This window comes from Nuphar pumila, chromosome 2 (genome assembly GCF_984573655.1).
Source record: "Nuphar pumila chromosome 2, dmNupPumi1.hap1.1, whole genome shotgun sequence".
NCBI lineage: Eukaryota > Viridiplantae > Streptophyta > Magnoliopsida > Nymphaeales > Nymphaeaceae > Nuphar > Nuphar pumila.
Window position 1 is genome coordinate 91115227 of NC_143250.1, and position 69285 is coordinate 91184511.

Sequence of the window (69285 nt, forward strand, 5' to 3'; positions counted from 1 at the left end):
GGTGTATATTTGACATTTAACAATTTTTGTCAAGTTTGTTTAAACAAAATCTTTTGGATGTGGCATGTCAAATATCAAAAATATTGGTTTTAAAGGAACACCCAGAGATTGAAGCCCACTTCATAAGCCTCGCTATATAAGATTTGCAAAAGTATTAGATATAATATGTATTTTCTGAAGCAGAATTATGTACCAGTTTGAATTAAAAAAACCTCAATTAGATTTATGCACTTAACAATCTCGCAATGTGAATACATATATACACATCTAATTGTGTAAGATTCATTCGTGTGAAGTTTTATTGATTTGTAGATTTTTTTGGAAGCTATTTCAATGACACTATTCAGTACATATATGAACCCAAAAATGAAACAGAACTTCAAAGTGATTCATAAAACATGTATGTCTTGTTAGGTCAGGTATAATTTAGGATCTCCCGGCTTAGGTTTGCACAAATGGAAATTTGATGATACGCCATTTGGACAATCAACGTCCACTTATATGTGATTCATACTATATGAAACCAAGATTGGCTTCTGAACCTAATTCCATATATATGTCGGTAGTGCAAAAAAGACGATATGATTAAACTTAAATTTATTTTAGTGTGGGCTTTATCAATCTGTCCAAGTATATCTAAACACAACTATCACAAATTTACTAATATTCAGGCCAACTGAAAGGTGTGCATTAGATGTAAAGGAGAAGTGGCATTCGGATACCACTCTCTCTCCCATCACACATGCATCCCACAAAACTGATGTGTCCACTGGTACAATGTTGTTTGCGTATGCACGGGCTTTACACATTTTTCATGAACCTGATTGCAGACCAAGATTCAAGCACATTATTACCTGGGCATCAAACTGAGCAATTCCAGCAGTTAGATTAGCAAGTCCATAAGAGGAAAAAGCAGAGGTTTTCAAAAGTGGCTGTTGGCAATAATCTTGAAAGATGTGGGGGATCTAATGAGACAGCTGGATGGTTAGAGGTTTCACTATCATGAGATTCATGACTAGGGGTGACCATCAGGTCGGGTCAGACGGTCCTGATCCAGGGCCTGTTGAGGCCCCGCTTCAAGCCCCAAACAAATCAAGGCCACCGAGAGCCCGACCCGAATCGGGCCAGGTAGAGCTCCCACAATGTTATTCCCTCCGCTTACCTGTCAAATAATAATAATAATAATAATAGTAAATAATAAATAATTTTGAAATATACTTTTCAGTGAAAAGTTGTGAAGCAGGTTATTCGGGGGTCCGAATGAGCGACACGTATGTAAGCACGTGGGGCTTGTATCCCCGTGTGTGTCGGCATCAGTTAGCATCAGAGTCTGATGTTGTTGCAAAGACTTAAGTATCTCTTCTCACCATTCCCGCCATGAAACAATGGTTTTAGAAAAGGATAAAAATATCTTCCATCCAGAAAATGGAGGATAATCTTAACTCTTTAAAGTCCAAACGTTATGTTTTCGTCGTAAGCATTAAACTTTTCTGTTGTAACAGGAGCTCCTCATAATATTTCAGATCACCCTTTGACAATGCACCATCTGCTGTAACAGGAACTCTTTTTGACGATGCAACTTTTGTCGTCGAAGTACCCTTTGTCATCGTCTGTTGCCACCAGAGCACTATTTATCATCGTCTATTGTTGTTGGAGTACCCTTTGTCGTCGTTTGCTCATGAGAAATAGTTAAACTACCAGATGAATCAACATTTTGTCTATTGTTCATCATGATACCAAGGTGCAAGCGTCGAACTGAGTAGACAAAAAATAGTGATTTATAGAAGAGATAATGGTGGCAACGTCGAACTAAGTAGACAGAGAGCAGCGATTTATAAGAGATCAAATTAGAGAGTAGCGATTTACAATAGAAATCAGATTAGAGAGTTGTAATTTACAGTAGAAATCAGATCAGAGAGTAGCGATTTACAGTAAAAATCAGATTAGAAAGTAACGATTTACAGTAGAAATTAGATTAGAGAGTAGCGATTTACAGTAAAAATCATATCAGAGAGTAGCGATTTACAGTGAAAATCAAATCATAGAGTAGCGATTTACAGTAAAAATCACTACTCTCTGATCTGATTTCTACTATAAATCGTTACTCTCTGATCTGATTTTCACTATAAATCGTTACTTTCTGATCTGATTTCTACTGTAAATCGCTACTCTCTTATCTGATTTTCACTGTAAATCGTTATTCTCTGATTTAATTTCTATTGTAAATTGTTACTCTCTAATATGATTTTCACTGTAAATCGATACTTTCTTATCTGATTTCTATTGTAAATCGCTATTCTCTGATCTGATTTTTACTGTAAATCGCTACTCTCTGATCTGATTTTTACTGTAAATCGCTACTCTCTGATCTGATTTTTACTGTAAATCGCTACTCTCTGATCTGATTTTTACTGTAAATCGCTACTCTCTGATCTAATTTTTACTATAAATCGCTACTCTCTAATCTGATTTTTACTGTAAATCGCTACTGTCCAATCTATTCTCTTTTATAAATCGCTGCTCTCTGTCTACTCAGTTCGGTGTTGTCATCATCATCTTTTTTGTAAATCACTATTCTTTGTCTACTCAGTTCGATGCTTGCACCCTAGTATCATGATGAACAATAGACAAAATATCAATTCTTCTAATAGTTTAACTATTTTTCATGAGCAGACGACGACAAAGGGTGCTCTGGCGATAATAGACGATGACAAAGGGTGCTCTGGTGACAACAGACGACGACAAAGAGTACTCCGACGATAGTAGACGATGGTAAAGGGTGCATCGTCAAAAAAAGCTCCTGTTACAGTAGATGGTACATTGTCAAAGAGTGATCCAGAACGTTCATCGTCGAGTTCATTTTCTGCTGCAAAGCGATTCTATGTGCAGTTGAGGATACATCATCTTCAAGCAAACAAACTCATTAGTAATGATAGCCCACTGCATCATTTTCTTCGAACTGAGACTGATTCTTAGAGACTCTAGTAATGGTACAATCTTAAGAATATGCTTCACAAACTTTAGTTCAGGCACTGTCCCTTTGAAGGAGCCGATGAGCACCGACTCAGGCAATGATAAGAGTCACCAAAATATACAAAGCTATTTACAAGAAGATATTTTCGTCAAACCAATATCTATTTCATGAGAAGAGACAAACGCATATCTACCTTTTTTATATATGTTATTTTATTATAAAATAGTTATTAAGACGTGAATTATGACAAGTCCTCCGTACACACCTCAACACCAATTTGTCTTTGGTGGAGAACACAACACCCTCTCAAAAGTTGGGTTAAGGTACTTTTTGAAACAGGGGAAACTTCCTCGTATCGTTTTTTAGTGGTCCAGACAGGGATCTGTATGGACAGGGAGATGGGGCTATTTTGTGTGTGTTGCGATTGGCGACCTCCAAGCGTAGGACGTGGCAAGAAGGGATAAGGGTAAGAGGTAAGTGGCTAAGAAAGAAAGGAAGAAGGCGGGATTTTGAGAAGCAAGACAACCAGCCGGCCAGGCAGTGAGAGATAATGGTGGCGGTGGCGGCGGCGGAGATCTCTCTTTCTTCCCCATGTTTGTACTTGGATTTCTGGTTAACTCAGCATCCCATCATAAGCGGGTTCCGGTGGATCCAGTACCAGACGTGGGGGTCTTCCCCTTCTTTCCTGATGTCGCTCCTTGTGTCCTACGTCTCCACGGTCGGCTGTCTGTGGCTCTTCATGCGCAACAGGCGGCCCGTTGGGAGCCTGCGCCTCTTGACGACCCTCCACAACCTTTTCCTCCTCGTCCTCTCCTGGGCTATGGCCGCCGGCTGCTCCCTCTCCGCCATCCGCCAGATGCCCGACGTCGATTGGCTCTTGTGCTTCCCCTTGGGCACCAAACCAAGTGGCCCTGTCTTCTTCTGGGCTTACGTCTTCTACCTCTCAAAGATCTTCGAGTTCTCGGACACCATCATCATCCTGCTCAAGAAGAAGCAGCTGACGTTCCTCCACGTTTACCACCACGCGGTCGTCGTGGTGATGTGCTACCTGTGGCTGCAGCACTCCCAGTCCCTGCTGGTGGTTGCCCTCGTCACCAACGCCTCCGTCCACACACTCATGTATGCCTACTACCTCTGCTGCAGCCTCGGCCACCCGCCCAAGTGGAAAAGGATGGTCACCGACTGCCAGATCCTTCAGTTTCTCTTCAGTTTTGCCGTCTCCACCCTCCTCTTGTGGAAGCACTTCCGGGCCGGGGGAGGTGGGTGCTGTGGAATGAGGGCCTGGGGATTCAATGCGGCCTTCAATGCCTCTCTCCTCTTCCTCTTCCTCAATTTCCACTCCAAGAACTACGACCCCCGCCGCTCCTCCCGTCACGATGTTACCAAGAGAGAATGACTTCTTTATTTATTTATTCTTTTTCCCTTGCATTTCTCACCTCACGCTGTGTTCTTGGAATTTGAGAAAAATTACCGTCAGAATCAGAATGTTGGTTGGTCTTTTTTTTTTCAAATGTACTTTATCAAATATCGATTATGAACCGATGACCGATGGATTTTTCTTTTTCAAATTTCCACCGAAATTCTTCCTAAAATAAGGTGGATGTTTCCAGCAGAAGAAACGAGGACTCGGTTCCCTCTTTTTCTATTTCCTTTAGCTGCAGCGTAGAACAGAATAGAATGGAACCGCCCTGCAAGAAGAAGATTGAGACTAAGTTGGTTTATTGCTTTGTGGAGAGAGTGAGCATTCAACAGCTTCCCAACCCACCAGTGCATGTGGAGTTAATCCAAAATGCGATAATCATTTTGCATTTTTGGGGGATGAAGTGTGAATTTTCACCACCGGCCGACGACAGTAAAGGAGGAGATGGATGAGCATGTCCTCCACTGGTGGTCATCTTTCCAGGTCTTCCATGTAGCCTAGGCGGCGGTTTCGTTTTGTCAATTTTGCCCCTGCGGTGATTCATAGCTACATCCTTGTGATTATAACTTCGACCGCAACAGGTCAAGAAACCTGGTTCTCTCTCTCTCTCTCTCTCTCTCTCTCTCTCTCTCTCTCTCTCACACACACACACACACACACACACAGAAGCTTGCGGTAATAGGTTGTCTTGTCTTTACCCAGAGTCGGTTCAGGCTCATGGATAGAGAGATATTCCCCTATCCCGAGTGTGGGCACCCCCTTCCATAAAGAGAAGTAGGAGGTTCCTTGGGGGGTCAAAGGGGGCATGATTTGATGCCCTTAGGACAGCGACTGAGGGTACAGTAGACTAAAGATCAGAGCAACCAGGTCTCTCATTCCAGGTGCGGTTTCTCCTTTCCACTTGAAAAAGAAAACCAAACCACACACATAATCACCCAGATTGTCACGGCTTACTCGCATATCGTCATGTTTTACTTTTTGATCAAATCACGATACGGAGGCCATTTTCCTGACCACCACTTGTTGATGCAATCTATCTGGGCCAACTGATTTGGTTTTTCACTGAAACCTGTTTGAACCATTCCAAATTCTTGATCTTAAACATGCTTTATACTAAATAAACCACTACAAACCATCCATATTACGTGATCTGCTTGAGAATATACAAATAGTTAACATTCTACCAGTTCATAGTAGGTTTGTGCTACATATGTATGCACCAAGTATTTTATGACGTTCCAATTCCACTCACCAACCAACTGCAAAACAGAATAGTACGAGATCCAGACATCGTTTTCAGTTTTCAAATGAAAGCCTCCTAGAACTTTCTATCTACCCCCCGACAATTCAATAGCTACTTGGTTGTAAGAAGAATCGTCTGCCCACTCAAACTGTCGAGAAGCTACAGAAAAATCTTGGTTTAGAATGTTTTCAAGCTGCTGCCATTCCTCCCATCGCTCTGCAAGCCCTTCCCCCCGAAGCATCCGCAACACCTCTGTCATTTTTGGTCGATCTTCAGGCGAGCTCTGAGTGCACAATAGTGCCACCTGAACCATAACCTCTACTTCCTTAGGATCATAGTTCTGCTTCAGATTGCTGTCTACAATATCAACAAGCCTCTTCTCTCTCTCTAGCTTTTTAATCTGTTACATGAAATGTGTAAATTCATGTGCACAGAACCACCGTGTGGGTGCAACCACACCCACACAAAATGTGCTAAATCTAATTAATTTGTCCCATGTCAGCGAATAAAGAAATCTTAAGACAAAAATCACTAATCTGCATTCCTTTTACAGAATAAAAAAAAAAGCAATCCTTGCTCCATCCAAATGCATATGCCCAACTCATAACATGCTAGATTTCACATTTCAACACACCTATTTTAGTTCCTTTATCTGTTTGGCTGATGGATTTGAAAGAAAATTTTTCATGGAAGTGAGATTTTACTTTGAATCATTGCATACTCATTTACAAATATATGGAATGACCATTTAAACTAAACATGGCACGTATTTCAGCAAAAGATAACGGATTCATATAAGGATAGATTTGCTCTGCAAATCCTAGAAGCAACAAAGAAATATACTCCTCTCCAAGACCCAAAAGCAAACATTAGACCATGTCATCACTGGGAAACGATTCATATAAGGACAGTTTTTCTCTGCAAATCCTACAAGCAACAAAGAAGTATACTCCTCTCCAAGACCCAAAAGCAAACATCAGACCAAGTCATCAATGGGGAACCTCTCTCCTCAGTTCTGGTAAACTCATCATTTTTTCTTCTTGAATTTATTCAAGTAGTTAGAAACCAGAGCATTGTCTATTAAGCATAACCAACAAGGGTGCATTTATCTAGATTTAAAGCCTTCTCCATGATTCCACAGCATTTTTAAGACCAGTGACCCCCCTCCTAAAGCTTTGAGTAACAAAGCCCTCATTCATCCAACAAGACTTCCCCTGAATCACTGCTGGTACCACAGGACCTAAATTATGAACTAGTTATTTCACCATTGTGAATAATTTCTTGCTCTATTTCTTGAGGGATGCAGATTTGTTTCATCAAGATGGTTCACAACTTGCAATCCCATATTCGACTGCTGTATGGAATGAAATTAGAACAGCAAGCTCAATGTTAACCATGTCAGGCAACATAGAGAGAGAAAGCAAAAATACTGATAGTTTGATCCAATTCCACTACGCAGGTAGGGCTTTATAAGATATAAAAATCGAAGGTCTACAATTTTTATAAATATTCAAGGCTTAAAAATCATGTTTTTTATCGAAAAAACATGATCCAGGTGTCATTTCCTAGCAAATCGATCACGCCGAACACATCTGCAGAGTCATCAGATTTGCGAAAAACAATCCGAAAACACCCATTTGCTCACGGTAGGCAGCTAGGGATGGCAGTGGACTGGGGCGGGGGCGGGAGACAAGGTCTCCACCCCCACCCTATCTCAAAAATTTTCCCTCCATCCCTGCACGGGTTTTGATTTTAACCTCTATCCCTGATCCAAACGGGGCGAGGCGGGCTGGGTCCCATTTCCCCCCGGTCCTTCTCCCGCTGCTGCCTTCCGTCGTTAGAGGAAGGAGAATGAGAGGAGAGAAATGTGAGCTCGCGCGGCTCGTTAGAGGAAGGAGAGAAGAGAGATTCGAGAAAGGGTTTTATGTTAGGGTTAAGAATATATATAAGATTTTATAATAGGTATAAGGGTATAATAGTAAATTTCTTAACGAGGATCGGGGACAGGACAGGACGGGACGGGGCAGGGGCAAGAGTAAGTTCATCCCCACCTCCATCCCTGCACGGGTTTTGACTTTAACCTCCATCCCCGGTCCATTCCCCGTTTCATGTCCTCCATCCTCGGTCCAAACGGGTCGAGGCAGTGCGGGGCCCCGTTTCGCCCCGGTCCACTGCCATCCCTATAGGCAGCTACCACCTACTCTCTCTCTCTCTCTCTCTCTCTCTATATATATATATATATATATATATATATATATATGGATGTCATTTTTTAAAATCTCGTTGTATGTAAGTTTGAAATTTATTTTCTGAAACTTGTTTTAGCATATGCAGATAACGCTTTGCTTTAAACAATGTTTTTAATAATTTCTTTCATGCATATATATGTATATTTATGTATCATCTTCATTATTAGTTGTAGCTACTTATCAGTATCATCCTCATCTTAAATCACCATCATCATGATCATGCATGATTAATGCTTTTACAATAACATCACAGTTAAGACCATTATCATCAACACCATCACCATAGGTGATCATTATCACATTTGTCCTCTGACAGTCACCATGAACATTATTCTACCATCTCCTCATTCTCTTTATCACCACCATCACCTTTGTCATCATCTCCATCAGCGCCGTCCTCACCTTCATTCTTGTCATCATCATGATTATGGTGATGACAATGGCCATTTATTATCATCACCAGAACACATTAACCACCAATAATCATCATCACCACATCAACCACAAGCACACTCATTAATCCTCACTGTAACAGCTATTACCACCATCAATGTCATCAGCATCATGAATCCTCATCTTCATGACCACCAAGTACCACAGCTACTGCCGCCACTTTTCTCCATATTTTTGTCAACCAAAAGACACCTTTCTTTTCCAGTATCCATCCAGTTATATGATGGCCAAAACATAATAAAAATGCTCCTTGAATGTTATCAGCCATCTTTTGATGAGTTCACAACAGTTTTACGGCCGGGAAAGTACTAAAAAGCAGGTTCAAAAGGGGCTCTGACCTGATTTTTCTGTCACTTCCACAATCATCTCAGGGCCAGGAGAACAATGTACCAGGTACTGTACAATCTCTCAGCCAGACGATGGTTGGATGGGGACCTTGAGAAAAGGAAACTAAATGAGAAGTTCAAGGCAAGAAAAGAAGTAAACCAGATAAAATGCCTACACTAGGCAGCTTTGGTACCATCTAGGGATCTTAAGCCACTCTGAGATGCAAGAGATAAAGCAAGAGAACAAGAAGAAAGAAACTGAAGCAACTATTACTGTGATATACACTTGCTAGAATGAAACATGAAATGCCTAGCATCCAAGAGCAATACGAGGAAATACAAACATGTGTAATCAATTAAACCTTCAACATTACAGAAATATGAAACTATAAAGGAGGTGGTGATGTGAAATGCAAAGAAACTAAAAAGTATAGTGGTATGGATACCTATACACATCCAACCATGCACGGTATATAGTTGTAGATAGGGGTGATAAGTTTCCAGCTAAGCATCAAGGAACATATATACACCATTATGCTATGAAGCTTAACAAAGAAAAATGGCATTCTCTGATGCATCTGGAAATGTGAGTGTGCATGTGTGTTAGAGAGAGAGAGAGAGATTACATGGTCAAGAAGGAGCACGTCCTCCTCCTCTTCAAGACGTGAAAAATCAATTGCACGCTGTCCAGTTACAAGTTCCAGAAGTGTAATACCATAACCAAAAACATCTGTCTTTTCTGATGATCTCCCTGTGGTTAAATATTCTGGAGCAATGTGTCCCATTGTTCCACGCACCTGAGTTGTGACATGAGTGAATTTTGCATCAATCAACTTGGCTAGTCCAAAGTCCCCAACCACTGCTTCATAATTTTCATCTAACAAAATATTTGCAGCCTTCAGATCACGGTGTATAATTTTAGGATTGCAGTGCTCATGCAGATATTCCATTCCCCGAGCGGTCCCCAGAGCAATACATTTCCTTGATGGCCAGTCCAGACCTTTTTCCCCAGGTTTCAAATCTTTCTCATAGATCAGAAAGATAAAACACAGTTAATGATGGAAAATATAAATTGCCAATATGTAAGCATAAACCCAAGAATATGCTTTGGCATGTGCTTCGATAAAATGGTCAAGTTCAGACATCTCTTGGGTGGGTGATAATTGGACTGTATCTTCGAGTGTCTGATACTAGGCTTGTAAAGGGGTGACCTCTCGTCACTGCCCTTTCTTTTCTTTATTGAATAAAAAACTTTCACTATGAAAAAAACATGAGAATGCTCCAAAGTAAATTGCACAAATCACATTTCAAAAAATTAATCCTTTTATCTAATTTAGAGCATCAATTTAAGTTGATCTGGCAGGTCATTGCTGACATAGTGGTTCCTACATTGCAAATGGATCCATACTCGAACAATTTCAGGTAATTTTCCATATACGAAAACCTTAGACCTGTCATGGAAAATGACCCTAACAAAATAAACCCAATATATGCACTTCAAATATATTGGTATTGCTGCTACTGCAACAACTATCCCTTGTAAGAATGTCCCATATTCAACAGATGAGTTTCAAAGCATCAATTATTGAGAAACTATGGCCATAAGCATATTACAAAAATCAAATGCAGTTACTTATATACGTTACTGCACAATTATTCAGAAAGAAGTCCTAAAGATGCAAAATCTGTATTTATAACTATGGAAAGATAAAACAACAGGTTTCTTAGAGACAGAAAAAAGAACATGTAGCTATAACCAGTGGTAGTTATCTCGTTACAATAGATAAAAGCCATAATCCTGGGATACAAATTTTGTGGCAACTTTTGCAGCATATAGGTTGAACCAATTACGTAGTAATATCACTTATAAGAGAAAAATATTCTAGATTTTATTGGCAAAATTCTCCAAGAAAACAAATGATCACAGTTGTAATTTTGAGTCATCTTTTATCCTGGTGGACCATATCAATCATTTTCATGAGCCTAAATTGATCTAACTAGATGGAAGATCTCAAATTGGACATCTGTCCACAAACAATTTTGACAATTCAAAGTTTACCAGTATATTTGTCAAGATTTTGCCTAAAAGTTATTCAGAAATATGATGATACTTGTGTGGAATTAAAATTCTCATGATAGTACCATGAACTCCTCATATTAAAAAAAAAGGTTTTCAAAGTCGTTTACATATTCTCTTTTTTGTATTAAGGTGCAGAGATCTTCACAAGGAAAATAAATATTCTAAAAAACTCAGTTAAGAAATTCTTAAGGGCAACATTTATGGCTTTAGGGATGCAAACAGCCAATATATCTCAAGATCTTCCATTAAGAAAAGATCCCCAAGAATGGCATTTATTGCAAGGGAAAAATTCACACCATTCATTCAAACCCTGAACCCCATTACCAATATGGATATTTTTTCCCATGTGATCTAGATAAGAAGTGGAAAGGTATGTAACTTGCCCAAGGTTGGCACTACCTTTCCGCAAGTAATCTACTGAAAAAGAATCAAGCCAACAAGGTTATAAATTGCTCACATGTCATGATCCGCCCCACCTGAATGGTCAAAGGCAGCATTGCACCTCTTCTTTCGTTGGAAAGGAGGTCCTCTCTCAAGTAATGGGTTTGAACATCAATCAATTATTTAGCACCATTTTATTATGAATCTGCACTCCCTCAGATTCTTCATATAGGAATTACTCATCCATAGATGCTAGACATATAGGAACATGTCTCAAGCTAGTTTCAAAATCAAGATCTATGTTCCCAAATGGAATTCCACTCAAGACCTTATTGATAAAAATTTGTGAGGGAAAGATATTTGACTTACCCAAATTATGCAAAATCCTTTTTTAAATGTGGGGATGCCATTTGCAAGCTTTGACCGTCCTTTGCTCCAAGGAAAGGTAAAGTCAAAACAAGTTTTTCGATCTCCTTAGCTCGAATCGCACCACCGCAGATTCAGGTATGCAAAAAAATACAAAACGTGTATAAGCACCCGATCAAAAGATTATATAAAATTTAAATAAACAAATTAGAGATCTAAAAAATATATTTTTCGAACTCGAGGGTCCATTTTATCATTTAAACTTCTTTTTGTCTGTTAGCACCTCTACGTAGGCATGAGTGTTCTTCAATTGTAACACTCACTTTTTCGAAAAAAAAAAATTACTTTGGATCCAGGTTGGATCCGAACCGGACCCAACCCGGATCTGGACCCAAACTCTCAACACCCCCCCCCCCCCCTTATCTTATTTAAAGCCCCCACAAGGGGTTTTCTTTTACAAAAAAAAAAAGAACGCACCCCCGATAGCCCTCAGCTCCTGCTTCTCTCCCACTCTCCCCGACTGTTTCCCCCCTTTACTCTCTCCTATTTCTTTTTCCGGCCACCCGTCGCCGGCAGCCTCCTCCCTCAGGTAAGCTCCCGGCTCCTTGTCTCTCTCTTCTCTCTGTCTCCTCGGTTCGCAGAAGTATATGGGATCGACCACCTAGGATAATTTCTGGTAGTCCCGTCCCCTAACTTCGATGACTAGGGATATCGAGTCATTTGCCCGAGGGGTGATTGTTAACAACCTATCTGTCAGAGTTTTTGTACCATCTTATTCTCTCTCTTGACGAAAAACAAGAGGCGAATTCCACAATGTGCCATTTGCATGCTTCGAGGTTACACGAACCTCTTATCCAATCATCATAGTACAAACATGTTGTGCATGTCTAAAAGTACAACTACGATGAGAGGGGTAACAGTTTCTCAAAAGAAACCCCAACTCAAAGTTTTGTAAAAGAAATGATGCAACTATTTAGTTTAGTTTGACATGAATTGGTCTTTCCAACTATTTTTATAACATTGTGTAATTTGTATGATGCGAGATTGCCACGAATCTCTCATCCAGTTATCGTAGTATCAACGTGCTTCACATGTCTCGCGATACTGCAACGATAAAAGGGGTATGGGTTTCTAAGCAAAAACCCTGCCCAACCACATTCTCATGCCTCAACCGGGGATATCCGGGTCATATCGGATATAAAACCGAGATTGTAAAACATTTCACCGTAATGTGCCGGCTTGGAAAAACTTAGTTGCAATTTGACAACCTTCAAGTGTGCAGAATTTGCTTTGCTAAACTATGCATTTGGAAAGTTGGATTCTCGCAAGGAATCCCATTTCTTAAAAACTCTAGCGCTCATGCGCAAACCCGTGTCTTTTGAAAATGAGCAAGTGGGAAATAGATAGGATAGAATATGCACTTTCATGTCCTACGAGGTTGCATTTATGTAAGGATTATACATATATTACATAATGCAAGCCTGTGCACATCGAGCTAAAAAGTGCATAAGCAGTGCACGAGGTACAAAACCATACCTCGGCTAAATAAATGTGTAAGCAATGCACGAGGTACGAAACTGTACCTTGGCTAAATAAATGCATAAGCAATGCACGAGGTACAAAACTGTACCTTGGCTAAATAAATGTGTAAGCAGATGCCTGTGCACGTGATAGCGCGACAGAAAAGTAAATGACATAAAGGAAAGGACAAGGATCTCAAAACTGCGTCCTTGAATTAAATGTGTAAGCAGTAACCTGTGCACTAAACCGCAACGGAAAAATAAATGACATCAAGGAAAGGAAAAGGATCGCAAAACTGCGTCATTAAGTTAAAAGCATACATGTATATATATATATTAAAATTCAAATGTTTATTCTCAGATTAGTCCTTCCATTGTCCTTTGCGCAACTTTCCCCTACCTTAGAGAATGTCGGCTAAGTTGACATTTCTGGGCGTAGGTGATGAGTGGCTCGTGCCTCGGTGCACGCGTAGAGTCTGTTGCGTCGATGGAATACATGTACTGCATAAAAAGAGTTTCTTTATTAAAGACGAAGTGTCGACCCGCGCGAGGGGCCGAATCTGAAAAGAAGGAAAGGGCAAGGTTGCACCCCTGTCTGACAGACTGACAGAGAGAGGGGAGGGGGTCAAGGACTGTGCTCTGCCTGCCGACCCGACAGAAAGAGGGAGGGGGCAGGGGCCGCGCCCCTGCCTGCCGAACTGACAGAGAAAGAGGAAGGGGCAGGGGGCACGCCCCTGCCCGCCGGCCAGCATGAATAGGGAGGGGTCAGGGGTCGCGCCCCTGCCCGTCAGCCTGTCAGAAGAAAGAGGAAGGGGGCAGGGGGCACGCCCCTGCCCATCGGCCAGCCTGAACAGGGAGGGGGCAGGGGGTGCGCACGTGCCCACTGGCCTGACAGAAGAAAGAGGAACCTGACAGCATGGGGAGTGGGGTGGGCTCGGCTACCTGGCAGAGCCTGGCCCCAACTCAAACCGAGAGAGGGGTGGGGTGGGCTCGGCAGCCAAGCCGAGCTTGGCCCCAACCCTGACAGAGAGAGAGATGGGGTGGGATGGGCTCGGCTGCCAGGCCGAGCCTAGCCCTACCCAAACAGAGAGAGAGCAGGGAGGGAGAACCCCTCCTTGTCAACCGAGAGAGAGAGAGAGCAAGGAGCAGGGAGGGCTGCACCCCTCCCGGGCAAATCGATAAGAGAGAGAGAACAGGGAGGAGGGGGCGCCCCTCCCTGTGAACCGAGGAGACAGAGAAAAGGGGGTGCTCACCTAGGGGGAGGTGGGGGGGGTTGACGGGAGGTTGCCGACGACGGGTGGCTTTTCTGGTGAGTTGAGGTCGAGCGGGGGGAGAGAAGAGAGAGTTGTCGAGAGAGAGGAAGTCGGGGGGGGGGGGGGGCTCCTTTTCGTAAAAGGAGAGCCTCCCCCTCCCCCCGTGCTTTTCTATAAAAGCATGGGAGGCTTTCGGATATGGATCCAGATCCAACCTGGACCCCTTTTTTTTTAGTCGGGTTTTACATCCTACTCTTAAAATAATTTCGTCTGCGAAATTTTATAGAATTCAAAGCTCAAAGTACAAATAAGAGTATTTCTCCCTAATGTCAGTCTCAGGTTCCCAGGTGCATTACTCGATTCCACGATGCTGCCAACGAGCCTTGACGAGGGAGATAGTCTTCGATCTTAGCACTTGGTCCCGTCGATCTACAATCTCCACAGGTCTTTCTTTGAAGGTCAAGTTGTAATGAAGTGCCGGATGAAGTCTCCAAGAGCAAAACAAGAGAGCACGCACATACACAAATAGCCACTAATGGGCAAAAGAACAACACAACCACTTAAAGTGGTAAGGCACCCAAAAGAAGAGGAAAAATATATATTCCACTCAAAAGGCTTCAAAGAAGCATGCTTTACAATGGGGAGAAACCCCTTTATTTATAGACAAAAGAGGAGGCCTTGGAAGGGCTCCTAGAGGGACGTTGGAGCCCTTCCAACGGTCATAAATATGACCGTTGGATGCTCCAACGTCCTCCTAGGTGGGGCCCATTCCAAGGTGGAAAAGGAAAAGAATAAAGAAAAATAAAAAAAAAAGAAAAAAGGAAATAAAAGAAAAGGAGAAAAATTACAATATGCGATAAGAAGTAAAAAGACTGTTTTACCCCTATATGGGTCTATTTACAAAAGATATAAATATATATATATTTATATATGTAGATAGACACATAGACATATATATAATTAATATATATATGTGTATGTGTCGTGATCTATATATATAAATATATATATGTACAACATATTTTAACACCCCCCCTCAAACACACGGTGAGATCACCGAGAGTTTGCTAAGGAGAAAGAAGAAACGAGGCGATGGCAAAGCTTTGGTGAAGAAGTCTGCCAACTGGTACTCGGTTGGAACATAAGGCAATTGAATGGTGCCTCGTAGGAACTCATCACGAACATAATGGCAATCCATCTCAATGTGCTTTGTTCTTTCATGAAAGGTGTGATTGCTGGCAATGTAGATAGAGCTCTTGTTGTCGCAGCACAGCTTTGAGGGAGTTGAGAATGAGACTCCCATATCTTTAAGCAAACTTCTTAACCATACGATCTCCGTGGTGGTAGTGGCCATCGCACGATACTCTGCTTCAGTAGAAGAGAGTGAAACTTTCTGTTGCTTCTTACACCTCCAAGAGATAAGTGACTCTCCAAGAAACACACAATACCCTGTTGTAGAAATACGATCATCGGGGTTACCACCCCAATCAGAGTCAGTATAAGCAAGTAAAGTAAGAGGTGAAGAAGAGGGTAAGAATAATCCTTTTGTTATGGTGCCTTTCAAATATCTGATAATTCTCATGACAACAGCCATGTGAATGGTGGAGGGAGCAGTCTGAAATTGACTTGCACTATGAACTGCATGAGAAATATCGGGCCTAGTGATGGATAAGTATGTGAGCGACCCAATCAATTGACGATAAGGTGTGGGATCAGCTAAAGGAGTGCCATCACTGACTCTCATCTTGGCATTGATTATTTCTGGCGTCTCCACCTTCTTGTCATCAGTCAGTCCAGACCTGTCAATAATGTCGGAGGCAAGCTTCATCTGAGAGAGGACATACCCTTTGGGAGAGTATGCAACTTCAATACCTAAAAAATATCTTAGATAACCAAGATCAGACATATCAAAATTTTCTTTGAGAATATTCTTAATAAGGTTAATACCTCCCTTATCATTACCTGTGATAATCATGTCATCAACATATAATAACAGAATTGTAATGTGATTATTAGAATTTTTAACAAACAAAGCAGTATCAGTATAACATGAGGAGAAACCATTATCAAGAACTACTTTGCTAAAAAGATCATACCAAGCTTTAGGTGCTTGTTTAAGACCATAGAGAGCTTTATTTAACTTTAGAATATTTCCTTTACCAATTTCAAGACCTGGCGGAGGATCCATAAGCACTTCTTCATATAAATTTCCATTTAAAAAAGTGTTTTTAACGTCAAGTTGATATATAGGCCATTGCTTAATGGAGGCTAAGGCAATTAAAGTTCGCACACTAGTCATCCTAGCTACGGGAGCAAAGGTTTCCTCATAATCAATTCCATATTCTTGGGCATAGCCTTTTGCAACCAAACGAGCTTTGTATCTCTCAAGAGATCCATCACACTTGGTTTTAACTTTATATACCCATCTACACCCAATTGCCTTTTTTCCTAATGGTTGGGGAATAATACTCCAAGTTTGAGCTTTGTTAAGAGCCTCTAATTCAACTTTCATTGCTTCAATCCAATGTGGATGATCTTTAGCTTCTTTAAAGGAAGTAGGCTCATGATATGAATGAATTAACATGAGACAAGCCCTATAATTAGGTGAGAAAGATTCATAAGATACAAATTTTTGTGGAGGTCTACTATTACGAGAAGATCTCCTAGGTGCATTAATAGGTTCTTCTAATGAGAGATCTTGAGAATATCTTTCAAGAGCAGGTTGATGTTCAATTCCTGACCGCCGGGTATATACATTCATTTCATTAAGATTCTCAACTTGAGAATCATTACCATGTTGGAGTATATCATTATGATGAGAGATGCCATCACAAGTATTATCGCAAGTACTTGCATCTGGTGTTTCAATTCTAGGAGCAAGATCAAATAGGAAGGAATAGTCAAGGTTTTCTCTAGATGTATGAACATCAAATCCATTTTGTTCTTCAAGAAAGTTTACATTTCTTGATATATAGAGTTTATTATTTCGAGTGTCATAGCATCTATAACCTTTTTTATTTTCACCATATCCAATGAATGCACATTCAATAGCTTTAGGTGATAGTTTATCTTGTCCTTGAACAAGCACAAAACATTTACATCCGAATATCCTTAATCTATTAAAATCTGGAGTAATTTTGAATAATTTTTCAAAAGGTGATACATTTTTTAAAGAAGCAGAGGGCATACGATTGATTAAATATGTTGCGGTAAGAAGAGCTTCGGCCCAAAAGTTTTTAGGAACATTTTTAGAAACAAGAAGTGTTCTTGTAGTTTCAATTAAATGTCTATGTTTTCTTTCCGCAAGACCATTTTGTTGTGGGGTTTTAGGACAAGATCGTTGATGTAAAATTCCATTTGTTTTGAAATAATTTTGAAAATCTTTAGACATGTATTCTCCTCCAGAGTCGGATCTAAATATAGCTATATTGTTTTGAAATTGGTTTTGAATAAGAATATGAAATTCTTTAAAATTATTAAAGACATCGGATTTGTTTTTAATAATGTATACCCATGTATATCTAGTAAAGTCATCAACAAAACTAACATAGTAGGAGTAGCCTCCCTTGGACAGAACGGGTGCCGGTCCCCATACATCGGAATGCACAAGTTCAAAAGGTCTTTTTGACACAAAATTACTATGAGAATACGGAAGCGAATGAATTTTTCCAAGGATACAATCATTGCATGTGAATGTATTTGTATTACAAAATTTTTCCAAAAAAGGAAAGAGATACAATTTAGAAACACTAGGATGTCCAAGTCTTTTATGCCAAGTCTCAATATCTTTGGATTGAACATGATTACAAAATGATTTGGTTGGCAATGACAAAAAATCCATATAATAAAGATCCCCTCTTCTATGGCCTTGCCCAATCCGCTTCCCGGACCGGAGATCCTGCACATAGCAATGGGTAGGTGAAAAAGTGAGATTACATTCAAAATCGGTAATTTGGGAAACGGAAAATAGATTTAAATTAAGTTTTGGAATAATTCGAATTTTGGGAACAAAAAATTCTTTGTTTTCATTATAAGTTTTCTCAAGATTCCCAATGCCTTCAACATCCAAGGACGTTCCATCGGCAGTGGAGACAAAAGATTTAAATTTGTTGAGCCTTGTTTTTTATAAGAGTGATGCATTCGGAGTCATATGAAAGGAGGCACCCGAATCAAGAATCCAAGAGGTCATACCTGGGAAGGAGGAGATAGCGGCGCCGGAAGTGGATGGTGTAGAGGAAAACTGAGAGGAGCTCATCTTCATGAATTGTTGAAGAGTTTCGGTAAGATGAGCAAGAGACTCTTTTATGTCACCATCTTTCTTTGAGTCTTCATTTGGAGGAGCTTCACCAACGGAGGCCACCTTCTTTTTAAATCTTGGGCAATCCGGACGAATATGGCCCGGTTCATTACAATTATGGCAAATGATTTTCCTTCCTCCACCACCATTATTTTTGAAAAAATGAGGTGGTTTGTATGGCCTTACATTGTTGCCGAGTCTAGATACGGCATGAACTTCATCAACATCTCGTTTTAATGCCAAACGAGTCTCTTCTTGACATAAGTTGGCCAAAATATCACTTAGAGGAGTAGAGGCCCTATGGAGAAGGGATCCTCTAAGTTGCTCAAATTCGGGGCGAAGCCCATGAATAAATTGGAAAAATCTTTCTTTTTCCATTTGCTCTTGCCTCATAGCAATAGCACTACCTTCCCATTGGGGTTCGAGAAGGACAAGTTCATCCCATAAAGAAGATAGGGCACTATAGTAGTCCCTAATACTCATATCACCTTGTTTGGTAGCTCTTACCTTTTCTTGTAGGAAGAAATGCCTAGCAAGGTCTCTTTGAGTGTACATGCCTTTCATAAAGAACCAAGCTTCATTAGCCTTCTTGAATTTGGCGAGATTTGCACAAATCTTTAATTCAACATTGTTCATGAACCATGCTAAAATTTTAGCATGCTCACTTTCCCAATCTTCTAATTTAGAAGAGTAATCAAGAATAGCCTTCTCTTTTTCCTCTTCGTTCAAAGCTTTTTCCTCATTACCTTCAAACTTAGTCAACTTCAATTGTGGTTCCGGAATGGTTCCACATACATAACCCCAAAGTTTTTTACCTTTGAGATTGTTTTCCATAGCGGCCGCCCACATGCGATAATTGGTCCCATCCAATTTGAATGAGAGGTCGATTTTTGCATCCTTGTTGGCCATTTGTAGAAGAGGAATATAAATGCACGAAAGAGAAGGATATTACTTGTCAAAAGAAGATCCGATGAAGCTTTATCAACCAAGGCTTTGATACCATGTAATGAAGTGCCGGATGAAGTCTCCAAGAGCAAAACAAGAGAGCACGCACATACACAAATAGCCACTAATGGGCAAAAGAACAACACAACCACTTAAAGTGGTAAGGCACCCAAAAGAAGAGGAAAAATATATATTCCACTCAAAAGGCTTCAAAGAAGCATGCTTTACAATGGGGAGAAACCCCTTTATTTATAGACAAAAGAGGAGGCCTTGGAAGGGCTCCTAGAGGGACGTTGGAGCCCTTCCAACGGTCATAAATATGACCGTTGGATGCTCCAACGTCCTCCTAGGTGGGGCCCATTCCAAGGTGGAAAAGGAAAAGAATAAAGAAAAATAAAAAAGAAAGAAAAAAGGAAATAAAAGAAAAGGAGAAAAATTACAATATGCGATAAGTAAAAAGACTGTTTTACCCCTATATGGGTCTATTCACAAAAGATATAAATATATATATATATATTTATATATGTAGATAGACACATAGACATATATATAATTAATATATATATGTGTATGTGTCGTGATCTATATATATATATATATGTACAACATATTTTAACACAAGTCTCCCTGAATGTCCACATCATCGTAATGGATGATGTGCGATGAGTCATGAACGTATTTCCTCAACATAGATACATAAAAGACATTATGGATTTGAGCATACTTAGGAGGTAGCGCCACGCGGTATGTTGCATCACCAATCCGGTCCAAGATCTCGAAAGGTCAGACAAATCTGGGACTTAGCTTTCCCTTTTTCTCAAAATGAAAAACGCTTTTGGTCGGGGATACTTTGACAAAAACTCTATCCCCTGTCGAAAAAGTGAGTTTTCGACAACGTTGATCAACATAACTCTTCTGCCAACTCTGAGCACTTCAAAGTCGTTCCCGTATCAATTGAACTTGCTGAGTGTAGTGTTGTAGCACTATCGGTGACTCCAACTTTCGCTCGCCAACCTCGTCCCAGTAAACAGGCGATCGACAAGGCCTTCCATACAAAGCCTCATAAGGGGCCATCCCAATGCTAGCGTGGTAGCTGTTATTATACGTGAATTCTGCAAGGTACCAAAATCATACCTTGGCCACTTAGATAGACAAACACATAAGGTCATAAGTAATACATGAGACCTGAAGTCGTACCTCACTTAAAGGAAACGTGCAGGCAAAAATGTATGCAATCAAACAATGGCATAGGTATTGCAAGAAGTATGAAACCACACCTCAAATTCATAAACAACTACACAAAATAATAATCCAAGAATGAAATTGTACCTCGACCCATGAGCATGCAAACAAGAAAATATGAACTGCAGAAGCAATATAACTCTAAGCATGTCTAGCATGGGCGTCTTAATTATTTCAATTTAATTAAGTTCATCTATTACCCTTTGTGCGACTTTACCCTACCTCGGAATGTTGTGCAACTGCGTACGCCTATGCGTGAGGATAATACGAGGGTCCGACTGCGGAGCACGAATGTGACCTATAGCGTAAATCTGCAAGAGTGTGAGAGTTATAATGACGTAGTTGACAAAAAGAACAGAAGGGCAGTGGTAAGACTTGCCCTGTCGGCGGAAAAGAGAGAGGCAGCAGGGGTGTGCCCCTGCTGGCTGAAAACAGACAAGCGACAGGGGACCAGCCCCTGCCAGCCGACAATAGCGGGGCGACAGGGGATGAGCCCCTGTCGAAAACAGCATGGCGGCAGGGGGCCAGCCCCTGCCGACAACAACGAGGCGGCATGGGGGGGGCAGCCCCTGCCGACAGCAACGAAGTGGCAGGGGTTGAGCCCCTGCTGACAGCATCGAAATGGCAGGGGGCCAGCCCTTGCCGAAAGCACAGGACGGCAGGGGGGCCATCCCTTGCCGACGGCCACGAAGTGGCAGGGGTTGAGCCCCTGCCGACAGCACGAAGTGGCAGGGGGGCCAACCCCTGCCGACGGCCACGAAGTGGCAGGGGCTGAGCCCCTGCCGACAACACAGGACGGCTGGGGGGCCAGCCCCTGCCGACGGCCACGAAGTGGCAGGGGCTGAGCCCCTGCCGACAGCACAGGACGGCAGGGAGGCCAGCCCCTGCCGACGGCCACGAAGTAGCAGGGGGGCCAGCCCCTGCCGAAAGCACCAGACGGCAGGGGGGCCAGCCCCTGCCGACGGCCACGAGACGGCAGGGGCGGGGCCCCTGCCGACAGCACGAAGGTGGCAGAGAAAGGGGGGTGTCGCAGGGGCCATAGGTCCCCTGCCGGCACTCCGGCGAATCCTAGAGGGAGAAGGGAACGACAGGGGCCCCGTCCACCTGTCGGGCCCCCGATGGGCACAGAGGGGTGGTGGGAGGCCGCGGCGGGGGCTGTGAGCCGCCTGTCGGCCTCCCGGCGAGGTGACAAAGAGGGGGTGAGGAAGAGAAGAGGGAGGAGAAAAGGGTGGAGATGGCGTACCTGGGAGGCGGTGGCCGGCGTCGGCGGCGTGCGCAGCAAGGGAGGAGACCGGCGCGATGGGGGGGCGAGGGCTGCGAGAGGGAGGCGTGACTCCCCTCGACCTCCTACGCTTCTCTTAAAGGTACCGGGGAGGGCGATGAATGGGGAAACCCTCGATGGGTTTCCCTGATTCGCTCGATATCGCAGGGGGGGGTGTGCGGCGCTCGGGAGTCGGGTTACTTAAAACCCTAGTGAAAAAAGGGGCCCGGGTCGGGTCCGGACCCGACCCGACCCGGCCCGAGGCCAAAACATTTTTTTTTTGAAATGTGGGTTTTACATCCTACCCCCCTTAAAAGAATTTCGTCCGCGAAATATTTATTAAAAGATTATTTGTAACAATTTGGTTCTTAGTTACTCGCTGTTAATAAGGATGTACTATATATGTGAGTGATCCGAAACATGTATGGTATTAAAGTAGTCAGGATAGCACATAATAAAATCCTGAGAAAGATTCGAAGCCAACAATTCAATTAAACAAAATGTGAGTGATTTTGTTAATAATCTATGTCTTCGCAAGAGTTTATTTGGAGCCACATCAAGGGTTTGGCAGAAGATTCTAAGAATGTTTATTCGTCACCTTCTACTAGATTCGATACAAATGAAGAGACACAACGAGACATGCTCTAATTTGTTTACGTTCCTTGAATGGGAGTTTCTGTACTTTATCATAATCAAGTTGTCGTTCGTTACCCTTACTATTTCTAACAGACTCTATGTTCGGAATAGCCTCAACTTATCCCTATAACTCAAGGCCTTACATGGCCAATTGTCCTATCTTCGCTTAAGTTATCATTCGTAGAATGGCCCTAACTTTCATAGAAGACAAAAACATATCCTTGTATCAAGATCTAGATTTAGTAAGGATCTGATTCTACCAGTATATAATCATACTACAACAGAAAGCCAAATTTAAAGATTCATAACTGGCTATATCAAATGCTCTCAGAAGAGCATCAAAACACACCATAATTCTCTATGAAATCAAAATCTACAAGTTCCACGCTGGATCACCTGGTCTGAGAAATGTATGACCTCACAAGGAATTACCGCCCTAGATGGTTTACCTGGTCTTGGACAAATATACTTCCTCACAGGAATTCGCCGTCTTTGCGGCTACCCGATCTTGGACAGTGTACTTCCTCACAGAGATTCACCACTCTAGTCGGATTACCTGATCTTGATCATACATGCCCTCGCAGAGAATCCTTTGCGGGTCCTCAACAGGTACCGAAATCAATGATACATGCATCAAACAAACGACCACTCACAGGGTCGATAGCCACCAATAATGGGCAAAAGTATATATATCATCAATGAGCATCACATCACTTCATATGGTATTCAATTCATAAAATCACCCATTTCATCAATAAGGTTCCATAAATCATAGTTCACTATTGAGCTTAAACATATATCGCATACTTTCAAAATTTGAGGTCACATGCATTTCAATCATATCATACAAAAGCATATTATCCTATGCATTATATCATTGCCACCAGGAGCATTGCATTATCCAAATCTAACCTCAAAGCGTGAGTTCTATACAATGTGATCTGATATATATCAAGAATCAACTAAACCTCAAGATACGTAATTTCTCCGCAGTTCGAGTTATGCACACAGGATTCAAGTCATATATGCATCTAAGACATTCAGATCATTGCATCATCTTCATAAGCATTCACAATTTTTTTTTTTACATCAAATCACATTCGACTATATTCAGCATGAAACACACGCACGAATCTTCAAAACATCTTAGTCCAATGTGATATCCATCAATCATGCTATACAGGTATGATATATTCTCACAAACAATCATAATGCAACCCTCTGCAACACAGCTATGTAGGCGTGATGTATCATAAAAACTAAGTGTTTGTAGTCGTGAGGTGTCATTCCTCTAAATAGTCTAACTAATGATTTGTAGGCGTATAAGTCAACCACCTAAAAGTTAATCATTTGTAGGCGTAACAAGTTAACTACCCAAAAACTAATCAGTTGTAGGCGTAACATGTCATTTACCTGCATAAGCATCATAATCATAAGGGTCTAGGTTGAATAAAATTCGTACGTAATTTCATTAATAAACTTTTATTTGACAAGATCCGTACTGGAAAATAAAAAGTCTTACTCGAACTTATTAAAGTGTCTATTTGCTAATTCTCTACCTAACCCGTCATGATGAAAATAAACACGGTTCACTACTTTTATTGCTACTAGTGAGGCAGTTTGGGTTGTTGTTGCTGACTTTCCTTCGCGGTTCACTTCTTCAGATCTGCTTCTTTCTTGCGACAAACTCTGGCGAAATGCCCCATCTTTCCATAATAGAAACAACCTCCAGTGTCTCGAGGGCATGGTTGTCCAGGATGACCATAATTACACTTCGAGCATTTTCGACTAGACAATCGATGTAGCTTGATTCCTTTGCCTTGCTTTTGTTTCTTAGGTGAGGATCTCTGCATTGTATCATTGGCAAGTCGCCATTTGCTAACTTCTTTACTACCAACTGACTTTTTGTTCTGAATATCTTTAACTTGCTTCCGTTGCTCCAAGCCGTGTGTGGCAAGTTGCCACTTATCGTACTTTCGCTTATGACGGCATTCTTTCACTGAATGGTCCACCTTACCACAGAAAGAACAAACAATAGAATTTCGGGGGTATAATAGATTCGGGGGAACTTGATGGTTATCCATCTGATTATCGCACTGACCCTGGAAGGTGTTCTCGCAAGCCACACTATGACTCAGGTTCTGGACCATAGATTGTAGATGAATAACGGCTTCGGTCAAAACATTTATTGCCTCGCTCATCTCATTATACGACATCTAAATCGAAGCAAAATATTTTAATCAAATTAAGTACAAAACAACAAAATCAATAGTACTTACCGTGCGATGCAGATGTCGGATGGTCAAGAATCACTATTTTCCCTGTCGCTCTGATACCAAGTTGTAACACCCCAAAAATCCAGGACTTGTAACTTTTTGAATAGTTTAGAAAGCTTTGAAAGCATACAATAATCAGAGTTCAAATAGTACTTCAGCGGAAAATGATATTTTTTAAAACCACAAGTCGATGGACCTTGAGCGCATTACAGCGTAAACTTTGCTTTGTCAAATTCCTCACAACTATTGAAAACAAATGGTTTCGAAATGCATTTTCAATAATTGAGAATTTGTTCATGGGATTTTACAACTCATTGTACTTGTTGAAACCAGAAGAAGTTTACTAAAACAGTTTTAGTAACTCAAGGTTTCATAAAAAGAGAAATTTTGAAATACACTTTATACCAAATTTACCAATATGTCCTCAGGAGCGAAACGTCAGGGAAGGAGCTCTATCTTGATCTCATCACGCCATCGTGCCATCGCAGAGTGTATCACCTATACATCACCTGCCCATAAAATGGGTCAGTTTCACTAAAAACTGGTAGGTGCACATACAGGACAATATTGAACATAATTAAGCAAAATAACTTAATATGTCAAGTAGACAGGCAATTATATAGCAATTTAATTCCACCAGATTCACGGAGCAACTATCATGAGCACAATGCTAAAATTAGTACAAGTATTTTACTGGCACAAGTAGGCTAATTGTTACAAGCAAAGAACTGCATAAGAAATTTGACTAGCAAAATACAAGGCTTCATCAACCACACACACACAATTCCATAAGTATTGAACGTGTTGTACACTATAACTTTCATACGCATATAACTCAACAAATTGTGTGATCGGATTGAAATTATGTTTCGATATTAACTGACCAAGTGGGTACGCACAAGGCACGACTCTAGAAACAGCCTAGACTAATCCGAGGGTTTATTATGCTATGTATTTTATGATAACCCGGATAGCTGACTGAGTCCGCACCTAAGGGGACGGTCGATGACCAAGAGAGAAATCCCCAAAGCAGCATAAACAATGGATGCATCCCAAACATGGAGAGCTACCACCTAGGATAATTATGGTAGTCCCATTCCCCTAACTCCGATGACTGGGGAAGCCGAGTCTTTTGCTCGTAACTGCCATTAATGGCTTGTCCATCAAAGTTTTTGTACCTTTCCGTCCTCTCTCCTGACAGGAGTCAGCGGTTCGAATGAGTACATCAGAGGTAGTTAACTGAAGACCCATTCTACATACTCTAGTCTTTCGACCAAACTCGAGTATCTTGCCGGTGAAGGCGGAATCATCACCTATTTAGGTGCTCTTAGCATTTTGTTATTTGCACTCGTAGAGGTTGTCACAACCTACTCATCCAATCATCGCAACGTAAGAAGACGTACTTGTCAAAAAGTACGATCGTACTGGTCAAAAGTACGACTACGATGAAAGGGAAATGGTTCCACAAAAGAAACCCCAATAGATATTATCTGCAAAAGAATTAATACAACACAGCCTGGCAAGATAAGTCTTGAATTCACTTCAACAACATTTTTCATATTTCATGATGCAAGGTCATCTCGGATCTCTCGTCCGATCAACAAAGTACTTAACATGTTGTGCATGTCTAAAAGTACGCTATACTGAACCAGGAAGGTGTGTGGGCTTCTCAAAAGGAACACCCAACACACAACTTCATAACGATCCAAAGAATAAAGGAGTGCTCATTTGACACGATTCATCCTTAAAAGCCATAATGCCACATTAAGTCATTCACGCAAGGCACAACACTATCAATCTTGCATCCAAAATTTATCTTAATATCGACATGATTCGCACGACACGCGACACTAAGTTTAATAAATGAAGAATGGGTCCTTCAACAGAACCTCACTCAATCATAGACTCCTGCCCCCAATCAGGGTTATTCAAATTGAGCCGCAACTTGAATCAAGGTTATAAAACATTTCTCCCAAGTGTGTGGACTTGGGAGGGGCCAAATGCGACTTTGCAAAAGTTGTGCATTTTGAAGAGCACCAAGTTCGCAGAAGGAAACTCGTTTTTAGAGAACTGAAATGCACAAGCACAACTTCTAGTGTTTTGAAAACAAGTGAAATCAGGATGGGCACAAGACTACATTTATGTAGGTACATATTTACCATAAGTGTCAACATATGCAGGTTATAACATGACGACAAACAACTCTCGACTTGCGATGCCGCACCTCGAGCAAAAAGCACATAAGTAACACGCGAGGTACCAAAACCATACCTTGGCCACTTAGATAGACAAACACATAAGGTCATAAGTAATACATGAGACCCGAAGTCGTACCTCACTTAAAGGAAACGTGCAGGCAAAAATGTATGCAATCAAACAATGGCATAGGTATTGCAAGAAGTATGAAACCACACCTCAAATTCATAAACAACTACACAAAATAATAATCCAAGAACGAAATTGTACCTCGACCCATGAGCATGCAAACAAGAAAATATGAACTGCAGAAGCAATATAACTCTAAGCATGTCTAGCATGGGCATCTTAATTATTTCAATTTAATTAAGTTCATCTATTACCCTTTGTGCGACTTTACCCTACCTCGGAATGTTGTGCAACTGCGTACGCCTATGCGTGAGGATAATACGAGGGTCCGGCTGCAGAGCACGAATGGGACCTATAGCGTAAATCTGCAAGAGTGTGAGAGTTATAATGACGTAGTTGACAAAAAGAACAGAAGGGCAGTGGTAAGACCTGCCCTGTCGGCGGAAAAGAGAGAGGCAACAGGGGTGTGCCCCTGCTGGTTGAAAACAGACAAGCGACAGGGGACCAGCCCCTGCCAGCCGACAATAGCGGGGCGACAGGGGATGAGCCCCTGTCGAAAACAGCATGGCGGCAGGGGGCCAGCCCCTACCGATGGCCACGAAGTGGCAGGGGCTGAGCCCCTGCTGACAGCATCGAAATGGCAGGGGGCCAGCCCCTGCCGAAAGCACAGGACGGCAGAGGGGCCAGCCCCTGCCGACGGCCACGAAGTGGCAGGGGCTGAGCCCCTGCCGACAACACGAAGTGGCAGGGGCTGAGCCCCTGCCGACAGCACAAGACGGCAGGGGGGGCCAGCCCCTGCCGACGGCCACGAAGTGGCAGGGGCTGAGCCCCTGCCGACAGCACAGGACGGCAGGGGGGCCAGCCCCTGCGGACGGCCACGAAGTGGCAGGGGCTGATCCCCTGCCGACAGCACAGGACGGCAGGGAGGCCAGCCCCTGCCGAAAGCACCAGACGGCAGGGGGGCCAGCCCCTGCCGACGGCCACGAGATGGCAGGGGCGGGGCCTCTGTCGACAGCACGAAGGTGGCAGAGAAAGGGGGGTGTCGCAGGGGCCATAGGTCCCCTGCCGGCACTCCGGCGAATCCCAGAGGGAGAAGGGAACGACAGGGGCCCCGTAGGCCACCTGTCGGGCCCCCGATGGGCACAGGGGGGTGGTGGGAGGCCGCGGCGGGGGCTGTGAGCCGCCTGTCGGCCTCCCGGCGAGGTGACAGAGAGGGGGTGAGGAAGAGAAGAGGGAGGAGAAAAGGGTGGAGATGGCGTACCTGGGAGGCGGTGGTCGGCGTCGGCGGCGTGCGCAGCAAGGGAGGAGACCGGCGCGATGGGGGGCGAGGGCTGCGAGAGGGAGGCGTGACTCCCCTCGACCTCCTCCGCTTCTCTTAAAGGTACCGGGGAGGGCGATGAATGGGGAAACCCTCGATGGGTTTCCCTGATTCGCCCGATATCGCAGGGGGGGGTGTGCGGCGCTCGGGAGTCGGGTTACTTAAAACCCTAGTGAAAAAGGGGCCCGGGTCGGGTCCGGACCCAACCCGACCCGGCCCGGGTCCGGACACGACCCGACCCGGCCCGGGTCCAAAACATTTTTTTTTGAAATGTGGGTTTTACAGATTCGGCCCAAAATCTTTTTGGAATCTTTTGAGAAATAAGTAGAGTCCTTGTAGTTTCAATAATATGTCTGTGTTTTCGTTCAACTAAGCCATTTTGTTGAGGGGTTTTGGGACAAGACCTTTGATGAATGTTCTCATTACTCTCTATATAACTTTTCAAATCATTTAAGAGAAATTCACCCCTTGAATTTGTTCTAAAGATTTGTAACTTCCTATTGAATTGGGTTTCTATCATTACATGAAAATTCATAAAACTGGAAAAGACTTCATGCTTATGCTTTAGAAAGTATATCCAATTGTATCTCGAATAGTCATCAACATAAATAACATAATATGAAAAACCTTCCTTAGATACTACAGGTGCGGGTCCCCATACATCTGAATGCACAATTTCAAAAGGCTTAGTTGAAAACATAGATCTTGAACCAAAAGGTAAGCTGCTCATTTTTCCCAGAATACAATCATTACAACTGAAATTTTCTTTATATAATGTTTTAGCAAAATGAATATGAGAAAACTTGTCAATATTTGGGAGCCCAAAGCGTTTATGCCAAACATTTATATCTTTATGTTGGGCAATGTTATAAAAGGAGGTTTTTGGAATTTGAAGAAACTCCATGAAATAAAAGTCACCCTTCCTAGAGCCTTCCCCAATCAACTTCCCGGACCGGCGATCATGTATCCAACATTTATGTGATAAGAATTTTATATCACATCCATGATCCGAAAGTTGAGAGACGAAAAGCAAGTTCAAATTTAATTTTGGAATAAATCTAACTTTAGGAACAAAAAAATCTTGTTTTTCAAAGTCTTCAATTCCTTCAATTTCAAGAGAAGCCCCATCCGCAGTAGAAACAAAGGATGGCGAGAGGTTTTTAGAATAATTGGTCAGTGTAAAAGCATTTGGAGTCATATGAAAGGATGCACCCGAGTCTAATACCAAAGAATTTTACCTAGAGAAAAGGAGGACGCAGCGACTCCAGAGATTGATCCCTTGAGGAGTAGTTGAAGAGCTTCAATAATTTGATTTAGAGATAGATTGACATTGTTGGAGGTAGACGGTGTCTCCTCTTGGAAGGTTGTCGACATGGCCATCATCTTTTTTCCATTTGGGACACAGGTTTTATGTGCTCGGGTTCTTTACAAAAATGACACACGATTTTACTGTAGTCTTTTCTTCCATAATGTCCGTTATTTTCTCTTCCTCCTTGATTATTGTTGAAGTGGGGAGGTTTATAAGATTTGACATTGCTCCCCGGTCTAGATACAGCGTAAGCTCCCTAATCCTCATTTTTAGACAGGACGGCCAACACATTTTGATTGGTTTTATTTATTCCCAATCTAGTTTCTTCTCCACTTAATTTGGTAATAACATCTTCTAAAGGTGAAGAAGAAAAAGAAGATAAAAGAGAGGATCTAGACTGTTCAAACTCGGGTCTAAGCCCATTTAAGAAATTAAAAAAGTAATCCTCTTCAAGTTGTTTTTGCCTCAATTAGATTGCCTCTCCACTCCATTTAGGTTCAAGGAGAGCAAGTTCATCCCAAATAGTCGATAATTCGGCAAAATATTCTCTAACTGACATCTCTCCTTGATGAAGAGTCAAAGCCTTCTTTTGAAGGTAATATTTATGGGACAAGTCTCTTGACGTATACATTCGTTCAAGATACTCCCACACTTGATATGCTTTTTTGAATTTCAATATATTAGCATTAATTTTTGTTTCCACCGAAGAGAAAAACCATGAAAGGATTTTGTAGTTTTCCATCTCCCACTCTTCATGCCTTTTATTATATTCCTCAAAAGCTTTTTCTCTTTCTTCTCCGTCAAGAACCTTAATCTCCCTTTTCTCAAAGATAGTGATTTTAGGTTCGGGTTCGGAAATAGTTCCTTGAACATATCCCCAAAGACCCTTACCTTTGATATGGGCCTCCATATTCCCGGCCCATATATGATAATTAGATCTATTTAATTTGAAGCCAAGAGAGAAGTGAGAATCTTTTTCGCCTATTAGAGAGAAGAAGAAAGATAAGATATGCGTACCATAAGGAGATATAAGGTCTTACTCGATGTAGGATGCTTCTAAAATATTGAATGAAGAAACTAGTCTTTACCCCGGTCACCAAAACTTGATGGCACGCTTTTTGAGGCACCCAATAGAGAGAACAAAATACATGATCTTCTTTTCTTCCAACCTTGCTCTGATACCATGTAAAAATATCTTCAAAGATGTGCACTACAAGCACAAGCTCCACAAAGGGATACGTGTACAAAGACACACCAAGAACACTTGAATAAAAGTACACAAAAGTACAAAGAGAACACTTGAAATGCAAAAGATTGAATCTATTGAGCAAAGGTGAGCACAAAGGCTCCCAAAAGAATGAATTACAATAGTGGAGATACACCCCTATTTATAATACAAGAGGAGACCAAAAGGAGGGGCTCCTACTAGACGTTGGAGCCCCTCCAACGGTTAGAGGGTCCAACGTCTCCCCCTCCTTTGACTTTTAGTCAAAAAGGTAAAAAGAAAAAAGAAAAGGAAAAGGGAAAGAAAAGAAAAGAGAAAAGAAGAAAAAGAAAAATGAAGAAAAGTTACATGCACATTCACAAGTGTGAATATGCGTAAAATGGGAAATGACAAAAATGCCCTGGGGCTACATAATATATATATATATATATATATCCCTCTCTATATATATAAATATATGTATACATGATTTGATACAATTTAACAGTTGGGAGCTCCCAACGGCTCTAGTGAGCCTTGTATATAAAGGGGATCTTCCCCTCCTCTAAATGTATGCTTGTCTCAAGCATTTTAATACAATTTAATTTTTATATTTTGTGTTCTCTCTCTCTCTCTCTTACTCTTGTGAGTGGATTGTATTAGCCATTGTGGCTTATTGTATTTAGCCCATTAGAGGCTTTTATGTTCGTGCACTCTTTGTAGCCCTTTAGTGGCATTGTACTTGTGCACATTTGGTTTCATTACAACATGCCACAAAATTTCTAAGCCAGGAAGCAGCCATATACCACCTTGCTATCACTATTTTTCCTTTTTTTTTTGAAGGAAAGTAAAACTTCATTGCTTATTTGCATGGTATGTGAGGATAAGTAATTTTTGTGATAGTGGTGGACACGTAATTTATTTGTAAATCTGTAGCTACTGCTGCTCAGTTGTTATTTTTTGCATTTTATCTTTTCTAACAAGGTATTTCTAAAGTCATTAAAGAGATAATAAAAGGAACAAGCATTTTATTGTGGAGCCCTTTCAATACCCATCCCCTATTCTTTCACCCTTCTCTATTTCCTTTTGGGTGCATTTGTATACTGCGGAAAGAGGCTCCGCACCACAATCCGCATGGGGACTCCTTCCATGGAAACAAAGTTAGACCCCGCCCCCCGGGGAAGTGATTCTTCTGAAAGGGGGGGTGGCCCCATTGATTTTGGGGCTCACTTTCCACAAAAGAGTCTGCTGTTTGCATTGCCATGGTGGGCCCATGGAAATGCTTCATGTTTTGTGCGTTTCTGTGGAAATCCCACTATCTCCATGCACACAAATGCACCCTTTGTTTTTTAATATTCTCACTGGATTTAAAGGTTATTAAGATCAATGTTGACAAGGTCAAGCATCTTTGTGTCAAAGCATGTGATGAGTTTCTTTTTTTATGACGAAGGAACCCTCACCGAGAACCAGGTCACTTAATTTGTCACCAACAGAAACAAAAATCAGAATACAAATTGGGAAGATGATTGACCAAGACTCTTAAAAGACCTGCATTAATAAGGACCTTTTATGCAACAGAGTCGAGACCAATCTTGTGGCAGCACTGGCAGGAAACATTTTAATAATACAAGTTACAAAACATATAGCTTAATGATGTTAAAATATGCAGATAATGATAGTGATACAACAAACCTACAATGGCCAACACATAGAGCATACCTCGTAAACAGTGGGCAACACTCAAGTTTTCCATGAATGGATATACAAGAATCCTCTCTGATGTGGTGATACAGAATCCGATCAATCTCAGAATATTTCTGTGGGCTGCAACACTTATTAACTCAACCTCTCTGAGGAATGCAGCTTCCCCAACAGGACTGTGGTATGCTGACAAACGTTTTACAGCAACTTTCATGTTATCTGGAAGAACACCCTTGTAAACCTTTCCAAATCCCCCCTGGCCAAGAACATTATTTTCACTGAAATTGCCAGTCGCAAGCTGCAGTTCGCGCCAAGAAAACCGCTTTATTTGACCAAAGGCAATTTTGCGTTCATCCTCACCTAAAATGTCACCAAAATATGTTAGGCATAAGAAGGAAAACTGGTAGCACAACCACTGTTAGCATTCCCAACAATGACCTGATGCCACAAGAAATGGATGACAGTAACCTCACCCCTCAACAAAAAGAAGAGAGGAAGAAAACTAGAAATCTTCACTGTATTAATATTAAGTATCAGCAAGACCTGATTTTACACATGGCACGTGATAATGTTTCCCCCTGATCTATAGATTCTATAAGCAGCTACCCTGTCATCACTCTTAAGAAGTGATGTTGATGCTCAAATTCCCCTTGAAGTGTTTGTTCTTTTAGTTGCCATCTAAGTACCGAAGTAACTGAACTATGAAAAATAAGGCCAAAGCAGATCCTCAAACACATTTATGTATAGATGGATGAACAAATCCCACGTGACATACATTAGACAAGAACTAAAAAAGTTGACTGTGAGTTTAATGGAATGAACAAGGCTTTGAAACATCTGTAGTAAAAGATAACCTTAGACATTCATTTCATAAATAATGAGGGATCAAAGTGAAGATGGAGACCTGAGACGTCAAAGTATTCATCATGTTTCAAAGCACGTGCTCTGCATTTCAAATAGATGAAGATGACTCCAATAGAGAAAAAAAGAATGATGCCTCCTCCAGCACCACCAATCACAAAACCCGAATAGCTATTATTCGATGAATCTACCAAAAGATCATTATGATGACCATGCTTCAGGATGTCTTTAAAAAATAACAAGGAATAAGAACAGATAAACTCATATAAAGATGGCATATACATGTTGTGATGGGAGAGCTCAAGAAACATTGTCGTTGTGAGCTAGAGTTGCAATCAAGATTGTTTCCTGTAAAACTGCAAAAGGAAACCTGTGAATGTTATGCAACAGTGGAATTAATATTGGCCTATTTTTTTCATTAAAAAGTTGCTATTACAGTGAGGAAAACTAGTTTCATGCCCATAAAGTATAGAAGATGTCAATCTCACATAAACAGTAGGTGAATCAGAAGTAACTTGAGCTGATTCAAAATCATTGTCTTCACAGATCTCAACAAAGAAAAAAAATGCCAAAAGCTTTATTTATAATATAGAGATAAAGCAAAGCCAAAGTGGTGGATTCATCAAGTTGAGTATGGCTTACTTATATTTACCAACTGCAAAGAACCTCACGGGAATGCTCCCAGTAAAATTGTTGGAAGAAAAATCCCTATCAAACAAATTTTAAATCGTTAATTATGAAGTAATTACATAAAAATGATGCATTTTTCAAGAAAAACTGAAGCATCATAATGAGTAAACAACTTATCCAAAACAATGTCCGTATCAGTAAACAAATTATCCAATGTCCTACACTTCCTTCAGCCTTTGAATTCTTTCAATCGAGTTTGGAATTTCTCCACTTAACTTGTTATTGCTAATCACCCTGCATGCATAAACCCCAAGTTAACTTTTCAAGTGGAAATTAAAAGGTTGAAGGGATATGAGTCAAGTGTTCAACACCAAAAAGGCCTCCTACTTGGCATAGAAGCTCTGAGATTAAAAAAGAGAATCTGCATTTTGCAAAAAGAGTATTCTACAGACCTTCTCAAGAAAATAAATGTGCTAGGTGTCAAGTAGAGTTGGACAGCCCGGCCTTTTGGACGGGCTTGACCAGCCCGTTGACAGGATGGGCCAGGTCAAGCCCGGCCCTCAACTGGCTGGGCCGGGTTTATGCCCAGTTCAGGTCGGACCCAGCCTAAGACTAGGCCCATGCCCAGGGCCTAAGCTGGGAAGGTGTTAAATTATGTATATATAAATATATATACATATACTTATATATATACATTCGTATATATATAAGTATATATATGTATATATGTATATATACATAATATATTTCTGTTTCTTTTTCTGTACAAACCAAAAACCTGATAAGGGTGTTTTGGTAAATCCACATGTACTTTTTCCTTTTTACCTTTTTTCTTTTTTCTTTCTTTTCCCCTTTTTCCTTTTTTCTTTTTACTTTTTTTGTTTTACTTTTGAAGGACCATAAGGGGCCCCACCTATCTAGTCGTTGGGGCCCCAACAGTCATATTTATGACCGTTGGGGCTCCCAACGACTAGAAGGGAGCGCCCCTTTATGGTCCTCCTTTAGTTCTCCTCCTCTATATATAGAGGAGGCTCCCCCGTGTAAATGTATTGGGTTTTCACCCTTCTCTTCCTTTCTTCAATAGTATCCAACTTATGACTTTAAGTCATTTTCTACTTTTGAGAGTTTTGTGTGAGCACTTTTAGTGTTTGTGTTCTTGGTTCTTGTGGTCACTCTTAAAGAGTGCTTTTTGCTCCATTGGTGCTTCCGTCTCTTTTCATTACATGATATCAGAGCTCGGTTGGTGATTGGGCTTCTCTTTATTATCTTGGAACGTGTGCCTCTCAAATTTTTGAAGAAAGGAAGGATATTTGATGCCGATGGAACGTGATTCTAAAGTGGAGCTTTCTTTTAAGCTAAATGGGTCCAACTATCTCATGTGGGCCTCCGCTATGGAAAATCATCTAAGAGGTAAGAAACTTTGGGGTTTTGTTATGGGAACTACTCCCAAACCCTCTCTTATTCTCACTAAAATCGAAAATGAAGTTGAAAAAGCTTTAGATGGTGATGAGCGCATCAAAGCTATCAATGACCATCAATCCAAAGTTGAGGATTGGGAAAGTAACCATGCCAAAATTTTGGCATGGTTTATGAACAATGTAGACCTTAAAAATTGTGCTAATATTGCCAAATTTAGAAGGGCCAATGAGGCATGGTTTTTCCTTAAGGGTATGTATACCCAAAAGGATCTTGCTCGACAATTTTTTTGTCAAGAAAAAATCCGTTCCACCAAACAAATGGATATGAGTGTTCGGGACTATTTTAGCTCTCTAACCCCTCTTTGGGATGAACTTGCTCTTCTTGAGCCTAAATGGGTGGCTCCGGAAGATATTGAGTTAAGAAGGGAGCAAATTGAAAATGAGCACTTTTTTCAATTTCTTCATGGTCTTCGTTCGGAATTTGAACAAGTTAGGGCATCTCTTCTCCATAGAAGCAAAGCCCTACCTATTGAAGACGCCCTTGCCGAAATATGTCAAGAGGAGACTCGACTTGGCTTAAGCGTTAAGAGTGATGAAGTTTTGGCCGTTACTAAGCCCGGATCAAATGTTAAAGCATATAGACCTCCTCACTTTAACAAAAATAGTAATGGGCCTAGAAAGGGAATAATATGCCATTATTGTAATGAACCGGGACACATTAGACCGGTTTGTCCCAAACTTAAGGGTAAAGTAGCTGCGGTTGGAGAAAATTCTCCAAAGAAGGAAGAAGAAAGTACCAAAGAGGGAGATATCAAAGAAACTCTTAATCATATCTCCGAAGTTCTCCAACATCTTCTCAAGACTTCTTCTTCAACATCCGGAGCCGCCATCGCCTATTCTTCACCTCCAGTTATGTGGATACTAGACTCTGGTGCTTCTTTTCATATGACATCTCATAAAACCTCTCTTTCAAATGTTTTTTCCGAACCCATATCCTCTTATGTTTCAACGGCCGATGGAACATCATTAAAAATTGAAAGTATTGGAACACTTGATTTTAAAAATTCTCAAAACTTTTTCGTCCCTAAAGTAAGAATCGTTCCAAAAATTAATTTAAATCTTTTTTCCGTTTCTCAAATCACTGATCATGGATGCCAAGTCTCTTTCTCACCTAAAGATTGCACCGTGAAGGATCTTCAGTCAGGGAAGCTGATTAGGCAAGGCCATAGAAGGGGTGATCTCTATTTCATGGACTTTTTGACTCTTCCATCTAAGTCATCTTGCAATCTTGTAAAAGACAAAAGTATTGGAACTTGGCATGAGAGACTTGGTCATCCAAATTTTGTAAAAATGTCTCTTTTTTCGTTTTTGAACAATACTTGTAAAGACAATCACATTACTTGTAAAGATTGCATTTTTGGGAAATCTAAAGCTACTTTATCACTCGGCCATTTGAACTTTCCGATGTGTGGGGACCTTCCTCTATTTTGTCTAAAGGAGGATTTTCGTATTATGTGGTCTTTATTGATGACTTCACTCGATTTACGTGGATTTACTTCCTAAGTCGCAAATCCGAAGTTTTCTCCTTCTTTAAAGAATTTCATGCAATGGTTAAAAATCAATTTTTGGGAAATCTATCTATTCTTAGGTCCGATTCGGGAGGCGAATATATGTCCAATGATTTTCAAAGCTATTTAAAAGAAAATGGAATTTGTCATCAACGTTCTTGTCCCAACACTCTGCAACAAAATGGTCTTGCGGAAAGAAAGCATAGACACATAATAGAAACTACAAGAACGTTATTAATTTCAAAAAATATCCCAAAATCATTTTGGGCCGAAGCGGTTCTAACCTCCAGATATCTTATCAATAGAACTCCTTCATCCTCTTTGAAAAATCTTTCTCCATTTGAAAAACTTTACAATATGTCTCCCGATTATAAAAGACTAAGAATTTTTGGATGTAAATGCTTTGTTCTAACTCACAAAAATGATAAACTTTCTCCTAGGGATATTGAATGTATTTTCTTGGGATATGGTGAAAAACAAAAAGGTTATCGATGTTTTGACATACTTAAGAACAAACTTTATATCTCAAAAGATGTCACATTCCTAGAAGAAGAAAATGGTTTTTCGCACCAATCAAATGAAAATATTGATTATTCCTTTTTATTTGACTTGTTGCCTCAAGAAAACATTATAGATGATCATATTGATTCTAGTGAACCTCTTAGTGAAGATCATTTTGAACATCCAAATGATGATCAAAACTTAGAAGAAAATGTTTCAAGACAAATACAAGTCTACTCTAGAAGGAATGAAAGAAATCCTCCTTGTGCCCTTGAAAAATTCTCTCAAAGTGAGTCGATCGAAGAGACCTCTCAAAGAAAATCAAATCGTATTTCCAAAATACCAAATAGATTTGTTTCTTATGATTCTTTTTCTCCTAACTTTCGAGCATGTCTACTTGCTCTTCACTCCTTTCATGAACCATCTCATTACAATGATGCTAAACAATATGCTCATTGGAATGAAGCTATAGAACTAGAACTTAATGCTTTTAAAAGGGCACAAACTTGGGAAATAATTGATCCTCCCAATGGCAAGAAACTCATTGGATGTAGATGGGTTTTTAAAGTAAAAAATAAGAGTGATGGTTCATTAGAAAGATATAAGGCTAGGTTGGTAGTCAAAGGATATGCCCAAGAGTATGGGGTAGATTATGTTGAAACTTTTGCCCCAGTTGTTCGAATGACTAGTGTTTGAGCTCTTATTGCTATAGCCTCTGTTAAAAAATGGCTAATCTTTCACCTTGATGTCAAAAATGCCTTTTTGAATGGTAATTTAAATGAAGAAGTTTATATGGAACCGCCTCCAGGTATGAATTTAAATGGAAAGATTTTGAAATTAAAAAAGGCCTTATATGGACTTAAGCAAGCTCCTAAAGCTTGGTATGACAGGTTTAGTAATGTATTAATCAATTTTGGTTTTTCTTCTTGCTATACTGACACTGCTCTTTTTGTTAAAAGGACAAGTGACTCCATTATTATGCTCCTGCTGTATGTTGATGATATGATCATCACTGGGAATGACAAAAAGGGAGTAAATGATGTAAAGTCTATGTTAAAAGAAACTTTTGATATGTTTGATCTTGGATATTTGAGATATTTTTTAGGAATTGAAGTGGCTTATTCCGCGCGAGGATACATCCTATCTCAAATGAAATTAGCTGCAGAAATTTGTACCAAATCAGGAATATCTGATGAAAAGAAAGTTGAGACTCCCGAAGTTATCAATGCAAAACTGAGACTTGAAGATGGTGTCCTTCTTGAGGATCCAACCCCCTACCGTCAATTAATCGGATCCCTCACCTATCTATCCATCACACGTCCAGATATAGCTCATGCGGTTCATGCAGCAAGCCAGTTTCAGCATGCACCTACTTCGGTTCATATGGCGGCCGTAATGAGAATTGTGCGATACATCAAAAATACCATCTCCAAGGGACTCTTCTTATCCTCCTCCTCATCTCTTGAATTAACTGCTTTTACTGATGCTGACTGGGGAGGAAATCCCAATGATCGTATCTCAATTACGGGTCTTTGCATTTTTTTAGGTGAATCTCTCATTTCGTGGAGATGCAAGAAGCAGCAGAAGGTTTCCCTATCATCTACTGAAGCTGAATATCGGGCTATGGCAATGACAACTATGGAAATCGTATGGCTCAGAAGTCTCCTTGGTGACATGGGCGTTCCCATTTCCACTCCCACCAAGCTCTGTTGTGATAACAAAAGTGCGATATACATTACCAGCAATCACACTTTTCATGAGCGCACCAAGCATATCGAAATGGATTGCCATTATGTTTGAGACGAATATCTCAGAGGGACCATCACATTACCATATGTCACTTCAGAATATCAACTGGCTGACTTTTTCACCAAGGCGCTCTCAACTCCACTATTCATGTTTCTTCTTAGAAAACTTTCGGTCTTCTCCCCGTAAAGTTTGAGGGGGCATGTTAAATTATGTATATATAAATATATATATACATATACTTATATACATACATTCGTATATATATAAGTATATATATGTATATATACATAATATATTTCTGTTCCTTTTTCTGTACAAACCAAAAACCCGATAAGGGTGTTTTGGTAAATCCACATGTACTTTTTCCTTTTTACCTTTTTTCTTTTTTCTTTCTTTTCCCCTTTTTCCTTTTTTCTTTTTACTTTTTTTGTTTTACTTTTGAAGGACCATAAGGGGGCCCACCTATCTAGTCGTTGGGGCCCCAACAGTCATATTTATGACCGCTGGGGCTCCCAACGACTAGAAGGGAGCCCCTCTTTATGGTCCTCCTTTAGTTCTCCTCCTCTATATATAGAGGAGGCTCCCCCTTGTAAATGTATTGGGTTTTCACCCTTCTCTTTCTTTCTTCAATAATATCCAACTTATGACTTAAAGTCATTTTCTACTTTTGAGAGTTTTGTGTGAGCACTTTTAGTGTTTGTGTTCTTGGCTCTTGTGGTCACTCTTAAAGAGTGTTTTTTGCTCCATTGGTGCTTCCGTCTCTTTTCATTACAGAAGGGTCGGGTATATATATATATATATATATATATATATATATATATATATATATATATATATATATATATATATATATACTTGAGCAGGTCAGGCTGGGCCTAGGGTTTGCTTGCATCAGGCCCAAGCCCAACCCCTCAACCTGTGGGGTGCCTGGCTCCTTGTCCACCCCTAGTATCAAACAAGCAGGCACTCCTTTACACCAAACAATAGTTGGAAGATAGGGATCACTCATCTATTAAAACATTAGGAGATATGACATGCTTATGGGAAAATTAATATATTTAAGCATGACTAAACTAGACATGACATACATTTTAAGCATTATCAGTTGACTCATTCATGCAACCTTGAAAAAAGCACTTGCATATGGTTTACAAACTTTGAGATATCTTAAAGGCACTCCAGTAGTGAGAACTTTTTATGCAAATCATGATGATTATGACGTGAATGTATATAAAATGGTGCTTTGACTGGTTCAAGAGAAGATAAAAGATCCACAGCTGATTATTATGTGCTATCTGGTGGCAATCTTGTAAGTGGAGTAAGAAACAAAATGTTATTTCAAACCAAGCGTCAAGGCAAAACAAAATTGATGGCCATGGTACATGGTAAATGTAAAGTTTTGTGGATGAAGTACATCTTTGAAGATCTTGGAGTTCATATAAAACTTCATATTATGCTACCAACCCACCATTATAAGCCAGTCAATTTTGTTGGATTGGATCTTCTCTCATGGATCCATGCCTAATTGGAGGAAGATATGGGTTTGGATGCATTATTGACACATTTATTATGTACTTTCATGGGTTGGGCTGGATCATACATGTATTACCTTTGAATTAGGTTGGGTTTTCGTAATCGATTCTTGGATCTTCCTCTCCTCATGGGCTGGTGAATGGGTACTTGTACACAGGGGTATCTTGGTCACATTTGAGTAGATTCATAAGGAACCTAAGGTATTTCTCGGGGTGCAAGGCACTACCATTATAAATATGAGTCCAATGTACACGATTCTTATTCTGTGACAATTTCAAGAGAGTTTCCCTCATTTGCCTTTTCTTAAAGAAGGATTGGTTCTAGTTCTAGGATTGAATTTCTCTTAGCATTAGACAATTGACTCCAGCATTTAGTGGGAACCAGTGTTAGAGATGTCCTAAGATCATAAATCCACCTTACTAATCCATCTATCCTACCTCAGATCCATTCTAGCTGACTCTATCCGTCGGATCCTTCATTTTTCTATCTATTTCCCTCCATTTCTTAGATCAACCCCCCCCCCCCCAAAAAAAAAAAAAATGTATTCATATTAATCTTTTGTTGTTGTGATTAAGCAATCATTCATGTTGCAGCTAACCTAGTATATCCTGAAATAACAAAGTATTCAAAATATTGGTTGCCAGCTTTTTGAGAGAAGGTAGAAGAAAATTATTTTGTGCTCCACATGTGAATACTAAAGGCCAACGGGCCAACATCTTCCTGAAGCGGTTGGAAAATTTTATCTCAAGGAAATTTTTGGAAAGTTGGGGATATGTAGCATATTTTCCCAACTTAAAGGAGAGTGTTGTGAGGACAGGGTTGTTATTAGCATCTTAACAGTTTGTTTTGTTGTTAGTTATTGTTACATTTGCTCACCTCGCCAGAAGCATTCATGAGGAAATAGTTTGTAGCTTGTTTATAAAGGGTACAAATGTTCAAGTGTGTATATGTGTGTGTATTGTGTGTTCTCTCTTCCCAATTATGTTTGGCCTAAGTTGCAGCTGATAAAATCAGAGTACCCAAATATTTATTTTGCTAAGATCTTTCAGTCTTAATTAATTGTTCAGTTTCAAGAATCAGAAGCATACTTACAGATGCTCAAGGTTAGAAAGTTGTCCCCATTTACTAGGTAGAGAACCAGTGAAGTCATTGTTTGCCAGATTTAGGTTTTGGAGATGGATTAGATCACCAAGATAATCGGGTAATGGACCAGATAGATGATTGTTTTGTAATTCCCTGCTCATACCAAATAACCAATTTCAGTGGAAGATATTAGCATTCGCATGAAAATCATGAGAGCTTCAATCATGAAGGAGATGACAGGTATATTATGTTATTCAGGCAAAAGAGAAAAAAGAAACAATTTAGTTAATGGCTAACCATCTGGAGAAAGAGAATACGACACAAACTTTCCACAAACGAGTGTTCCACTGAATCCAGTAATCTTTACATTGCTATGAATTATACATAAAAACAAAAGACTTTGATCCTTGCAGAATCATTCAGAAGCATAAATTCTCAGTTCAGTTTGAAATTTGAGTTAAAAGCACAAGCTGTTGCACCTTTCAGAAGCTGTTTATTTAAACTTATTTTTTCTTTTCATGCAAACACAAAGGCACAAAAGGTATATCATGTGAGGAAATACTAGCCTCCAATTACAAACCAAATGTCCACCAAACCAAATGGACAAGCACAAATGTGTCACTAAGGACACACTCACAAAACTCACAAAGCACAGAATAAAAAAATATATTTATGATTAATCACCAAAATGCAAGAAAATTCATTACAAAGAATGATGGGGTTCACCCCTATTTATACACAAAAGAGAGTCTCAATAGAGATGTTGGAACTAATCCAACGGCTCTATTTGTAGCCGTTGAACGAGTTCCAACAGCTCTATTGACTAGTCAACTTTATGTTGACTAGTTCAAAAAGAACCTAACTAAAGAAAAAAGAAAAATAGTTACAACATATTTATAACTAATATATACATATAGAATATATATGTATACACATGCGTATATATGTATACAAATATGTATACATACTTAAGCATGTATACATATAGATACATGTATATATACATATATATTGTATATATATATATTATCATGTATATACAATTTTAACACTCCCCTCAAACTTACAATAAAATAACCGAAAGTTGGTTAAGGAAGTGAAATCTAGAAGCAACGAAAGGTTTGGTGAAAAGATATGTTAATTGGTACTTTGATGTAACATATGGCAGATCAATGACGCCTTGAAGATATTTCATTTGTATATAATGGCAATCCATTTCAATGTGCTTGGTCCTTTCGTAAAATGTGTGGTTGCTAGCAACGTACATATCACTCTTATTGTCACAACACATCTTTGAAGCTTCTTGAATTTGGATTTCCATATCAGCCAATAATCTTCTTGGCCATACCACCTCCATTGTAGTAGTGGTCATGACCTGATATTTAGCTTTTGTCGAAGAAAGAGAGACCTTCTGCTATTTTTTGCACTGCCATGAGATTAGAGATTCACCTAAGAAACCATAGAAACACGTGGTTGAATGCCAATTGTTGGGATCACCTCTCTAATCCCCAATCTGCATCAGTATATGCAAGTAAGTCTAAAGCAAATGAAGAATACATAAACATGCCTCTAAAAATAGAGTTTTTAAGATATCTAATGATATACAAAACGTCCCCCATGTGAACATATGTGGGAGCATGCTGAAACTAACTAGTTGTGTGTATAGTATGTGCTATATCAAGTCTAGTAATTGACAAATAAGAAAGAGCACCAATAAGTTGCCGATAAGGTGTTGGATCATCAAGAGGCTCCTCATCATCAATTTTCATTTTTACATTTGTCACTTTGGAAGTATCAACCTTCTTGTAATCCGTGATACTAGACCTGAGAACAATATCAAAAGCAAATTTAAACTGAGATAATAGATACCCTCTAGGAGAATAAGCAACCTCCATACCTAAAAGGTATATTAAAAAATCTAAACCAGTCATTTCAAAATTAGTTTTAAGAATTCGTTTAATATTTTGAACTCCTTATTTGTCACCTCCAATGATGATCATATCATCAACATAGAGGAGCAAAATGATAGTACCTACATCAAAATCCTTAACAAACAAAGCAGTGTCAATCAAACAAGATCTAAAACCAATACCAAGCATAACTCTGTTAAATCTATCATACCAAGCTTTGGGAGCTTGTTTTAAACTATACAAAACCTTTTGTAAATGAAGGATCTTCTCTTGAAGAATGCCCATACTTGGGGGTGCCTTCCTGTGCACCTATTTAATAAGATTTTCATTAAGAAATGCATTATTAATATCCATTTGATATATAAATCAGTTCTTAAGTAAAGCAACTGCAATGAGGGTTCTAACAATGGTTATACGGGCAACAAGAGTAAAAGTTTCTTCATGTCATACTCTTGCGAATATCCTTTGGCAACTAGTCTCACTTTGTATCTCTCAAGGATCCCATCGCTCTTGGTTTTTATTTTATATACCCACCTACAACCTATGGGTTTCTTTCCTTGTGAAAGGTTTTGAATAGTCCAAGTTTGAGCATTTTCTAATGTTTCTAATTCTATTCTCAACACTTTAACCCATTCGGAATTTTCTTTGGCCTGAGCATAAGAAGATTCTATGTAAGAATGAATCATGGCTATGCATGCAAGGCTATGCATGCTTGATAATTCGAGGAGAATGAGTCATAGAATACAAATTTCGATGGAGGTTTAGATATTCTAGATGATCTCTTAGTTTGTAGTTCATTTTCACTTTCAAAGTTAGAAAATTTTTCAAGTGCATATTGTAATGAAACACTAGTGCAAAGAACAATGTTACAAAGTGACTACAAAGAATGCACAAGCACTTGAACAAGAAGCCACTAATGGGCAAAATACAATAAGCCACAAATGGCTAAGCACCACACACATACACAATATGAGAGAGAGATAATTTAAAAATATAACAAATAATATATTAAAAATGCTTATGAAAGCATTAGGAATGAAGGGGGCAAAGACCCCTATTTATACACCTCATGGGGACCAAGGGAGGGTTCCCAAAAGAGTTGTTGGGAGCTCCTTAATGGTCATATTTATAACCGTTGGGGAGGGTCCCAACGACTCTTAAGGGAGGAACCTTTTATCCCTTAATGAAATGGAAAAATAAAAATAAAAATAAAGAAAATGCAAAAATGTCCCTAGTGGACATGTCTATTTACATGAAAACAAAAAGACTAAATTGCACCTAGTGGGCATTACAAAAAGACAAAGAAATATATATATATATATATATATATATATATATTACACAAAACATAATATATATGTATAAACACACACACATATATATATGATAATCATATATTTTAACACCCTCTCTCAATGTAACGCCCTAAAATTTTGAACTTGTAAACTTTTAGAATGACTTGAAAAAAGACTAGAAAATCTTTTATTTTTCAAAATTTTTGTTTTAGTGAATTAGCAAAAACGATTTTTTTGAGAAAAGACAAGTTTACAACCTTGGGTGCATTAGCGTAAAACCTCCATTTCACAAAAGATTTGTATCTTCGTAACATCATTTAGAAACCATATGTATTTAGAAGATAAAATCAAGTGTATACAAAATGGCATTTCCCGAGGAAACCCTTATACAAAATTCAAAACACAAAAGACGTATCCAGGATGCAGAATGCCAGTAAAAACAGTGGGATCTTGAAGCCATCTTGCAATCGCGCCATCGCATGTCTCGTAATCCTAATCATCACCTATACCCATAAGATGGGTCAGTTTCGTGAAAAACTAGTAGGTGCACAAGTATGACAATATAGAACAAATCTATTATAAGCATTTAATTCATACATGATACGCAATTCAATAAGTAATGTAAACAATTCTAACATATGCATTTAATTCATACATGATATGCAATTTAATCAAGAAATGTGAGCAAGATAACTTTGTTTCGATATTAGCTGTCCTGCAGGTACGCACAGGAGCGAAACATAGAAACAAATGAGACCTATGTCACGGGGATTCAGCCAACCAGATATCGCACTCATGTTGACGCGATGCGGGTGTGCATGCGGGTGCGACACCGGGTGCGGTCAACCCGACCCTGGGTGTGGTCAATGCACACAGGGTCATAAATGTCTAAATTTTGGACTTTAAAAAAAGCCCTATGAAATGGGCTGAGAGGAGGATTTGGGAAAAAAAAATTTTGCCCTAATCCTCCCAACCTCGACGCTGCAACCCGTCTCCCGACGCCGACCTCGAGCTACCACCGAAGTCCGGTATGCATTCTCTCTCTCTCTCTCTCTCTCTCTCTCTCTCTCTCTCTCTCTCTCTCTCTCTCTCTCTCTCTCTCCGTAATATGCTGGTTCTGCCCACTTTCTTGTTCTCAGCTCAAAATCACAGTTTTTTGGTGTTTTTTCTCATATTCAACACCATAGATGCGATATATAGGTTTTGTTTAGTGGGAACCGGCTTTTGGATCACCGGAATCTAACCTGTATACAGGTTTTTTCGATGATTCAAGAATCAAAATCAATGGCTATGAAGTATGAAGGTATCGGTCTTTTTTTGCTCATAAAAACATATTTTTTCAGCAAAAAATCATGATCCAAGAGTCGATTCTCACTAAATCGAGCACGCTAAACACATCCAAAACTATGGAGAAGAATGGGGCAAAACGAGAAATGAGGCCTAATATGTTCAGTTCTCATATATATATATATATATATATATATATATATATATATATATATATATATATATATATATATATATATTTGGATTCCTTTAAAACTCTTATTTACATGTGTTTAATGCTTAATCCAAACATGTAGATATGTTTATAATTTCTTACTCACTAAGCAACATGCTTTGGATTGAATTAATTTAACAAATAGATAATATTTTAAAAATAATAAATAGTATTTTTTGTTATAATATTGTCATTTGAAAATATCACTAATTTATCGCAATATTTTCAAAATGTGGGTGATATTTGTGACACGCACACACACCAATTTAAAAAGAAAGCATAGTTGTTGGTGTTTTTCCTAAATCCGAACATGCATGTATTATAGATGTGTTTATCATGGCTTGTTACTAGAAAATATGCTTTGCTATCGAATTAATTCAACCAAAACATTTGATTTTTTATCACAAAGTTTTGCTGCAATATAGACTGTTAATTTTAATTGGATCTCTTTAGAAACCCATTTAAACATACAAGATACCTAATTTAATGCATGTTTTCCATTAAATAGACTATGAAGAATATATTTGCAGTTCAAGTTAAGTGAAAAAATATGTTTGCAGACTTTGCACTTATATATATTTTTTATAATCCCATGCTTAGGAGTGTCCACTTTGCATTAATATTATTGTTATATATTTTTCTCGTACCTTTCAGTATTTATTTATACGTACTACTACTATATTTTTTAGAACTTATTGTATATGTTATTGACCTTGCACTCAATATTACCAATCTCGATTGTGTGCATAATTGATTTTAATATAACATTTTTTTTGTTTTCAAGACAAAAAGGACGGATAAAGGGAAAGAACTTGCATCATCCTCATCCCCACATGTGAGTTCTGCTGCTAGTGTTACTAGTAGTTGTAGTGGGAGTGTTGATTCAAGTTCTTTAGCAACATGTGATGATGGGGGGCCACCATGGGCACATGTAGATAAGCTTGCAAAAACAAGAGAAGGTGATGGAAACAAGAGATTTTGATGCAAGCTCTGTGAAAGAGATTTTGTTGGGTCTTACACAAGAGTTAAGGCTTATTTGTTGAAGATACCAGGACATGGCATTTCAGGATGCAGAAGAATTGATGAGGCAATGCGAAGACAATACAAGAAAATATAAGATGAATAAGAAAAGAGGAAGACAATGAGTGATGCTTGTGCAATTAGTGTATCATTTTTAAGTCACCGAAAAGATGCTAAAAAAAAAGTAGATGTAGAAGGTAGAGGAAGAAGAACGATACAAGCATCATTCAATACATATGGAAGGGAAGAGATGGATAGAAAAGTAGGGAGGTATTTTTATTTTAGTTCACTACCATTTAATGCAGTTAGAAATCCTTATTGAAAGGATTTAGTTACTTCTTTGGCAAATTGTAATTTGATTGGTTATATACCTACAAGCTTAGAAAAACTACGAACCACACTTATTGTAGAAAAGAGGGCAAATGTTGAGAGATTGCTAGAGATTAAAAAATATTCATGGGAAATGGAGTTTCTATTGTTTTTGATGGGTGAACAGATATTCAAAAGTGTCCACTAATTAATTTCATTATTTCTTCTCATAGTGGCCCAGTATTCTTTAAAGTAGTTGATGCATCTAAGGAATATAGAATATAAAAATGTTAAGTATTTGAAGGGGTTATTTATAGGAGTAATAAAAGAAGTGGGTGATCAGAAAGTAGTACAAATCATTACATACAACGCTCCAGTTTGTAAAAGTGCAACATTGAGTTTGGAGAGTGAGTATCCTTATATTTTTTTGACTCCCTATGTAGCACACAACTTGAATATGGCCCTAAAGAGCATCTGCAACCCCAAAGAAGAAAAAAATTCACCAGCATATGCTCTATGTTCATGGATTGACGAATTAGAAAAAAATGTCAAAAGCATTAGGAATTTTGTTGTCAACCACCTTCATGCTAATGTTATATTTAGTAGGCATTCTGACCTGAAATTGTTGAATGACGCTAAAACACGTTTTGCGTCCATCATTGTGATGGTAAAGAGGATTAAGGAAGTGAATAATGCTTTGGTTAACATGGTGACAGATGAGAATTGGATATTCTATCGTGCTCATGATATTGTCAAGTCTCAAGAAATTAAGAAATTCATTGTTGATGATGAGTTTTAGGACAGAGTCATATACTTCCTTCAATTTACGCAACTTATTTGAGAAATGTTGAGAGAAGTTGATAAGAATGAGCCCATGCTTCACAAAGTTTATGAAATGTGGGATAATATGATTGAAAAAATACAAGTTGTAGTTTTCAAGCCTCAAGGAAAAAAATCCTGCATTTGATGATTCAGAAATTTTTAACCATATTCGTTCAATTTTAGTGAGAATATGGGATAAAAGCAACACTCATTTGCATTGCATGGCACATTAACTTAATCCAAAATATTATGCAAAAAAATGGCAGAAAGGTGGTATTGGTTGTGTCCCTCCAAATTTAGACTCAGAGCTATCAAGCCATAGAAATATGTGTATGAAAAGACTTTATCCAGAATCACATATTCTAAATCAAGTCACACAAGAGTTTGAAAATTTTGCATCTTCAAGATTATATAGACAGGCATTACTAGCGAGAGAGAAGGAGAATATAGATCCTATCACATGGTGGTCAACATTTGGATTAGAAACACCTCTTTTCCAATGTCTTGCATTGAGATTGTTATCTCAGCTTGCTAGTTCATCCTGTTGTGAAATAAATTGGAGCACATATTCTCAAATCCACGATATGAAGAGAAACAAACTTAGCAGCAAGCGTGTAGAGAATTTAGTATATGTTCATTCTTATCTTCGACTATTTTCGCGAACCAATGATGAATACAAGTACTAATTGCTCTCTTAGTTATTTGACTATTTCTTAGTTTTTTCATTTAAATATACTTGTATTTAACATTTTCAAATTGGGTTTGTAATGCAAAGAAGGATCATCCAAATTTTGGGATGTAAACCCAAAAGAGTGTAACTTAGAGGGAGAGCATGATTTTCACATTACAAACATGGATTTATCTGAGCTCAGTCTTCCTTTTTATGATGCATTTGATGATGAAGCAGAAAATTATTAGGATCCATTACCTCATCGTCATATACATTATGTAGGATATACTTTTGGTATATAATTATGTATTGTTTGCTTCTTTTGATAGTATACTATATAATTTAATTCTTTTCTGCTTTACTTATTTGATTGTTTCTATAATATATTTAGGTTGATTTAATTATGGTGTTAGTTTTTATGATGTAGAATACAATTATAGATTGTTAATTTGATTTATTGTATGCATGATGATGATTGATGATATTATGATAATTGTTTTTTATTTCATTAGTGTTACTGTTGTTAACTGTTAAAACTTAAAAATTATATATATATATAATTTTTTATATTTTTGCCCTCCCGCACCCTTGTACCTAAGTTTTTTTAAAGTGTCGCATCGCCGCACCCGCACCTGCACCCATGTGACATAGACTGAGACTCTTTGAAGGTTTGTTATGCTATGTATTTTTAATACCCCGAACAGCTAGCTGGGTCCGTTCTTAAAGGGACGGTCGGTGACCAAGAGAGGATTCCCCAAAGGCATACGTGGCAAATGATGCATCCAACTTCTGCGAAAGTTCAATGGGATCTACCACCTAGGATAATTTTTAGTAATCTCGTCTCCTAACTCCGATGACTGGGGTTACCGAGGGGTAATTGTTAACAGCCTGTCCATCAGAGTTTTTGTACCATCTCATCCTCTCTCTTGAAGGAAAACAAAAGGTGATCATCATCATTATGTGATTTCCACATTATGCCCTTCATACGCTTCGAGGTTACACGAACCTCTCATCCAATCATCGTAGTACAAACATGGCATGCATGTCTAAAAGTAGAACTATGATAAGAGGGGTAACAGTTTCTCAAAAGAGACCCCAACTCAATGTTTCGTAAAAGAAACGATGCAACTATTTAATTTAGTTTGACATGATTTGGTATTTCCAACTATTTTTATAACATTGTGCAATTTGCACGATACGAGATTTGGTACGAATTTCTCATCCAGTTATTGTAGTATCAACATGTTGTGCATCTCTCACGATACTGCTTACGATAAAAGGGGTATGGGTTTCTCAGCAGAAACCCCATCCAAACACACTCCCATGCCCCAAACGGGGATATTCGGGTTATATCGGATAAAAAACCGAGCTTGTAAAACATTTCTCTGTAATGTGCCAACTTGGGAAGACTTAGTTGCAATTTTAGCAACCCTCAAGTGTGTAGAATTTGCTTCGCCAAACTACGTGTTTGGAAAGCTGGATTCTTGCAAAGAATCCTATTTTTTAAAAACTCTAGCGCTCATGCGCAAACTCGTGTCCTTTGAAAATGAGCAAGTGGGAAATAGATAGGATAGAATACGCACTTGCGTGTCTTATGAGGTTGCATTTATGTAAGGATTATACATATATTACATAATACAGACCTATGCACATTGCAGCGTGACGACAAAGTATAAATCAAGACTCAATGTGTGAAACCACACATCAAGCTAAAAAGTGTATAAGCAGTGCACGAGGTACGAAACTGTACCTCGGCTAAATAAATGCATAAGCAGTGCATGAGGTACGAAACTATACCTCGGCTAAATAAATGCGTAAGCAGTGCACGAGGTACAAAACCGTACCTCAGCTAAATAAATGCGTAAGTAGAAGCCTGTGCACTAAAGCGCAGCGGCAAAGTAAATGACAAAGGAAAGGTCAGGGATCGCAAAACTGCAATCTTAAATTAAATGTGTAAGCAGTAGCCTGTGTACTATAGTACGGCGGCAAAGTAAATGACATAAAGGAAAGGACAATGATCACAAAATTGCGTCCTTGAGTTAAAAGCATACATGTAATATATATATATATATTTTGAAGTGCTGCCTAGCCTGGAGATGGCCCGGCCCATTTACTAACGGGCCAGGCTTTGGCCTGATTCATAACTGGCTCAGGTTTGAATAGCAGCCCATGACCCCAGCCCATTGGCCCAATGGGCCAATGTGAAGTGGGTCAGGCCCGGCCCAAACCCAACTAATTAGGTAAATAATAAATAATTGACAAGTTTCCATATACCCATCTAATCATCTTTCTAGTTTTTATAAAATTAATACAACTAATTAGGTAAATAATAATAGTTACCCAGTTACTATGCAATTAATTATTTTTTTTTATACTTATTAAATTTTAATAAATAGCTCAAGCCCGACCTGGCCCACGCATATAACGGGTTGGGTTTCGACCATGTAGCTAACAGGCCCAGGCCTAAAACCTTGACCCAAACCCGGCCCATGGCGAGTCGGGTCGGCTTGGCCCATCGGGCCACCCGGCCCGTTGCCCACCCCTAGTGGGAAGCATCCCAACGATTATATGGTGACCCATGTAGCCTATATAAAGAGGTAAATCCCCCCATTTGTTTCTAATGCTTTTCCTAAGCATTCTACATTAATAAATGATTATTTATTTTATGTCTTGTGTTCTTCTGCATATGTTCATTAATGTCTCTTATAATCTTGTGTTTTTTGTCATTGATTGGATTGTATGTTGTCCCTTTGAGGACGTGTGCTTGTGCATATTTAGGCTCGTTGTAGCCATTGTATGCACTTTATGCTTGTGCAGTGCCTTGCCTTTGTATTATCCCTTAGTGGAATTATGTTTGTGCTTGCGCACATTGTATTTTTGCTTTCCACTTATTTCATTACACCTAGGTGGGTACATAAATTTTGATACTTGATTTATTGCAAATACTAAGTAAAGTTCTAAAAGCTTTTGAGCATTGTAATCCCAAATTAACCTTTGAACCGCATACAAGTTGAAATAGTAAAGGACCATTTTCAGCTTAATCAATTAGTTTAATTTATTAATTGCCACCTAAGTCACACGGATTCGGCTAAAAGGTCGACGCACCCGCGTCGACACGCTCCGACACGGGTGCGGCTTCGGACACGGGGCGGACATGGACAACTAAGTGTTAGACTCGATCAATGCATTTTGGAATTGATTATGAAGAGACATTTGCACCCATAGCTCGGATGGTTACAGTCAGATGTCTTATCACTATTGCGTCTATTAAAAAATAGAATATTTTTCAAATGGATGTTAAAAATGCTTTTTTAAATGGTGACCTTAATGAAGAAGTTTATATGGACGCTCCACCAGGTATGAAAATTCTTAAAGATAAAGTTCTTCGTCTTCGAAAAGCTCTTTATGGATTAAAACAGGCTCCCAAAGTTTGGTATGACAGATTTAACAATGTAATGTTAGAAAATGGTTTTTCTTCATGTTATACAGATACTGCCTTATTTAACAGAAAATCTGATGCAGGTATTGTCATATTATTATTATATGTTGATGATATATTAATAACAGGTGATGATGTCAAAGGAGTCAAGAACATTAAATCTGTCTTGACTTCGAAATTTGAAATGTCAGACTTAAGTTTTCTGACATATTTCTTGGGAATTGAGGTTGCTTACTCTCAACGTGGTTATTTTTTATCTCAAAGTAAACTTGCTTGTGAGATTATTGACAGATCAGGAATTTCATATGACAAAATTTGTGAAACTCCTGAAATAGTGGGCTCAAAAATGAAGATTGATGACGGGATTCCTCTGACAGATCCCACTCCTTACAAGCAACTGGTTGGTTCACTAATGTATCTTAGCATCACCAGGCCTGATAGATCACATGTGATCTACATTGCCAGTCAGTTCCAACATGCTCCTACATCGGTTCACATGAGTGCAGTTCTTCGCATCATCAGATACTTAAAGGAAACTGCAAATAAGAGAGTATTTTTGTCCACGTTTTGGACTCAGTCAACTTTGACCGAGTCTATTTTTGTCCATTTATTAAAATTAATTTTAGACTCGGTCAACTTTGATAGAGTTTATTTTTGACAATTTATGATAAGTTTTGTTGTTATCATACTCACAAGCTTCTTTATGTGTAAATTTTGGAAGTTTGTGTTGTTACTTCAATAGAATTACTTTTTTATTTTTGCTTTAAAATTTACAATCTTATTATTGTTATATATATATATATAGCCGTGTCCCCGTGTCCAAAATTTTTGAAATTGCTCTGCACCCGTGTCGCACCTGTACCCGTACCTGCACCCACACCCATGTGACATAGATTGCCACTAGGGTATTAACTGGTTAGCAATTCGAGTCAATCTTACATGCATGTTGCAACAAGTTCAATGCATATTTATGATGGGTCATTATAATAATATTTTCCCCATAAGAATTTCAATCCTTAGAAAGCATCAAAGTTATCCCATCTAGTTCCATTTGGTCCATATAATTATGACCATCGGAAGTAATAGCAGCACTACACTATGACAAAATAGTGAATAGTCCACCATGGAAAACAGAAGTCCAAATTCACTGTAGAACTAAAGGTATCAACCAGAATCATGATCTTAAAGGCTATATATAGCTGCCAGGGTCAAAGCATTTACGTTGAGAATTGCACTGATAACAACCGATCAATTGTTCCATATTTACATCACGCAAATCTCTATGTAAGCTGATGTAAGCTTTAACCAAACTAAACTACTAAAGAAAGAATGACTCCTGCAGTTCCTGATCAATAAAGTTGAGTCTTGCCAAAGCTTCACTCTTTGAAGGTACACTTCAGCAACTACTGTGGTTTTGTATATTTTAAAACCATCATTTGACTTGTATTCAATTTTATATGCCCATTTGTAGCCAACTAAATTCTTGTTGAAACAAGTATCTGTAACTTCTTGAATGCTACATTGCAATAATGCAGTTATTTCATCATCCTTTGTTCCAACATAATGGGTTTCATGATGCTTGATGACAATGCTATGGTGTACTTTAATCTTCTACAGTGGTGGATTGAGTTTGCGTCATTAGTTGAGCATAACAAATAGTTGGTAGTGATCTTTCAGTCTATGATTCAAAGTATGGCTGAAAGGCAAAAAGTACACATCAAATATTATAAAGCAAGATTATGTTAACCCAGTCAGATAATAGCAATATTTTCCTGCTGAAAGTTACCCCAAGATAAACAAGTGTGCTTCAACACGGTAAGAGTACTTACAAACTAACCAAGAACTTGAGTTTAGTTATTGAGGGTGAAAAGTTTCCTGACAGTCCACTCGAAGCCAGGTTCCTGCAGCCAGCATCCATATGCCATTGTGAGATGAAGGGAATCGATCGTTTGGCTGAATGAAGGAGTCTAAAGGTTTTGTAGATTAAGACAAGCATAACAGAGCAATACGACATTTACAGACAGGAGGGTCTATGTCTAACAGCTGGTGGATACAACCAAAAGAGTCTTCAAGTGCGGATGTGAAGGCGCTTACAAGGACGTGACATGGCCGTCTCGGCAAGTGACATGGGACCAACTAAAGCATGGCGTCACCAAATGACTGTCCCAAACAGGAACCGCATTGCCCGAGTCATTCAGAGCCCACCTTAATTCAACTAAAGCTTCACCTACCATGCCAAAAAATCTTGCATCAAAATGACTTGTAATATCGCATTGCATGCGTTATAAGTTGCAATTAAACTATAAAGGGTATCCAAAATCCACGGTTTTCTTTCCAGAGTTAAGTTGTGTTTTCATGAGGTGGGTGTCGGTAGGAAGGATCTTTTAGAAGCCACACAAGGGAAGGGCAGGGAAGGAGGAACTTTCAAACATCCCCTTCGATTGGGGTTTCTGGTAACAGGGGTAAAAGTAAAAATAACTTCCCCTCCTGACGAAGCAGCTGTTTTGCATAAAATTATGTGCTTCAAGCTTAAGACCACAGTCTACGTTGCAACTCATTTGAAGCAAAGGCTTCTCCAACGTTCAGCGAATCGTCTTTGGGGGGTTGGCGGCTCCCAAGCCAGGGTCATACCTTCAACATCCGGCACAGCCGATGAATGGGTCAGGCCTACTCCCCCAAGCAGCACAAGCCAAGTCACTGTGGATGCCATTTGCAATCCCTTGAGCGGTAAGAACCGCTGTTTTTCCTCGCCAATTGCCGCCTGTCGTAGCATCTCCTTCAGTTCCAGAGCCTTCACAACTCCTTCGAAGAAGTCAAGGATACAAATTCCAGCTGAAGTTGCGGAGTGTTTTGATCTACAAGAGGTTTAAGCAGTGCCGCCCGCTTGGGTAAAGAATCAGATCACAATTGCTTAATGGACCAATCTTTGGAAAGTGAAGATGAGGGGTAGAGAAGGGAACCTCCAATTGTTTACTTTAACCAGAGGAATATGTAACATGCTTTTAGCCTCCATGAGAAGAAACCACGTCTCTCTCTCTCTCTCTCTCTCTCTCTCTCTCTCTCTCTCTCTCTCTCTCTCTCTCTGTGGAACCAAAAAAAAATGAGGGGGTAGTGGCGCTGAATCGAATACCCCCTGGTCCCGCTAGAATAGGATTCCCTCTTCCAACGATCACAAAAGCCAGAATCATAGCAAAACGACGAGTCACCAATCAGCCGACGCGAATTTTTACGACACCGTTTTTTCGCTTTGCATGGACGTAGTTTAGGAACGGGGCACTTTTGTTGCTCTCTCTCGCACGACACGAGGATACAATGCCTTCCCCCTCGCAAATCACAATTAACCAGACTCGACCTACACGGTCAACGTTGCAGAATGGTTCAACGAACCCTCCTCCTGGAGATCCTTCCTCCGTTTCGTTGTTTTTATGGTAGGTAACCAATCGGTGCTCAACAACCTACTTTGCTTTGCTGGGTCTGTGAGTTAACCTGATCTACACAAGTCAATTTAGACCAGAACTGCTCAAATCTGGTCACAACTGCATAATAACACCGAGTCCACATGAGCTTCAACCTTTGATTAAGAAAAAGGAAAACCTTTAAAATAGCATCTAAACAAGGGGCAATAATAAAAAAAAAACACATCTTTTTCGCAAGGATTTTTCTATGTTGGAAGAAAAGACGCTGGAGTCAATGAGGGAGAGAATGCTAGACTAATGGGAGAAGTATACGATGATGTAACGTCTTACAACTATGAACTCGTAAATTTACAGGAAAATTTAAAGTTTTTGCACTTAATTCTTTTTTAGAGTTTAAAATAACAATTCACCAGAAAAGCAGTGTTTGAAATAACAAGACAAGGGACCTTCCTTAGGCCTATTACAAGCACACTTTTCTTTACGTAATAGATTTGTATGTTTATATAAGCATTGAAACTGTATAAATTCAAAATGAGCTTTTTAAATAATTGAAGTTTACACAAAAAAAATTCAAAGAAACCCTTATACAAAATTACAAAACGTTCTCAAGAGTGAAGGAGTGAAACAACAAAGAAAGAGTGGAATCTTGATATTATCATGTTATCGCGTCATCACCTGCTGTATTTACGTAATCATCATATGTACTTATAAAACGGGTCAAACTTATAAAAATCTAGTAGTTGCATATATATCAAAATCCAAAACAAGACTAATATATGTGTTATTCCTTTCGTGATGTACAATTTATAATAAGTAAAATTAGTATGATAATTTTGTTTCGATAATTACCTATCTTGAAGGTGTGCACAAAAAAATAAAAAAACAACTGAGAGTGCCCAGGAGTTTGTTATTTTATATATTTTGATAGCCGAGACAACTAGCTGAGTATGCTCTTAAGGGGATGACTAATAATCGAAAGAGAATTTTTCAGAGGCATACATGACAAAGGATGCATCTGAACTTCTGTAGAAGTCAATGGAATCTACCAACTAGGATAATTTTTGGTAGCCCCGTCTCCTAACTATGATGACCGGAGACACTGAGTCATTGCTACTCGAGCAGCTTAGTTATTAACAACTTGTCCATAGAACTTTTTGTACTATCTCATCATCTCTCTTGAAGAAACTAAATAGACGAATGAGTATATCAAGTTCTATTTTAACTGATGACTCATCATCCATGCCCTGATCTTTTAAACCAAATCGAGCATCTTGACTGTAAAGGTGATCATCACCATTTATGTGATTTTCTTTTAATCATCGTACATTTTTAAACTACGAGATTATCATAAACCTCCAATCCAATCATCATAATACTAATATATTGTGCATGTCTGATAGTACCACTACAATAAGAAAGATATCAGTTTCTCAGAAAGAAACCTCAACATTTATTTATAAATTTCAATATTTCATACTTTAAATCAGAGAATATCTGAGTCATTTTGGGTACCAAAGAGAAGGATCGGACATACGTACCACCTAGGACTACATAGTCGAAACCTTTTCGTTATGCAGGTTTGAGAAAAAAACTTGGTTGCGAATACACAAAAGCAAATACTTGTATTGCTTTTCGAGATAGAGAATAATATGAGCTTGAAATCTCGCATGTAAAATCCTTTTAAAAATAGAGACTTAGCGAGGATGCATAAATTTGCGTATTTAAATACATGCACACATAATCTAAAGTAGGTATGAGTACGCGAAACTGCATACCTTCTAAAGTTATATATATGTATATAGAATACATATATAGTAAAGCATAAGTTTGTACACATTGCAGCACGACAGCAAAGTAAATGACATAAAGCAAGGCCCAACATGTGAAACCATACCTCGAGCTAAATAAATTGCATAAGCGATGCATGGTGTATAAAACTGTACATCAGCTAAATAAATTGCGTAAGCAATGCACGATGTACGAAACCGTATATCGGCTAAATAAATTGCATAAGTAGGAGCCTGTGGATATTACAGTGTGGCGACAAAGTAAATGACAATTTAAATGGACAAGAATACGCAAAACTATGTCCTTGAGTTAAAAGCATATATATATATATATATATATTTATAAGTTAGAAGTATTCTATTATTTGTCCTCGTATGCAACATTCTCCTACCTTGGAGATGGTCTAACTGGCTGACAATTTCGAGCATAGGTTTTTACAGGTTTGTGCCTTGCTAAGCATGTCTCGTTCATTGCACCGATGTAGTGCGCTAAAAGATGTTTTATAGTGCTGTGAAAAGAACAATGCAACAAACATATTTTAACAAAATAAGCGACGTTTATATCGTAAGGGTCGAACCTAGTTCGAGCCGATCGGATCGAGCTAGGCCCGGCACTAGCCGATCTCAACTTGGTGACACCTGACCAGGCAGGCAGGGCCAACTGACTGACAAGGTGAAATCGAGTCAACCTCGGTGCACACAAGTCATCTCGAGTTACGGGGCTGACTCGGGTTGCGCTCAGTGGTAGCCGAGCTCAGCATGGCTCAACCAGACTCTAGACAGCAGTAGCACTAGAAGTTGTTGTTGCTCGAGCGCAGCTAAAAGGATGAGAGAAACAGTCAAGCCGAGTCTGGCCCTCAAACAAGACAGTACCGAGCCTAGGCTCGGTCCTCCTGCTGAGAGAACCGGACTGGGCTCGGTTCAAACCGAGCTCAACTCGGTAGGCCGACCCAAAGGACAACTGCAGCAGGATGCTGTTGCTGTCAATAAAAAAAAGATGATGGTCGGCGGCCATGCCACCGTCGGAGGTAGTGGCTGCCGCAGCTGCTGAGAGCCGAAGGCCCATGCCTGCGGCTGCTAAGAGCTGAAGGTCCGTGGCTGCCGAGAGCCTATCGGATCCAACCTCGATCCAAACAAGTTTTTTTTTCCTTTTTTTTTTTTGGAGAAAAACTCGAGTCTTAAATATGAGGATATCAAGAGCACAGTTTTTGAGCTAGAATCACGATTCTGACTGACAGAATACTTACATATGGAGGAGGTCATAGCTCGAAAAAGTGGATGGAAGGCTAAGAAGTTACCCATCATGTACCTGGGGTCTTCCATTTTTCCGTAGAAGACTGAAAAAAGCAATGTGTGAACCTGTGATAAACAAATTCAGATCTAAAATTGAAGTGTGGTGGGTAGAGTCGTACTTATTAGAGTGGTCCTTCAATCCTTTTTGGTTTACTAGCTTGGGGGCAGTGGCTCTTCCCTGCTCAATCAATTAGAAAATGAAAAAGATGATGTGTAGATTCATTTGGGAAGGTTCCTCGAAAGGTAAACGCGAACACTTGATAGGGTGGGACAAAATATGTAAACCCTCAATGAAGGGGGTATTGGCTTACATCGGGTGGTAGACATTAATAAGTAGGCTTGGAAAGAGCGTCAAAATAGGTGCAACTAGTATTCAGGAGGAGGTTCGATGGGCGGTTGGAGATGGTAGTCATGTAGAATTTTGGCACTACCCCTGGTGCCCCGGGGGGCTTTGATACACCAGCTCCCACAAAATACAACAAGGATTATGTATAGCAGTCTGCCACCAAGTATGGAACCTGGGTGTGCCCGATCAAATTAGATCGGTCCCAACAGATCATATTTCGATTAAATCGGCATAAAATTCCATCTGCAGTAAGGGTTTGAAAGTGCAGGATATGAAATTCCTATGGATTAAAAACCGCCATCCACGGCTGGCTTTGACGCTAAGATGGGCATATGAGGATCGGCTACTGACCAATGACAGACGCTAAGTGGTTTGACGTTATACAGAAAAACAAGCAAGTGCAATGGTGATGGGAGAGGGCTTTCCAAGTCACTGTTTGGCACATTTGGAAAAGCCCACAATACACAGACTTTTGGCGAGCGTCAGCTGACAAGGCAGCAAATCATCAAAGAAGGCCTCTTATCAGTTCGTGAAAATGTGATGCGATAACTATCCCAAAACTCACCCCAAAAATTTTGAATTTTTTTTAACAAAAGACTATAAAAATAAAAGTACATCCCAAGGATTCGGGGCGCATCACAAATTCTAAACTCACCTTGGACTATCAAACCAACCATTCGTTTCAAACCATTGATTAAACAAAAATAGTTTAAATTAATAAAGAAAATTTAATAAACTTCAACTTAAGTTCATTATTTTTTCATTCATTTCATCCACTTAGAAAAAGAATACTTCATAATCCATAGATTTGTTCTCTCCAACACCACTCCTGCCATCACGCCTCTCAGCTATATTATAAAACAATGGGTGAGAACTACAATTCTCATATGAAAACTTATGTAATTCAACAATAATGGCATAAAGCATAAATCTAACAAACATCAACATCAGAAAATATTAAAGTAATGTGAGACAATTCAGATATACTTGTAATCACATAATATACATAAACCAATGCATAATTCTTGAAGTAATTTTGATACTTAATTTTGAGTGCATGAGCACGTTACTTGCAATCAATTTAAGTTTTCTCTTGACGCTATTGTGGGTACTATTCACACACAAAAACTAAAGTACAAGGCAATTTTAAGGGTATGTTTTTCACACATAATTATATTTTATTAACGTGGTATACACTTGTCCCTCGGGACGACATCAGGATATAACACTCAAGGCTGCCGATTTTTGGTATATCAATAATTCTTAATAACTGAAGCCCAAAACCACACCATTCTTGGGTCTCAATGGTGGAAAATGTCTCCTACTACCATGGCTGAGGACAACGAGCCCCAATATCGCGCTTTTGGGAAAAAACTACACCACGGAGTTCAGTATCACCCTGTCCCCTACGACAGCCATCTAAAGATCTCACCTTTTAAAAGTCAACCAAGAAGCAAAATTAAGCACATTATTTGGATATCTTTTACATCTTAAATTTTCATATGTTCTTTCCATAAAGAATGGTTTTGGATTCACAATATTCATAGCATGCACTCAGGCCACATGAACTCCATATCAAACTCAAACATGCATATCATCTCATACATCATTCAATTGGGTGATTTTTCTGCTTGGACACAACAATGTACTCATCATGTATCAATATGTATAAATATGTGTCGATATGTGTAAATATGCATCATTCATCACAAGCATCATGAAAGAATTTAAACTTTGCATTCAATTTAAATTTCATAAAAGATTGCACCATCACACTGCCTCAATAGACCCATATGTTGCTCAAAAACATGCCACAAAGTCCATTTGGTTCACTTATAGAACCATTACATGCATTTAAACTAAAAACAGTTCACTCACAAGACTGCTAATGTAGAAATTTACTTGACGATAGAAAATGTCATAAACGACACATAATAATTTAGGCTCTAAGATTTTAACGGAAGACACATATATTACATGTATACAAGCAAAAGCCTAGACATTAACTCATTATAGAATAGAGAATAAAATTTTTATAATACAGACTAATTTCTGATCACATAATAGACTTGCCCAATTTTGTCTCTTAAAAAAAATCAATTACAAATCGTCTCAAAAGAATTAGATGTTGAGATTTTTACTGTGGGTGACTTGATATGTCAATTTCAAACCCATAAAATTACAGACTTTAATTTGTTGATTTCAGCTGAGAGATAAAAATATCAAAACACACAATGTTTCTGTTATTCGATAGAACATATTTTTGAAAATTACAGAATCTGGACTTGTTTGTGATTATTTTGAGGTTCAAAAGATGGGACTTACCGGAATTCATAGAAATCGTAAGGGACACTATTACAAACTCCGACCGTCTTTCGCCCAATGAGAAGGTAAAGTCGGGCCAGGTTTTCTCAATTTCTATAGCTCAAACCGTGCAGCCACAGATTCCAATATGCAAATAAAATATAAAACATGTATAAGCACCTAATCAAAAGAATATATGAAATAGAAATAAGTAAATTAGGGATCTAGGGAAAATACCTTTTTCAGACTCAAGGGTATGTTTTATCGTTCAAGCTCGTTCTTATGTCTGTTAGCACATAGATGTGGGTATTCTTTAATAGCTTTTGGACAATGTGTTGGCAGTGCTTAGGTAGACTTCTTCCCCAGGGCAAGCACATAGGTATGGGATTTTTAGATTTTTTGATGATTTTCAGATACTTTCTCGATGCTCAAGGTATAGGGGTGAACCCTTATTTATAGAGTTCAGCAAACTCATCCAGAAGAGTTTTCTCGTACGAAAACTCATCCTAAGAAGAGTCCTCCTGTCATGGAAGACATGCAGGGCGGTTGGAGGGGATAGGCCTTGAGACTTATCTAAATATTTGGTACAATAGACAATAGAAGGGTTGTGTCGTCCCCTAGCGAATGACACTCCTTGTTTTGTTGTCCAGCAGCAGACGTCGTTCCTCTATTGTTCAATAATAGATGGCAATGCATGTTCAATCATCCGTGGTGAGGGTGTCCAATTCTGGTACCTCCAAACACTTGTCTTGAAAAATATATTAGTAATCATGAAATTTGTGGTGTCAACATATGCCCTCTTTATTATTAATCGATGTGGTTCAGTTTATGACAAATAAGTAAAAACTCAAAGTTTGGAACACTAGGTCGTCAGAACTGAATTTAGTCTTACTGAACAAGGTCTGTGCTAGTGTTCGAAGGAGAACTAGATTGTCGAGATCGTGATTAGTCTTGCCGAATGAGGTCAATGCTAACATCCAAAAGGAGGGGTTAGACTATTGAGACCATTATGGGTCTCACCGAGCGAGGTCAGTGCCAATGTTAAGAAGTTAACCAAATTTTCAAGATCCTCTATGGTTTCGTCGAGTAAGGTCAGGCTAGTTTGAGAAACACTTTGTTTAGAGAAAAAATATTGGGCATCAAGCAGGGATAGCACAAGAGAAATGTTACTCTCTTTCATGCCTTTTAGGCCCATTTTGATTTTATATACCTTTTGATTGATTTTTCTTTTGAAAATTTTATGAGGGCAAATATTAGGAATCTTACACCTCTTGTAGGTTCATGGATAGGGTAGAGCTGCCTCAGTAAGTACTTAGGGTGGAGATACCTTTCCTAAGATAATCAGTTTAAATGTAAGACTTCTTGCCCTAATGAAGAAAGTCAGGCATACTCTGATCAGGTAGCACAGAAGAAAGGGCAGATATTTTTATGTACTTCTTAGACTCAGGATCTATATGGTTGGACTCTTTGATGCGTTCAATGATCTATTATGATATACAGTGGGATTCATGCATTGTAGTGAAATGGGTTACCTATGACAACTATGAATGATTAATCATATAAAGTTTTAGACTTTTGCACTTTCTTCAAAAAATAGAATCTTTCTAACAAGTTGATTTATGCACTTGAGATTCCTATGCTTTAGACTTTCCTCTTCTCAGGTTGGGCTAAGATAGCGACACTTGGTTTCATTAGAAATTTTCTCCTCTAATTCTGCCTTGGTTTTTAAGTCACTAGTTATAGGGACCCAAGATTAAGTCTCATGGCATTCCAGTTAGGTCTGATGGTCTCCACTAAGGCTTGAACTCTGAAAGACTAGGGTTTGATGAAAATACATTCAAGTACACCTCTTGCCCCTAGGTAAGTTTTTTGAAGTCTTTATTTTTAGCTCGGATGGCTTTATTTCTCACTTTTGGCAACTTTTGACTTGAGGCTTGGCAACCATGGGCCTCATGGCTTCTCGATCCAGGAGGGATGCCACTATCTATCTAGCATTTACCTCCAAAGGCCATATGACTCAAGCCTGCCACATTTTCATGGGCTTAGAGGTAAGTATTGGTTTTCTCCAAACTCTTTTTTTTTCATTCCAACCTCTGACCCTAAGGCAATCACATGACTGAAGCCTATCACTACTCCATAGATCTAGAGGTGAGTACTGATTTTTTTTGTTTTGTTTTCCTTCTTTTTTTTGATGTTTTTCCTTGAGATAAAAGAAAAAGCTCCTCAGGAGACCAGCCTATGAAGCTGATTATCATTGAAGGTATTCAACATCCAACCTCTTTTTTCTGGAGAGTTTGTTGCTTAGGTGGGTTTCCACTGAATCTATATTCATGCATTGATAATAATTTTGTGCCCCAATAATTAATCCATATAGACTCATGAGCTAGAATTATTGTATTAAAGTACCTTAGTCTCATAGTATTGTTGTCCTATCTTACCCTAAAAATTGGATGTTTTATATGGTAGACTCTCATGTGCAGGGACCTACTTAAGGAAAAGATCATTTTTTATGAAAGTTGGATTTATTTTTGGAGAAATCTCTGACTTTTAATGATTTGTCAATGCCATGCTTTGCATCATGATAAAGTTATATCCTCTTCCTATGACTTATGAGATTCAAGGTGAACTAGGCTGCCAAGACCATTGTGGATCTTGCCGAACGTGGTCGGATTAGTTCAAGGACTATTGGGGCATCAAGATTGCTCGTTGTCTCGCCGAACGAGGTTGAGCCAGCCTTCAAGACAATTGGGATATGGAGACTATTGTGGGTCTCGCCGAACGAGGTCAAGCCAATCTAGATGTAAACAAAGATTCCAAGACCATTTGGATCTCGTCGAATAAGGTCGAACTGATTTGGGATTTGTATGCTTGGCTGCTAAAGGTTCCTTCCTGTCTAAGATATTTAAACTTTGAAATGACTTTATAATAACTTATTATTGGGTTTTAGGTAGGTTCAGACTTCTTTGACACACCCCCACATGATTTTAGACAGAAAGGGATAATTGAGAATGGTCTAAAAACCTGACAAAAGCTTCATTAGTTTCGTCAACAAGAATAGCATGTTCTTATAATAAAGGGGATAGCTTAGACCATAAATTTTTTTTTTGAATTTTCTTATATTTTTTTGAAATATTTTAATTTTTTTGGATTTTGATTTTATTTTTATTTTTCAAAAAGCTATTTACAGAGTCTAGGTCTTGAAGGCTTACCTGTGGCTATGGGATGGTGACTCATGTCGAAGATCTTTTCTTCTCTAGACCATGGTGGTTCTACCCTAACATGTGGTAACCTTGTTCTGAGCAGGGTGTCTGCCTTTTGCTAAAGGAGAGACAATGGAGTGCAGGTTGCCATGGAGCTTTTGTTGTTCGAAGATGAGTTTTTGTAGAAGAAGAGCCAGTCATGTGCCATCTCTTATGATGGACTTCTCTACTAAGCTGACATTGGTTGACCCCTTTCTACAATGCTCCTTCGAGACCCATATTAGCTTTTCGCTTTTGCCTCTTTTTTGTTTGATTCCTTTTTGTCTGAGACCATGGGTTCTCTTTTTTGGTATAGCTAGAAGGGATTTTCTTATGACCTAGGGCCTTTTGGAAAGGTTTTTGACTGACACTTGGCCTGAATTGGATATTGTCCTACTTACAACTAAGCTTACTGATGAGGTGGTTTCTTCTTAAACAGTGGGTGTGTCAGCTTGCCCTTTAGGTCAGGTTTGAATAATGGGGACTGTACAAGGAGGTCGTCCTTTTCCATAATGGACATTACTGAAGGAGCCCTGGTGTGATTGTTGACAGGTGGGTCCTGATACATCACATTTATCTAACTGGCTTCCTAACTCTCCCATGAAATCCCTCTTCCTTGTACCCTTTGCCCTCCTAGGCAACAAATTTAGGGTAACAAAGGCATCGAGCAAGAACAATTTCTACAAATGATGGCTCATGGAATATAGACCATTATGTTGATGAAGGACCTGTGTTTCATACTATTTTTCGAAAACTAGTTTTCACTTGCTTCACAAGCCCAAACCGCCTTTTGTGGTGCGATCATTGTTGATCAGTTTTGGTTGTTCTTCGTTCAAAATCAGCTCCCCATTGTCTATGTGGTCTTGGATAATGTGCTTGAGGATAAAGCAGTCCTCGATGTCGCGCCCCACAGCTTTGTGGTATCTGCAGTACTTAGTCAGGTCTGTTCCTTTCATTTTTTGTGGGTTAGACACCTTGGGTAGCCTAAGTACGTTATCCTATAACAGTAAATCCATGACATCTGACAGAGGATGCTCGAACTTAGTGAATGTTCGATCTCTGGTCCACTTATGATTGCTCCCATATCCATTCTCATTTTTCATCTTTCAGGAGCCATTATCATTTGCTTCACAAGCCCAAACTACTTTTTTTGTGGTACGATCATTGTCGCTCGGTTCTGACTATTCTTTGTTCAAAAGCAGCTCCCCATTGTCTATATGGTCCTAGATAATGTTCTTGAGGATAAAGCAGTCCTCAATGTCGTGCCCCACAACTCTGTGGTATCTGCAGTACTTAGCCGAGTCAGTTCTTTTCATTTGTTATGGGTTAGACACCTTGGGTAGCCTGAGTAGACTATCTTGTAATAGCAAATCCATGACCTGTGACACAGGTCTCGAACTTGATGAATGTTTGATCTCTGGTCTACTTAGGATTGCTCCCATATCCATTCTTGTTTTTCCTCTTTCGGAAGCCATTATGATTGTCTGTCTTCTGTCCCTTATCATTGTTCTTTCTGGAGTTCTGTCCTAAGGTCTTATGATGTTGACTTGACCCTTAGATAGGTTTAACTTTATGTAGATGTTATATTTTTTATTGTTCTTTAGGAACTCATCATACACTCCTCTCTTGATGCCTACCTCGAAGGATGTAGCCTTCTTAATGAGTTTGGCATATGTTTCAACCTGAGCCATACTGATAAGGCTCCGTAGTGGTTGAGAGAAGTTGTCCATCAGGATGACTAGCGCATAAGAGTCTGAGATCGGTTCCTTTATCCTGCTGGCCATAGACCGCCACTGGTTAATGAATTCATCAACACTTTTCTTTTCTTTTTTGCTTCAGGTCATATAATTGGATTATGGTAGGAAGGACTTCAACATTAAACCTGAACCACTCCATGAACATATTTATAATCTGCTTGAAGTCTCTTATGTTCTAGAGGTTCAGGCTCGAAAACCATTCTAATGCCTCTTCCTTAGACTTCTAGGAAACCAATTAATTAGCCTTCTATCATTGTTTCAATATTTGGCCATACTTCCCATAAATACGGTCAAATGAGTCCTTAGGTCTCTCATTCCATTGAACTTCAAATTTTTTGGCATGGTTTTATCATCATCACATCTTTCAGGCAAGAAGTCGCTTATGGAATACTCTCGCTGATCCATGTCCATGTATCTCATTCTTAAAGTTAAGCTATGAACCATATCTTCTAGTGATTTGATCTTTATGTCTAACTCAGACAACATGGTTGGGACTAGATGGGTCAGTCTGGATTTGTGGACTTTTCTCTCCATATCAGACACTTGGGACTCTCCCCATTGACTGTACTCCCTGTCTTCTCGTGGCTCTAGAGTCTGAATGGTTCTTTTTTTGGTCTCTTTGTCAAATTGTGCCCTTTCATGTTCCAACTCCTTGACTCTTCAAGCTCTCCTTTCGGATCATGCTTATTTTCGTTCCAACTATTCTTGGATCTCTCTCATCTTGTCCTCCATCCTTTTCATGTTTCGTATAGCATGTGCTCGCACATCTTCTTCTTTGGACTGAGCTTTGAAATATGAGGTCCTAAGGGTTCATCTCCTGGTGGACTCACCCGTGTTAGAGCTATCTATCGTGTAACCCATGGAAGGGACTTTACGAGACTGATGGGGGTCTTGTTCTTCAGACTGAGCTTTGAAATGCAAGGTCTTGGGACTTGCCTTTTGGTAGACTCGTTCACGCTAGAATTACCCATCTTGTAACTCACATGGGAGATTTTACAAGACCGATGAGGGTACTGACGTGAGCAGGATTCAGAAAGAATTGGGGCCTTTCTTCTTTTTTGATAATCCATAGACTTATCAGGAACATCCGTATAGATCCTCGCTTTAGGATCCTCATCAAATATGATGTTTTATATTATATAGGGTGGCATCCCGTACATGAAATTCTCTAGAGGTGGTTACTCTAGGATGGATTGGATTTTGAACTTGCGGGCTTTAGATCAGGTATACATTATATCCTAAGCAATTGATTCAAACAGGCCCAAACAAATAATCAAGAGATTTTTAAGATAATTGGGCACTCTAGAAAGGTTTATCCACTGATCAGCGAGGTCTCTTTGGGTACTAGGGTTTTAAGGCTCCCTTCCAAGTCCACATCGATATACTCCAGCTAACAACTAAAAGGTACTACTATAGAGAATCTGACTTTAATGGTACCACAACCGATATACCTTAACTAACAATTGTAAGGTACTAGTGGAGGGATCCAAAGATCCAAATGATAGGACAAGAGAATTTAAAAAAAAATTACAATAAAAGAGAAGGGCTTTTTTTTAGAGAGAAAAAGATAAAAAAATAAGAGCATACAATGAGATCACACAGTGTTTAAAATAAAACCCTAATTGACTGGAGGTTATGTTTTTCCTAATTCCTAAGTGAGCATAAATTTTTTCCAATAAGTGTTTCTAAAACATGAGAAAAACCTAAGCCTAATATTTAATATATGAATCTAATACAAACACATCCTATACATAGGATAAATAAATAAAACTAAAAATTTGTCAAAAAGAAGCAAAATAAGCTGGAAACATGAGGGTCTATGAGCGGCATTGCCTGTCAGTGGACAACAAAACCTGCAGATGCGAGGGTCTATGGATGACATTGTCAGTAAGCATACAACATAAATTGCAAATGTGAGGATCTACATACGACATTATCAAACAACGGACGACAGAGCCTACAAATGTGAGGATCTATAGACGACACTGATTGTTAGTGGACAATGTTGTCAATCAGTAGATGACAAAGCCTACAGATGTGAGGATCTACAGACGA

At 39.3% G+C, this 69285-nt stretch overlaps 2 protein-coding genes across 2 annotated transcripts; one reads left to right on the plus strand and one right to left on the minus strand.

The window, feature by feature from the left end:
- The first annotated feature begins 3372 nt into the window (after positions 1 to 3372).
- On the plus strand, positions 3373 to 4508 carry LOC149846070 (fatty acid elongase 3-like). The gene has a single exon (XM_089997838.1). The coding sequence runs from the start codon at positions 3525 to 3527 to the stop codon at positions 4368 to 4370; it is 846 nt and encodes a 281-aa protein (XP_089853964.1). The 5' UTR covers positions 3373 to 3524; the 3' UTR covers positions 4371 to 4508.
- A 985-nt stretch (positions 4509 to 5493) lies between these two features.
- On the minus strand, positions 5494 to 56106 carry LOC149846071 (Leucine-rich repeat protein kinase family protein). Its single transcript, XM_089996152.1, has 11 exons — positions 55720 to 56106; positions 55183 to 55315; positions 54918 to 54989; positions 42132 to 42275; positions 34493 to 34564; positions 34283 to 34348; positions 33923 to 33996; positions 33684 to 33827; positions 32798 to 33139; positions 9292 to 9686; positions 5494 to 6037 (listed from the first exon to the last, which is right to left on the minus strand). The coding sequence occupies exons 1-11, from the start codon at positions 55859 to 55861 to the stop codon at positions 5723 to 5725; spliced, it is 1899 nt and encodes a 632-aa protein (XP_089852278.1). The 5' UTR covers positions 55862 to 56106; the 3' UTR covers positions 5494 to 5722.
- Positions 56107 to 69285: the final 13179 nt, after the last annotated feature.

What these genes read in the sequence shown, in the direction of transcription:
- LOC149846070 (XM_089997838.1), top strand. Translation starts at nt 3,525, where the DNA reads ATGGTGGCGGTGGCGGCGGCGGAGATCTCTCTTTCTTCCCCATGTTTG.
- LOC149846071 (XM_089996152.1), bottom strand. Translation starts at nt 55,861, where the DNA reads ATGCTACGACAGGCGGCAATTGGCGAGGAAAAACAGCGGTTCTTACCG. An exon ending in GACGGCCATGTCACGTCCTT is followed by an intron (nt 54,990 to 55,182) that starts GTAAGCGCCTTC and finishes TGCTGGCTGCAG; the next exon opens with GAACCTGGCTTCGAGTGGAC. An exon ending in CTTTCTAACCTTGAGCATCT is followed by an intron (nt 34,565 to 42,131) that starts GTAAGTATGCTT and finishes TTATGCATGCAG; the next exon opens with GGTGATTAGCAATAACAAGT.